The sequence below is a fragment of the Cupressus sempervirens genome, chromosome 3 (assembly GCF_028749045.1).
Source record: "Cupressus sempervirens isolate cs-2001-9-10 chromosome 3, ASM2874904v1, whole genome shotgun sequence".
Lineage (NCBI taxonomy): Eukaryota > Viridiplantae > Streptophyta > Pinopsida > Cupressales > Cupressaceae > Cupressus > Cupressus sempervirens.
Window position 1 is genome coordinate 463,280,691 of NC_143120.1, and position 72,089 is coordinate 463,352,779.

At 33.9% G+C, this 72,089-nt stretch overlaps 3 protein-coding genes across 3 annotated transcripts in view; 1 reads left to right on the forward strand and 2 right to left on the reverse strand.

Moving 5' to 3' along the window:
- Window positions 1-21,476: 21,476 nt before the first annotated feature.
- LOC149567126 (glyceraldehyde-3-phosphate dehydrogenase, cytosolic-like) lies at window positions 21,477-32,437 on the reverse strand. Its single transcript, XM_089820322.1, has 14 exons — window positions 32,276-32,437; window positions 32,089-32,177; window positions 25,393-25,460; window positions 24,956-24,994; window positions 24,705-24,805; window positions 23,837-23,949; window positions 23,638-23,737; window positions 23,317-23,463; window positions 23,102-23,162; window positions 22,823-22,920; window positions 22,381-22,523; window positions 22,163-22,246; window positions 21,969-22,058; window positions 21,477-21,793 (listed from the first exon to the last, which is right to left on the reverse strand). The coding sequence occupies exons 1-14, from the start codon at window positions 32,354-32,356 to the stop codon at window positions 21,739-21,741; spliced, it is 1,269 nt and encodes a 422-aa protein (XP_089676448.1). The 5' UTR covers window positions 32,357-32,437; the 3' UTR covers window positions 21,477-21,738.
- A 14,405-nt stretch (window positions 32,438-46,842) lies between these two features.
- The window catches only part of PSB28 (photosystem II reaction center PSB28 protein), a 25,716-nt gene continuing 469 nt past the window's right edge, over window positions 46,843-72,089 (reverse strand). Inside the window, exon 2 of the mRNA XM_089820323.1 lies at window positions 46,843-47,726. Within this exon, the coding sequence (XP_089676449.1) occupies window positions 47,251-47,726 (476 nt within the window). The 3' untranslated portion in view covers window positions 46,843-47,250. The remainder of the gene's footprint in view (window positions 47,727-72,089) is intronic.
- Window positions 57,193-70,029, forward strand: LOC149567128 (uncharacterized). The gene is made up of 7 exons (XM_089823379.1): window positions 57,193-57,337; window positions 60,769-61,166; window positions 61,264-61,487; window positions 61,598-61,785; window positions 61,882-61,996; window positions 67,420-67,669; window positions 69,769-70,029. Exons 1-7 carry the CDS (start codon window positions 57,193-57,195, stop codon window positions 70,027-70,029), a joined length of 1,581 nt encoding a protein of 526 aa, XP_089679505.1.

A 72,089-nucleotide genomic window follows, 5' to 3' on the forward strand; every position in this document is an offset into this window, starting at 1 on the left:
AGGCCATTCCATGATAGCCTTAATTTTGGTAGGGTCCACCTTTACTCCATGTGAAACTATGTGTCCCAAATACTCCACATCCTTAAGAACAAAAGCACACTTGAATGGCTTAGCATAGAGTTGATGATCTTCAATTAATTGTAATGCTTGATCTACATGCTGCAAATGTTCTTCCCAAGTCTTGATATAAATTAATATATCATCAAAGAACATTAACATGAACTTTCTCAAGAACTTATTAAAAATGGAATTCATCAAACTTTTGAAATTATATGGTGCATTGGTAAGACTGAATGGCATCACCAAAAATTCATAATGACCCACATGAGTTCAAAATGTTGTCTTATAAATATGTTCCTCCTTAATCTGAATTTGGTGATAACTTGATCTAAGATCTAACTTACTAAAATGCATAACTCCATTTAATTCATCTAACAAATCATCAATGACTGGAATAGGAAACTTATATATAATGGTGTACTTGTTGAGCACTCTATAATATAGACACATGCACCAAGTTTCATCCTTCTTACGCACCATCACCACAAGTGAGAAGTAAGCACTTTAGCTATGCCTGATAATTCCTACCTCTAGCATTGCCTCAACAATGTTTTCTATCTCACTTTTTTGTATGTGTGGGTACCTATAAGGCCTAATGTTTGGTGGTTGGCTCCTTGGAACTAGTTGTATGGCATGGCCATGATCCCTCTTAGGTGGAATTCCTTTAGGCATATCTCCAAGAATCACTAGGAGATGATCAATTAATGCTTGTAAATCCAGATGAGTAAGAGCATTATATTGAGATACTTCTAATGAAAATAGTTGGGCCACAAAACCATCCTCTCCTTTCTTAAGAAACTTTTGCATTTGATGAGAGCTTACCATCTATGGGGATTTTGCCTTCAACCCCCTTAGCTTCACTACCTTTCCTTTTGATTGAAATCTCATGAATAGTTCTTGCAAGTTCATCTCAATTGTTCCCAATGTAGTAAGGCATGTACTCCCAAAATAATAACTGCCACACCCATAGATATCGCATACATTGGGGTATCAAGTTGATAATCTCCCATGAATAATTTGACACTATGACACTTCCCTTAACAACTAAATGCACCCACATTTGCAATCAAAACCTGAAACTTTGGTGCTAGATATATTAAAACATTTAGAAAATTTTCCAACTTTTTGTTGATGAAATTATAAGTACTAACTGAGTCAATGAACACTGTTACTTTCTATTTCTTTAAGAAACCCACTACCTCGAGAGTTTGTGATGTACTGAAACTTGAAAGTGCATGAGAAGAAATGATTGGTTGAGAATCATGTGACTCCTCACTTGACTCCCTATCTTCCTCTAATATGAGTTCATGCTCTTCTTCCTCACTTGGACCTTCAATATAGAACAATTTACTTTCACTACATTTATATCCTCAAGTGTATTTTCTATCACAATTGAAACACAACCTTTTCTCTCTTTTCTCCTCATTTTTTTGTGGATTCAACCTAGTAGGTTGAGGAAGAGAAGGTGTTGAATATCATTTTTCTCTTGTCACATTAGCCCCTTTCTTTCTAGAAATCAAGAACTTCTCTTCTACTCTGTGTGCCAATATAAAAGACCGGTTTACTGAGCTAGGACTAAACATTTGTACCTCATGTTGAATGTGATCCTTGAGACCACCCAAGATTAAATCATTCAAGTTCTCCTCTATAATTGTTTCCACTCTTAAGGATAGATTTTGGAATTTTGGAATATATTAATTAATTGATTGTGTTTGTTGAAGCTTAGCAAGCTAGCTAAAAAAGTTGTCTATCACACTATTGCTATATTGTGCTTGGATTTCTTGTGTAAAAATTGACCATGATATGGTGAGACCCTTTTTCCTCCAATGAGTAAAAATTCAATGATACCAAATGAATTGATATGGTTCTAAATATAAGGAAGCCATCATGATCTTTTTTCCATATGGGGTTTCATGTACTTCAAAAAAAAATCTCCATTTGGTTTATCTATGTTAGAGGATCCTTACCATCAAACTTGTGCATATCCACCTTTGGAAAAAAAATCCTAGATCTGTAGGAGTATAAAAATTTGTGTCATTATTAGTTGACTTGAAGGTCTTGCCTTGATTGCTAGAGAACTCTTTCCTTGGTTCATTCGTATAGGTGATTAACATGCTTTGTATATCTAATATATCTCCTTGTAAGTCACACATATCCCTCTTAATCTCTTCCTTGAACTTACTTATTTCCTCATTGGGATTACTATCCTTTGTTGTTCCCAAACTCTTATCAGAGGATTTCCCCGTTGTGATAGCATTCTTTTTGCCTCTTTTTGGAAGCCCCATCATATGATGAAAACCAATACTTTTTGAAATAAATCACACAAATGAAATGTAAATTCTCTGAATTTTTATTTTTTATGTTTACTATAACTTACTCAAAAAAAATCCAAAAAAATAGCAAATGTGCTGCCTTGAGAGTGAGTTTTCTTAATTTTGCAATAACTTGTATATTTTTGCTTCAATTTCTCCAAGATTTGAAATGTAGGCTCCTCTACCATGCATTCAAAAACCCAATAAATTGTGAGAGATACGTAGATCTCAATAAATTGTGTAGAAATAGTAATTATGCAATAATATGCTCAACTTTGCTCCATTTCCTCTGAAATTTGGACTATAGCTTCTTCAATATGGTCTTGACAATCCCTTTAAAAATATTTTAAAAATTCGCTAAAATCTTAAAGTTGTTGTCTCCCCAAATTCACCTCAAATGTTGACAAATTTTTTTGCCTCTATGGTTCCATCATGCTTTGATACCACTTGTAATGAAATAACTTGCACAATGGAAGAGATTATATGAAATATTCTACAAATACTTGATAATAATTGAGAGTAATAGGTCACTTCAAGGGGATAACCTCCAAATATCTCCAATGAGAACACACTTCACAATATGATCTTGAAATGAGACTTACAATCTCCAATATATACCTAATTATGCTTAGGCTGAATAGACACGACCCTATATAACAGCTAGGCTAACCTACCTACCTAAATAATAATATAATAACAATAACATGGCTTAATTAAGGATTAAGACAGCCACGAGTTGACTATTGATAACCCTAAATACACCAATATTAAGGGCATGGCATGTTGTGTTGATTATAATAGTTACTTGTGATGAACATTTTACTTTATTTATAAATTTATTTTGAATATATTACAATGACAATTTTATTGGCCAATAGACTATTATACAAAAGGTAGACAATGGAGCAAATTTTGTGTCAAATGTGTTGAGATTCTTTTACCAGTGCTACATTAAAATGAGGCGATATATTATATTTGTATGAATTGTATTGAAAGGAAAATTACTAAGTTGGTTGGATATGTTTCTTCACTTAGAGTCCTAAGTTCTTAATACATCTCATCTATCTGGTATTTGTCTATACAGAGTAGACAACATTTAAAACAAGGAATTCAACCTTTTTGAGTTTGGATCTATTTTGTAGATGGTTTTGTGAATTCTCCATTGTAGAGGAGAAATATTTTAAAACAACTTGGTTTGTTCAACCAAATCCAAATGTATTAGCAAATGTAAATTACTATGCGATGGGAACTTCTCAACCTATCTAAGTTTTGGGATAAATAGAAGACTATATATTTCATTTCTAGTTTTATTTTCTAGACTATATATTTGGGAGAAGGAAAAATGTGATGTTCAATGTTCCATTTAAAAAAAATTAATGGTTGTTTACATTTCCAAACACCAGGTCTTCTCCATGGAGGGTTTTGGTTTTCTTACTAATGTTCTTTCTGTTAAAAAGTAGAACACATCTATAACAAAGTGTAGTGCCCACCCTAGTTTGATTTTCGTTATATTGCCAAATTATTTTAGGTCAGCTTTCATGGTTATGTGATGTGATTTAGTGGTACTTGGTTACATATTTGGATTATATATTCCATGAGATACATTATACTCAGATATCTGATGTGTTCATGGTTATTCTTTTGGTGATGATGTTTTGCATACTTCATATAGTGATTTCAATTGTTTTCAAAATGACAATTATATGGATGATTTATATGTGGTTTTATGATTACTTACCCCATACTTGCATGTGTATGGTGTACATGTATGTTTTATTTTATGTTTGATGTATCTAATGTGGTTGAGGGAGGGAGTCGTAGTCACCTGTTAATTGAGATCTACACAATATCCTACTCCCTGCCATTGCCTATTTAGTTTAGATATATGTACATGTTCAACTTTTATGCAAATTACAGGTACCTAGCATCAACTTCCTTGAATCGCCAGGATGAGTGTGCCCTATCGTCATATCTCAATGGCAAAAGGGGGGAGATAGTTGTCAAGTCCAAATCCTAAACCCGAGCCTGACTGTCCTAGAATAAAGGACAAGTACATGAGTTCTTCCCCTTTTTGAATTTTTCAAAGTGATGAGAATTCAAGATTTTAACCTTTGAGTTTGATTTGTACTTTGTCTTTTTAGTCGAGTTTTATCTTATTGAGTTTGTGGGTATGTTGTGATTTTCAAGTATGATTAAATCAACCAAAGAGATTATTAAATGATTTAATTAAACAAAAAAACTATAAAGAAAAATCGATTTTATTATATTTAATTAATTGAGAAATTAATTAAATGGAAGAAATAAATTTAAAGTTTTAATTAGAAGAGTAAATTTGGTGCAATTGTATTTATTTAATTTAATAATAATATTTAGAAGTTGAATTTAAATAATAGACTTTAAATATTATTATTAGTTAAATTAATAAACATGTTTTGTAAAAAATATCTTTTGTATTTTAAAAAATGAATTGGGAATCATTTAAATAAAGTTTATTTTTATTAAAAGCAAAAAGCATGCAGATGGGAATTAAATAAATTATTATAAGGAGAGGCCTTCGCATGTTTGTAAACTAAAAACTCTAAGTAGGGATAACAACTTATTTCTACACACACAAGTTTTGGGGAGCAAAACTTGGAATTTGAGCAAAAGAATTGTTAAAAGTTTTGGAGGGTTTGGATTTGCATGCATTCACAAATTGTCTCGGATTTTAATTGTTGTTTTGATGTAGGGTTTGAAAACCCATTGTAGAATTTTATTGAAATATCTGTATACTTCATGTCTTCTTGGGTGCTTGTATAATGCTTATTAATTTATTGTATTAATTTTTAGATAAAGAATTATGTTGTAAATTTTGAAAAGGAAAACTTATTAATCAAGAAAATGACTAAGGAAAACTGTAGAAAATTTTAGAAAATTTTAGAAAATTATTATGACTTCATTCCTTTAAAACCCTTTCTAAAATAGGGAAAATTTGATTAAAGAATTGGAAGAAAATAACAAATTGAACTGCTAGGGTTTGATTTAAGTTTGTCATGTGACTATCATGAATTTTCCAAATAAAGATAAATATTTTTCTTATAGCTAAAATAATTGAATTGCAAAATTTATTGGAAAAGTAAAAAATTAATTGAGAGAAAAGCATGTTGTAGTTAAACTTATGCATGCATGTGAAAACAAATATACTAAATATAGAAAACTAAATATATTATGGCTGCATGATTTGAGAGATCAAAGGCATGTGAAAATACTAATTGCATGTTTACTTTTATTTTATAAAATTGTAATCTAATTTTTAGATTTTTAACCTTTTTATGATGAATTATTAATTTCATATTTTTTTAAAATATATTAATTTAAAAAATATTATTTATTTATTTTTAAAAATTAAATAAACAAATAGCACTTATTTAAATCTTATAAGTGAGTTTTTAATGTTAATTCTTTTTTAAAACTCCAAGTGGGTTATATTTTTATTTTTATTTTTATTTTTTTTAATTTTTTTATTTTTAAATTTATTAATGCAAGTGGAGTTACAAGTTAATAAGTATATATTTGTGACATAGCTATATGTTAAGAAGAATTATAGTTGAGTTAAGCATATAATCGTCTAGTTATGAATATTTAATTATTATGAGAGAAATTATAAATAGTCTAATTATAACTATAATTTAAAGTTTGAGTTATCTCAAGTTGCATTATGAATTAAAGAAAAAGTAAATATTCATATTAGACTTAAATAGAAGTTAGATTAATATTTTAAAAATCAAATTGATATTGAGATTTAGTCTAATAATATGCATTTATGTTATTAATTAAATCATTCATGATTTACTTGTTCATTTAAATTAATAACATGATAATATTACATGATTGATAACCTTTATCCAACTGTGAAACGATTATGAAATGGAAACTTGAATTTGATGCAAATCATTTTTTTATGGAATTATATTTATAAAAAAATAATAATAAAAGACTAAATAACTACACTTGTTTTAAATGTATATCGAAATGTCATGTTTTATCTTGTGATGGTTTTTTTGGGGAAACCTAGTGGTTCGACCGAATATGATTATTTAGTAGAGGCTTGTGAAGTGATAGTTTTACGATGCTGCTATGTGATGTTGTTTTGTCACGATTATTTTATTCCCAATCAATGTGTTATATTCACATGTTTTTGTGATGAGATCGAGTTCTTGGTGTAACCTATGAGGTTTTTGATCAATTATCTATTGGTTCTTTCTAGTTGCTTGTATAGGATTGAGGTGAATATTGTGATTTCCTTGGTGTAACCTATGAGGTTTCCATTAGTCATCTATTAGTGCTTTCTAGTTGCTTGTATAGGACTGAGGTGAATATTGTGATTTTATGAGCTTAGGGTAGGTTATCTATGAGTATGTTGGGATGTGGCTTACAATGGAGATCGGATCGGAGCCCTAAAGAGATTCTGGGTAACCCATTGTAAGTTGTACTAATAAGTGATAACATTTCATTAATGGGGTTTAAATGAATTAACAAGAGTTAGTGTATTACCTCACTCATGCCTCGAGTGTTAGTACAGGCTAGGATGGGAGTAGAAAGGATGTTTGGTTGTAACCTTGCCTAGTTAGTATATCTTGTCTATAAGAAATGATATTGATGCTACAAGTCACTAGGAGGTTGGAGTCCAAAGAGACTGTCAGGGTAGCCTTAGAGTTGACTCATGTGATGACACTTTCCCACATGCTTATTAGGTTTCCTACATGTCTTTATTGCCTCTAGGATTAGATGTTACTTGTGTACTTGGTACCTTTGAGATAGATTTTTCAGTATTTCTTTACCTAGATTATTGTTATGACTTTTGGATTGTTATTTGTATGGGACTTGGGATTATCTCCTTAGTAGAATGGGATTGGTTCATTTAGGTTCCACGAGTGTAATGCCCCTCCTTTGCTATCATTTTATACTTAGTTGTTAAAGTTCTATATGACTCTTCTATAGATGTGTTTGCCCTTATTTGATATTTGAAATGCAATACTTTAATATGTTGAGTAATTGATAATGTCATGTTGTAACAATTTCCTACTAGTGGTGATTATGATCTAATTTCTCTTAGTTAGTTAATGAAATTGCTTTTATCATGATGCTATATGATGTGTCGTAGAAAGATGTTTATTATGTCCTCATCCTAATGAGATATTCATAGTAGAATATGATGTTATTTATATTTAGGATTTACTAGTATACCTACCCCATACTTGCATGTGTATGGTGTGTGTGTCTATTTTACATTTATGTTTGATGTGCTTGATATGGTTGAGTGAGGGAGTCATAGTCACCTGCTAGTTGGGATCTAAACGATGTACCACTGTACGCCATTGTCTATTTATCTTAGATATATATGCACACGTATATGCTCGCCTTTTATATAAATATGCAGATACCAGGCATCGACTTCCCCGAATTGCCAGGATGAGTATGCCCTATCGCAATAACTCAATGGTAAGAATGAGAAGATAATGTTTAAGTCCAATCCCAGCCATAGCCTAATTACTTATCCTGAGGAGGAATGTATCTAATTTTCTACCCTTTTTAAACCCATGAGTTTATCTTTGTCCATATTGTTTAATTTTGAGTTTTGGTTAGTTTTGGTAATGCTACTTTTATGTCGATTTGACTATGTGAGTTATTTGGTAAATGATTTACTTATAATGTTTGAGTTAATCATATAATATTGAGAATTATTAAAAAGAAAATATTAAAATATGAGCATATTTAATTAATTAAAATTTGATTAAATACATGCTTTATTTTAAAAGACTCAATTTGGAAGTCTAAATTTCAAAAATTGGTTAAAGAGAAATTAAAGTATGATGATATTTAATCAATTAGAAATTAATTAAATATGCGCTTCATTTAAAAGATTTAATTTTAAAATATAATTTTAAAGGTTTCTTTAAAAAGAGAATTAAAATATTAAAATATTAAAGATTTAATATTGCTTTATTATAACTATTAAGTTAATAATAATTAAATTAGAGTTGCATTTAATAATGAGCTTTAATTATTATCATTAATTTAAATAATAAAATATGCATTAAATAGTGCTTGCACTAATTAATAAAGTGGAGGGAAAGAAAAAGAAATAATTAAAAGGTTCTTTAAGTGTGCATGAAAGGATTAAATAATTAATGTAATTATTATTAGTGGCTTTAGTAATTTAAAAACCCTAGTTAGGGTTATGGTTCTTTATAAGGGGGTTGGTAGTTCATTTGAGAGACAAACAAGTTTTGGAGAGAAAAATTTAGAATTGTTGAAAGTTTGAGAGGCTTTGGATTTGCATGCATTCACATCTTGTCTCGAATTTTAGCTGTGGTTTTGAGGTAGGTTTTGAAAACTCATTGTAGAATATTTTTGAAAGATCTATCTACTCCGTGTCTTCTTGGGTGCTTGCATAATGCTTATTAATTTATTGTATTGATTTTCAGATAAAGAATTATGCTGTAGATTTTGAAAAGGAAAACTTATTGATCAAGAAAACTTGACTGGGGAAAATTATAGAAAAATTTAGAAAATTATTATGACTGTATTCTTTTAAAATCTTTTTCTTATACAGGGAAAATTCAATTATACAAAATTGGAAGAAAACAACAAATTGAACAATTAGGGTTTCAACTTTAAATTTGTCATTAGGACCATGTGATCATCATGAATTTTCTAAATAACAAGATTTGACATTTAAATACTTGTTTATTAAAATAGATATATTAGCCAAGCTATCTAAACATGTGTATTGTTACTTTAATGCTAAACACATCCTTATGACCCAAACTAAACAAGAGAAATTGATGGAATTAAATCATATGACTGAATACTATGTGTTTTCTTATATTCTATTTATAGTCTTGTGATGTTTATTTTCATGATGATTTTCTTTGTGGGTTGTTTAGTTGACCAAGTTAGGATGTGCACAAGAAGAATCTTTGAGATTTCTTTTATGATTATTTGACTGGATGTCATGATGTACTTTATGATTTGAATTGAGATTTATGCTTGATGAGCTTTATGCTATTAATCATTTATAAGAACTTGGGTTTTGAGAACCAATGTTATTTTTGGGTTTCTTGTTAAGGAACCGAATTCGATTAGTATTACTTTTGTGGTATGAGACACAATTGTGGTTTGTGAATTTTGGGAAGGTAGTATAGGTGCATGTCTGTGGGAGTGGCTTGGAATGGGGGTCAGAGCCTAAAGCGGTTGCCAGGGTAACTCATTATAAGTTGTGTAATAAGTGATAACATAGAAATTAAAATGTCTAGCCTTTTTCCTTGAGATAAACTGAAAAGATAAGTTAGAAATGTTTGCCTCACCCATGCCTTGAGTGCTTGTATAGGCTAAGGATGGGAATGAGATGATACCTAGTGAGAAATATGACTAGTTTTCCCTGTCTTTGTGAGAGGGTATTATGGTTTTGCATGTGTCACGTTGAGGGTCTGGGTTCCAAAGTGCCCAGTTATGGGTAACTCAATGCTTGAGGGTCTGGGGTCTAGTGAGATACCAATCCAGGGTAACTCAAGTAGTTTCACCATGTGGTGACACTCCCTAATATGTAATCTAAGTCTCCTTCATGGTTTTTTTAATATTTGCCTCTATCAGTGTACTTGTTGGATATTAATTTTGATGGTATATTTATTGTGAGTTGTTACTCATTAATTGGATGTCATTTATTATTGACAACTAACTTTTATTGATGAGTGTCAACTATTTATTGGTGGTGTACTTATTGTTGGATGTTCTTATTGTTGGTAATTTACTTTTATTGATGGAGGTTGTTATTTGTTGATTATTGTTCTTGGACATGTATGTGACCTTTGACTTAAGGTGGATACCTTTCATTGACTTTATCTTGATTTGATATTGTATTGTATCTAGTATCTAGATGTTGACTAGGTGTGTGATGTTATTGGAATGAGTGTCCTTTCAATTTTGATTGTCTCTTCTTCTTGAGTAGTTTGTGTTACCTTTGAGGTAGTTTTTGCTATTGGGATTCCTTTCCTATGAATGTTTTGTGCTTGATTAGTCATTTGTGGATCATTCATTATCTTCCCTGCATGATGGGAGTGAAAGCCTGACTAGGTAACCACGTGGTCAAGAGGTAGTGTAATCTTACCATTTGGGTCCCCCTCACGTCATCAGTTGTTGGATGTTCATTGCAGGAGATGTATCTTTATCATTCTTATTCATATCTCATAGACTTTTATTCAGTTCATGGATATATGTTAACATGTATCTTGTATTTTGGTGCATCTATTTGTAGAACCAGAATCAGTATGCAAAGAACATTAACAAATGAAGTAAACATTCACAAACCAAAAACTAAATTCACATATATGCTTAGACTAAGAAAGAAAATAAGAAGTGCAAACCTCACAAGAGAAAACACTCCATGCTTTCTTGATTCTGTAGATGTGTCCTTTTGCTGTGGATGTATGCTCAAGATGCTCAAAAGCTGCTTCAATGGAGATGGGTAATGGCAAATTGGTAGCTTTGTGAGCTCTCAATTTGGCATTATAAGGGTATGATTGATGGCTTTGGTTCTCAAAATAGCATGGTAACTTTAGCTCAAAGATTGTTGATGAAATGGCTTGGGATGGGATTCAATTTATAGGCTAAGGGGTAGAGGGATGGAGGGCTTAGATGCAAGGATGGATGAATGCTTAAGGAGGGCTAAGATGCACATGGATTGTGCTTGTTTAGCACCAATGGGAAGGTGACACTTGTCACAAGGAGGATGAGTGTGAGAGGGTAGGGTTAAGGGTTGGTTAAGGGCATGATGAGTGGGGTTGAGTATGTAAGAGGGATGTAAGAGGAATGAGTGTGGAAGAGGGAAGAGTGTGGAAGATGGGTGTAAGAGTCATGAGTGGGCTTGTAAGAGTCTTTATGTTTTGTAAGAGCACTCATGACTTAGTGGTTGGGTTTTTTTGAGGGGAGACTTTGGTTTGGATTAGGAAAGTCTTAAACTTGTTTAAGGAATGTGACAACATTAGGGGGTGGATTAGGCTTGGGTTTAGGATTAGATTAGGGATGTTAGAGATGTGCAAGTGGATGGCATTAATGAGGGTGGGTGAGTTAGTGGCTAAGCTTGGTTAGTATGGGTGGATGGGGTGGATTAGGCTAAATGGAGGATTAGAGATAGGTTAGGGTTTTTTTTGAATTTGAGGATTTCATTTATCAAATAGATTTATTTAATAAATGGGGATTTTTGGAATTAGATAGGAGAAAAGGATTTAATTGATAAATAATAGATTATTTGATTTATCAATTAGGACTATAGATGATTAATTAAATTAATCAACTAGGGGATGACAAAGGATTAATTAAATAAGAATTTAATTAATGATGCCTTTAGAGATGGCTAAATTAGATTACCAAAGTAGTGTAATCAAATTTAGGTGTCTACACTATTCTCATACCATCTGACATGTGCAGTGGATGTATTTTCATTGTATCGGTTGTATTTACACATTTTCTTATGAGATGATGTATCTATTATTTGTTTATGATCATGAGACATTGTACTTGAGACTTAAACTAATCATTATAAACTTTCTTAAATGTGACTAAATGTGAAGGTACCCTTTAGGAATGTAATATGTATTGTAATTGCATTTGTGTAAATATTGTGTTTGTGTATATTGCTTCTACAGTGTTACTTTGATGGTGTTTAAACTTTTAAAAAAATAGTTCAGTAAACATTGTAACATGTGAGGTTTATTTATTTTGCGTTCCTAAGCTAAGCGTTACAATGAGGTTGGGTAGTAGTGTTACTTATACCACTGAGATCCAACAGCTGGATGTCGATGTTGGATGTACCTTGTGTAGTTTTTCTATTTTTCTTGTCTTGTGATTATGTTCTATGGCCATATTCTGGTATGTTGTACTTTGATGATTTGAGATCCTATGGGATGTTGTATCTTATCATGATGTATATTTTTTTAGCATTTCATATCATGTGATGTGTGCAGAGGATGAGTATGCATTCTGGTTATGCCATGTGGCATCTTATATACTTATATATTCTTTCATGTGATTTTGTACCTATGGTTATTCTATGACATGGACTTTGTTTTCTTATCAAATTTAATCTTAATAAAACTTATGTGTGATTCAATGTTATGGAACCCTTGAGAGATGTAACTGTTATTGTATTGCTTATGTATGTATATGAATTATTGCTTCTTCTATGTTATCTCTTGTTTGTTTTAATCTTTAAAAAAAATGTTTAGCAAACTTAGTGACATTATAGGTTATAATTTATCTTGGGTTCCCTAGTGTGGCGTTACACAAAGCATTTTTTTAATCCTTTAATCAGCCAGACAAAAGTTATGTTTAAGAGACTAATGGGACTCAATTGGTATAATAGGTGGATTTGTGTGTCTTTTTTTATTTTCCATGTATAATTGGTAATAACTCCATCTATTCAATTGGTTGGGTATTTGAGGATACACTTGTTGATTGCTTTATAGGAAACACAATCTGGATTTATTACATACAAATATATATCATGTTCATTAAATATTATAAATTTATTACTACAGATTTTGTTGTCATTTAAAAAAACTTGAAATGTAAATGTTTTTTATATTAAAGAATTCAAAAATGAGGGGTCTAACACTTAATTGCAAAGCCCAAAGGTGGACAAAGTTATGAAACACCATTGTCAACACACAAACATCAACTATGTAATGCCCTGCCAAGGGATCCAAAGAATTAGCCTAGAATTTCACTAAGTTTGGTAGCATTTTTTTTTTTTAATGAGATATGAAAGTAAATACCACATATAACTTATACACCATAACGGAAGCAATAGCAATGTCCATCTAAAAGTAAACATAACATACACAACTGGTTACATTCTTTAAGGATCCCTTAACATTGAATTACATCTAAGTCAACTAACATTATTGAATCCATCTAATACAACATCCACATGAAATAATAGTGATAAGTCCAGTGTTTATACATTACATTTCTAATGCTCAATAATCCACTGTACATGTCACAGATATGAAAAGCTTAAAAGAATATACATATGTGAAATAAGGTACATCATCCTATTCTAATCCATGATACATCAAAGTAAAGATAATCACATGATACATAATCAGATATATACATCCATCATAAAAGATCAAACATAATAAACTAAGTGCACGATTCCTCCCAATCGTAAATAGCATCATTAGACCATCGTGGGCCCTAGCCATCCCTTTGTGCATAACATTCCAAATCACCGAGGAGATCATCGGTATTAACATAGTAAGAATGTCACTCCTAACATATACTATATCATATGCAGAAAGTAATCCAACATGCAAATATAAGCATAAGATAACATCATCTAACATATGCTAATCATCAATGAAAGGATACATATCCACCATCACGAAGGACGCATCAGCCACTATGTCTCAATAAATTTCAAATGATAAGAGTGGAAAAACACTACCACCCAACCGTGTGGTACCAAAGTGGTCCACTCCCACCATGCTGAGGAGATAATCTCAAGTCCCAAACAGGCTATCCAAAATCACATAGCATAAATCTCTATAAGTCTCGAAATCCTAAAAGTATAATAACTCAAAGGTTCCATCACACAAAATTGACATCTAATTCCAAGAGGCACACAAAGACATGTAGGAACCTACTATGCAAGCAGGAAAGTGTCATCGCATATATCATGTACAAGTTACCCTAATAGTTAGCTAAACTCCATGGGTCCATACTGATCCTCATGTGGCCACTAGTATCCTCTCATACTAACAAGGCATACTATGGAATGCATGGTCACAACCATGCGTTCTCTCTACTCCCATCCTAGTCTATACAAGCACTCGAGTCATGGGCGAGAACAAAAAAATTATCTTTTTAGGTTTATTTAGTTAGTATTAGGTGTGAATGTTTTCACTTTTTAACCAACTTACAATGAGTTACCCTGGCAGCCTCTTAAGGCCCCGACCCGCATTGCAAGCCACTTCTTGACACTACAAGCAGATAACCTAACCTAAGCTCATGGAATCATAAATCTCAAAATCACAAAAGATAATCCATAATAAAATCATCAAATATGCATAAAAACATCAACTCTCCATGAGCAAGTATCCATAGAAAATCATGACCACAATAGCTCTCTATTGGCAACTGAAGTATCACTGATAATCAAAAGTATCCATTGGTTCTCAATAACCAAAATATATCTCAAAATCATACTGATCGAAGACTCCATAATGGTTGAGTCAAACATGTCACAACATGACATCAGAGAATAACATTTCAACCCCATCATGGCGATTGGAAAAATAACCAAGAATAACTGATCGATGAACCAAAAATGGTTAAGTCAAGTGTCTCATACATAAGAATCTCAACTATAACAATCAGTAATTACAAACATTACATAGAGCATTCCATCACATAACCATGGTTGGGTTTATAAAGATCGAGATTAAAACATCATCATGACATCACAATCACATAACCCCCAAGCCTCTGGTAGACGTCCTATAACTGGTCAACACTAGTCAACCCAAAACCCAAAACAAATAGCATAAAGAATACACAATGCAAACACATGTTTTGGTTTTGCTAAATTTACATACTTGAATTAAATGTGGAGGTTTCAGTTTACGTTTTTCAATCTAGATATTAAGTGGAGAAATTTCACGTTTTACCTAACCCACGTATTTGTTTAATAGATAAAAGTTTCTTCCCAAAACCGTTAGACTCAATTTTCTAATTGATATAATAATATTTTGTTTATATGACATTCCCAATGAATCCAATATTATCAACAGAATTTGCATATTTCAAAACTTTGACTTATAACACATTCTAATAATTAACCTTAATTAAACTAAGTTTAATTGAGTTAATTATTAATATCTCTTCTTTTTAATAATTGATAAATTATTATTCATATTTTTTTTAAATCATTAATCTTTTGCAGAATGATCCATCTATACAAATCATTTTAAATAAAATAATTATTTATAACTAATATACATATACTTATATACATACATACATATATATATATATATATATATATATATATATATATATATATATATATATATATATATATATATATATATATATATATATATATATATATATATAACAATTGATAATAACATTTAATATCATTATAAAAAAATTAATATATAAAAATCGATTTTCATATATCACAATTAATAACCAAAGCCAAAGGCAATTTATATTGAATCGTCGCCGATCATATTGCTGGCGCGCGACTAAACCCATCGCAGGTACTATGCATCTGCAGGTACCCTGCGACCACTGCCATATGGCAGTACCTTATCGTGGGTACACTACGCATGCAGGTACCCTATGACCCGCTTAAGTAAAGAACAGTGGGGAGAAAAGGGGGGGGGGGGGGGGGGGGTACGGGGTATAACCCGCCCCTCCACACTTTATTATATGCATTTTTTTTAAAATGACTTTGCCAACAGTCGCCCAAATTTAAATCATTTTCTATGTAACGTTTTTAATAAAACGTTTGCAGTTTGCGATTCAAAATTTTAATAAAGTTTTGTCACTGCGATTTATAAAATACGATTATTCTATATATATATATATATATATATGCAGATGCGAAAATTATAAACATGTATATTTTACAATGAGCATTTATACAATTTATTTAAAGGTTCCAATTTTTAGAATTTTCCTATAAACTTTTTGATCTCAAATTTATCCAATAATTCATCTAATGGATTTGGCTACAATTTAAACCCTAGCCCCGTGTTCTCTTCAGATCCATGCATATAATCAATTTTAACTACCCATATTGAGAATGCATACAACAAAAATAGGTAAATCTTCAGAAGACATATGGAAGACACGAAGAAGACAGGAAGTGCATGATGTGAAAATAGCATAAGTAAAATCACAAGAATCTACCTGGATTCTGATGCTAATTTGCTCTTCCTCAGAAAATCCGCAGAGCAAGCTCCTCCCTTCTTAAAAGTTCTCGAGTCCTCCAATGCTCCAAAATGCTCTCCAAACGCTATGTCTAAGCTTTTAGAAATGCCTGAATATAAAGAGCTCTCAGGAAGCACCTAGAATGTCTCTAGAAACAACTAGAAGGTGTCACCAACTAAGCAAGTGTCTTTTCCAACCTTCTAGATAAGTCATAAGGTTGTAGACACCATGTGCTTAATTGATGCACTAACCCACGTGTTGTTGACATATAAGAAATGAAAAGGTGCGTTAACTCCTAGGCAAGCTTATAACTCTAATTTACTTTTTATATAACTTCTATTTAAATTTTATAACTTTTATTATTATTATTTATTTATTACTTTATTATTATTTTATAATTATTATTAATTTTTAATTTCTAATTTTCTTTTATTTAATTATTTTTCCTTAATTAATTCTCATTTAATTAATTATGATCAAAATATCAAAGATCATGATATTATATTAATTTTCTCCAAATAATTAATTAATTAATTAAATCTATTTATTAAGACTTAATTAATAGAAAATTCACCATAGACCTCCAAGATAAAATATGAAAACCCATCATAGAACAATTGACACAAAATGAATCTAAAGGGTTAAAAATCATGAATTATGTCATTCGACACATTCGGAAGGTAAAGTATCCAGATACTTGTCCTACCTCACTAGGACAAATGGTTTAAGGGTTTGGGATTTGGACTTGAGAATTTATCTCCCTTCTCTTATCATTGAGATAGTGTAATAAGGTACGCTCATCCTGGCAATTCAGGGAAGTCGATACCTGGTACCTACAACCTGCAGAAAAATCATGCATGTACATACAATATATATAATGCTAAGCTAAACAGGCAATAGCAAGAAGTGGTGCATCGTGTAGATCATGACTAGCAGGTGACTACGACTCCCTTCCTTAACCATATCAGAAACGCCATACAATATAAGCAAACACGCACACCATACACATGCAAGTATGGGGTAAGTATCCATAATAAAGCACATGAGGTAATAAACCATCTAATTAATCATCAACAATAACTGAAAGCAATGTAATGATCATCATGCATACATGAAATGTAAAGTCTAAATGATCTCATCATATATCCACTAAATCCATAACATAATGTCTAATAGTCTCAAAACAATACTACTAATCCATCAACATAAAACTAGTCTAACATAGTCTGATAATAATAGCAACAATGTCCAGAAAAGATGTGAACGAGGGCAGGCACTACAAACTATAAACAAGAGATCAAAGCTACTTAATACCAAAGACGTGTGTTAGCCAAAAAGAAAAGACCCAATAGCTAACATTGACATGTTACCAAATTGCATAGTCATATAAAGGATACCTACACTATAAGTATTCATCATGATAGTCTTAAAAAACTAGAGAAAACATTTAAAAGCTTACTTATCTGCCAAATATAGTTAAATTGCTCAATAAGAAAAAGTATGAGATGTCACACAAGAATATACCAATTAAAGTGAATACCCCTAAAGATCAGCAATCATCCAAACAAGGCAAACAAGATCAAAAAAAACAAAACAACTATAGTCATTTGTGGCAAATAAACAATTTTTTTTGTCTTCTTTTCTGTGAGCTTGAAGAGAACCGTTTCGATCCAATCGTCAATGAGGAATCTAAACTACTCCTTGGAGGCATCTTTCTCTTAGTCCTTTGAAACTAATTTCTTCTCTTATAAGAGTCATAGAGTGGTGGTTGAAGAATGCATAACCCTCAAAGCAAAATGAGCAAGCACAAAGAATATATCATCCAGGTGTTCCAAGTCCTTAATTTTCTAAATTTCCCAATGAGCAACATGGGAACCACAATCACTATCTACTATTGTTTTGCCACCTCCCACAATATTCTATCTAGTAAGATTTGAGTAGGGGAGGTGGCATTCATAGGGGAAACAATTTTGCTTCAAACCCCAGATTTTGCATTGAGGTCAAAGGACTTTGTTTTTATACTTGTAGAGCCACGTGTGGAACTATTGCAATTTGCTATTTTGAGTAGTCCCTTTTCCCAAACCCATTATTATCCTAACTTTTAGAATCACTATAAATTTTCTCCTTAACTGACTTCTCATTCAAAGCTTTTTCCTTATTTAGGGTTTGACAACAATCCTTATAGAATGATGAGGGGTTTCCTCAGCTTCAATATTTGACTCAACAAGGTGTACTTTGGGTTTTTTTTAGCAACTTTAGACTTGGATGGGCCATGTGGGCCCTTTTATTTTTTCTCAACCCTAACAGGGGAGTCGAACTAAGAGGATGACTAAATGGGGAATGATAAGGGATTTTGGGTCATTTAACACCTTGCTTCCTACTAGCACTTGGGATGTCCGCAATCTAGCCAGGGAGGGGAGGGGGAAGATGGGTCCCTTACATAGAAATAGCCCTCAAAGGGCATAAATCCACATTAAAATTAAAAGTCTCAACATGAGCCCTTGATGCAAAGTTGTATACTATATACGTTGTTTTTTACACTATCTCACATCATTTAACTATATATTTTAGAGAGTCGAGCAAATAGAAAGACAGAGAAATAAAAATCAAGATGGTAAAAGTGATTAAGGAATGACAAGTGATAATAATAAGAAGCCCTGAAGTGCCCTTCTAAAGTAAAATATTTCATTATAATAGAAAACACACCTAGTTGCAAGGTTTCAACAATTCCCCCCTGTTGAATCGACCATGAAGCTTAATAGGCTCTTCACCCTTGCGAAAGAAGTTGTTCAAATTGGCTTCATCATAGGCACAACTCATTATTTTCCATTTACAACCTTTAGTGGAGAGACCAACAACTTGTACTATCACTTTCTCATTAACTTCAAATATATGCCACCCATGGTTATTTTTTTGTTTCTCCTAAATTTCATCAAAGTTGATTATGGCTTCCATAAGCGACACAATTCCCCGTTTAGAGATAATGTGCCACAGCTAATCTCAATTTTGCTTAATTCATTAAGAACTCTATCCTCATCTTATACTATTATAATATTAAAAAATTATTTTTAAAATATAAATATATTTAAATTTTAAGTGATCTAAAAATTATCTTAAAATAATTTGAATCATCACTTTCTATATTGTTTAATTATCAAACTATTTTAAAAATAAAAATAAAATTAAAATTTAAAAATAATGTAACATAATACAATAATAAGGTAATATTTAATATAGTACTTTCATAATATTAGAAAATAATAATATAAGATAGAACAAGAAAAATATATTAATCAAACAAGCATGCCAAAAAGAAATATATTCACTATGCTTTGTCAAGACCCACATTCCCAAACCTTGATTCTTTTCTTTCGTTGTTTTTATTTCATGTTGGTTGAAAAGGTGAATATGTGTATCATTGGTGAAATTGGTAAAGATTCTTGCTTACAATTTTGTATGACATTAACACTAGTTCTTGGGATTGTATATAAATGAATGTTTATTAGGTGATTATTTTTGGAATTGTTGGATACTCTTAACTTTCACTTCTGTGCATATTAAAGAAATGGGTTCCATTCAAATTTGTGATTCAATTACATTTTATAAAAATATTAATATTTAACATCAATTGAATACATATATGTGCATTCATTGATAAAATAAAATTGACAATTTTAATTCTAAATTTGAATTTCATTGCAACTATATTGATTTTTGTTAATTTTATTAAAATTTTAACTTCATTATAGCTTTATTGAATTTTGTTAATTTTATAGTTTGTAGATATTTTCAATGTTTGTTTCTCATAAAATGACAATGAAATTTTGTAGATTGAATTTATTTTATTGCTTTATGTTTTTGTGTCAAAAATAAAATATTTAATTAAATTTTAAATACCTATTCCATGTTCTATTTTTGGTTGATAGTAAATTACCATAGCTTGATTTTTACCCTCTAGCACATCATGCGATAGTCATATCTTCCTGTCAGCTATGTATGAAATGCGAGCTTTAAACCTATTGAGGTAATAAATTTATTTTATATTATACTACCATTATGTATTATTTGCTTGCTTAGTTCATAAATGAAGCACAATTGTAGGTAAACAGGATGTTTTCTTTTTTTGTATTATTTGCTTGCTTGGTCCATGAATGAAGCACAATCATAGGTACACAAGATATTTTCTGTTTTCGTTGGCTTTTTTTTCACACCCAAAATCAGAATTTGTTGAGTCAGATGTACACAATTAATACTAGACCTCGTACAAAATTAGCAACATTAGAAAGATAAAGCTCAACGTTAATTGTATTTCAATGTTTTGAAAATTAGTTTACATGAGAAAATCTGAAATTTGATTGTCATTTCAAACCCATCTATCTCTAAGGCTTTAAAAATACAATTTTGGATTTTAAATTTAATGGCTTAAGTATGTCAATTTTTACCTCGTTTAATTCTACAATTAAAAGAAACTGCTGTTACTGTTACCATTTCAAAATATTTGTACATAAGATTTCATTTTTAATTAAGGATATTTAAACATTAATTTGCATACAAATCTGGAATGACAAAGGAAGAGCGAATCAAGTTACTCGAAAATAGTCAACATCAAAGAAACCTTTTTGGCTGATAAACGTTAACTTTTGTAATAGTAATCATATTTAAATCAAAAGCTCCCAAAACATATATGTAACACTAAGTGCAGCAATTCCAATAATTTATACTCTAAAAAATATTCACAATATAATTTTTATTTAAAATTTAATTCCTAAACACATTACTATATGCATCGCAGAGACCAGTACAATAGAAAATCATTGTGATGCATGTGAATATCAGTTATAAATTATTTCATTCTTTCACATTTTTGGCACACTAAAGCTGGTTACGTAGCACTGTTCACTGAAAATGGAAGAAGAACATGTGAATATCAGTTATAAATTATTTCATTCTTTCACATTTTTGGCAAACCAAAAGCTGGTTACGTAAGCACTGTAGCACTGTTCACTGAAAATGGAAGAACAACATACATGTGACAAAACTAAAAGCTGGTTACAACCTTAAAAGCAATACTCAGACGATGAATTTTGCTGAGACCCAAAATGACATCAAGACCAACAAATGTTTGATTCCAAATTCATTGGAAACCGATAGAGATGAAATTTATTCCAAAAAACAGATATAATAAAGGGATGGAATACCTTATCAAAAATTTTACCATCCATCCTCAAATATGGATAGCACAACTTATCAGAAATACTCTCAGAAAACCTCATCACAACCCTACACCTTAGCATTCTGAGCGGTAAACTAAAGATCGTCTCTAGATAAACCTTTATTAAAAGGATCTCTCACATAATTGATATGCTTTAAATTACAAAAGATTTCATTTGCGGGAACCAACAAATGCCATGTGCGAAATCAAATCCACAACCCGGTTGCTGCAAGCACCAACAGACTTGTGAGTTTATGTCAGCAATAAAGAGAATAGAAATATCCTACCTAATATCCCACAGTAGGAACTTTAGAACACAATCTACTGCCTTCTTGGTTGATAAAATATAGTATTTATGCGTTCATCCAATTCAAAAGAAATCATGCACTAAATTGATTTACCTGTATCCCCACTCATTGTCATACCACGAGACCAACTTCACAAATTGAGGGCTCAATGCTATACTGGCCTTAGAATCAAAGATACTTGACCTGATGGTTCAAACACAAAATGCAAAAAAACAATTTGTTTTATTCTTAGAATTAACTAATTTTAACAAAAAAACAGCTTTTATGTGAAGTTCACAATTCCTCACCTTTCATCTCCAACAAAATCATTTGACACAACATCATCCTCAGTATATCCAAGGATGCCTTTCAGAGATCCTTCAGATGCACTCCTGCAAAAAGATTAAAAAATTGAAGGACTTCAATGCAATCTCGCAAAAAATTATCCCAAATAGTGACATGTCATCCAGAAAAAGAATATATCTCAGAATCACATATATGTAGCTTGCAAAGTAATAAAACATACTTTAGTGCTGCTTTAATGTCATCGTAAGATGCTGGTTTCTCTAGCCTGCAGGTGAGATCCACAACAGATACATTAGGTGTGGGGACACGGAAAGCCATTCCAGTTAGCTTCCCATTCAATGCTGGAAGAACCTTTCCAACTGCCTGCCAGATACAAAATTGCCAAGGAAAAAAAGCAAATATCAGTATCATTTCACTAAATCCTAGAAGCCCTTACTTGATGGAATAAAACAAAAGCCCTTCCTGAGTGTATTCAGTAGAAGGGCCATATAATTTTGCCCTGTACAGAAAATCAAATGAAGGTAGCTGATTACATAGCAAAACCACACAAAATCCCTGCTTAATAAATAAAGTTCCATAAACATGTATCTATTCATACTAAATAATTTCAATACACGTGATTCAAATTCCATCCTTGGAAACAAACAGGATAAACTAAATACCTTTGCAGCACCAGTTGAGCTTGGAATGATATTTTGTCCAGCACCACGACCTCCACGCCAATCCTTCATTGAGGGGCCATCCACTGTCTTCTGTGTAGCTGTGTACATGTAATCATATTCTAGTTAGATCTAATATTCTGATATATCGCAAAAGCATACAATGCTTCAGTATAGAATGTACCTTAGCACATGCACAGATATCAAAAATTAATACAAAGGAATTTAACTACCAACATAACTTTCAGTAATTTTTGAAGTGATAAAAGGAACAATATAAACCTGTTGTTGCATGAACAGTTGTCATAAGACCCTCAACAATACCAAACTTTTCATGCACAACCTGTAAATCAGCACATGTGATTAACTTAGTTAATAATAAAGCAAACACACAATGTGGCATATTGCAATTAGAAGACCTTATATGATTAGAGAAATTAATTGGAAAGCATCTGTATAGACGTTTGCATACAGCTGTAGAAGGTGAGGTTCTCTACCTTTGCAAGAGGAGCAAGACAATTAGTTGTGCAGCTAGCATTAGAAACAATTGCCATTTCGGACTTATAGGTCTCTTCATTTACTCCAACCACAAACATAGGGGCATCTGCTGACGGTGCAGAAATTACAACCTTTTTAGCACCACCCTGTTACAAAAGAAACCAGTAAACATTACTGTTCTTTGCCAGTTAGCCCAAGACAAGCGCCTATGTTGCTCTTTTAATCAGTTGAGGATTTTGAAAGAAAAAGAACATTATTGAAAACATCAAATATATTTTCCAACTATCAAATGATTTCTCATAAACCCCAAAAATATATACCTTAAGATGTGCTGATGCCTTTTCAGTTGTGGTAAATACACCAGATGACTCTACAACATAGTCAGCTCCAAAATCACCCCATGGAATATCTGCAGGGTCCCTGTACCAACAATTAGGACCATAGTTTAGCATTACCTTTTGAGGATTGTGAATGCTAACATTATTTTCAATTTTGCAATGTACTGTAGTAATCTTGCACCTCTTTGAAGTAACTGTAATTTTATGGCCATCAATTTCAAGTGTCTTATCATCCACAACAACAATGCTCCCCTTGTATATGCCATGTGTTGAATCATATTTGAACATGTAAGCCTGCCGCCAAAAGCCCAAATTACAGACGAGTCAGCAAGCAATCAATATTTATCAAATTATTATTTAATAAACAGTCAATAGCAACAAAGAGCCTGCCACCAAAAGCCCAAATTACAGACAAGTCAACAAGCAATCAATATTTATCAAATTATTATTTAATAAACAGTCAATAGCAACAAAGAGGTGCAACAAGTACACAGTGGATACAAAGAAAGGTTAAAAGGAAAAAAACACTAGGGAAGAATATAACAATTAGTTTTCTATATTTAAGTTCATGAAAATGAAGACATTGACATGCAATCTTTACAGAAATGTGTCATCCTTGAGTAGAGTCTTTACTATCTAATTCAAAACAAACAAAACAAAAAGAAGAAATCGCCAAGCAGCAGCATTAAGACTCAATGGTGAGTTTCTCAAATTGTTGTCGTCTTTTTTTACTAGTAGACTCAAAAAACAGGTAAGAGTGTCAGTATTCCAAACACAAACACATCATCTTAAGTTGATAATTTACTATTTAATTCAAAACAAAAAAATCAATCAGAAAGATCACTAAGCTGTAGCATTTAGACTTCATGTTGAACTTCTCAATTTGTCTTTTAAGTTTCTTGCTCTCACAATAACACCTAAACAGTTAAAAAAAAGTCACTTGCAGGTACTACTACTATTAGATACAAATGTGATTTTTTTACTACACTAGATATAGAATAGCAAGCTCGCCAGAAGAGAAACTTATTCATAATTAAGCATCTTCATACCATATATTTGACATCAATGAAGGGATCGTTCACTGCAACTACTTCGATATCACCTCTTCCCAATGCAACACGCAAAACCAATCTGCCAATGCGACCAAATCCTGCAAATTTTTTACAGCAAGAACTTAAGTTGATTGAAAAACAACATTATTCTTCCTTGCTCACTAATATAAGGGACTCAAATGCAATCAGAAATTGCAGAAAGGGCAAAATTTCTCAAATGTGAACTAGTCCGGAAAAATAGATAGTACCATTGATTGCAATCTTAGTCTTCTCCTTTCCAGAGGATTCTGCAAATATAATAGTAATAAAAGCTTAAGTGTGTATTTAATCAAGTAATCAAAATGAACTAATGCTACGTACTCTATTTCTTATTTCAAAATAATCCCCAGTTATATCAGTTGCAGGATGCATGCTTTGACATTGGGCTTGAAACCCTTATTTTTCACGAGTGTTTAAAAAAAGACTTCCTCTCTTGCCTCTTGAGTAAGATATGATTCCTTGTTATTTTTCATAAGATTTTTGTTGTATATATTTCTTATGTTGTGTATGTAAGTCTCATCGTTTCCATAGATTCACATTTGTTTTGTATATGTCAAGTTGCTTCTTTTTTTCTTCTGTCTACTCCTTTAAGTTGCATATGAAATGATTATTTACTTGCATTGACATTGGGCTTGAAACCACTTACGTTGAACCTTGGAAGGCATTTCTGTGGCAGTAGCTCTAATTGGTTGCAATGGTCTAGCTCGCTGGCACCTGCTCAAAAAAAATAAAAAATACAACAATGTTCACATACAGTTGATATAAAAAGGCTTGGTGATACAATACGAACAGTCTCATACCCTACAGATATACACTAGTCATGCTGCTACTAACAGAATTCAGTCAATTGCATTGTCTCAAGCCTAGTTCAGAATAACTGAATTCAATTTTTTTTAACACTTCTACTAATATTATTGAAAAGATTTGATATATTGAACATTATGATTAAACAGGCCCAAATATGCCAGTTATAGCGAGAAGCAAATGTAGTGAACCTCCAAAAATAGCAAAATTTGATTTAAAATTATAATATCATCTCATCTTCATTAGTACACAAACCCCTTCCAGTTTGAGGATTCAAATAAAACATTATAAATTAGAACTTGGGATATACAACACTGACAAACCATTCTCTTAATTATGAAACCATAAATATGATTAAAGATGGTGTCAAGAATTTTAAATAACGTGCAATCAAATCAAAGGTCAATTACAGACCATCTTCACGGTTACATAGGTCCCTTCCAGTCTAATAATGTGCTTTTTATTTCTTACCAATAAGTCACTGACCTTTCTACAAGTAATCTTGAATGAGCATCACCTAGATCCAATGAGTGCTAAGAGTTCCATTTATTCTCATGAGAGATGGATTCATATTGAATCACTACTCATGAGATATGGGTCGATGAGTTTGACTCAAAAACCGCGCAAATAAATCTTGATAGCAATATCACAATTTGACTTGCTGTGGAAATTTTCTCCTACTTATCAATTGATGAGCTTAAGGGGCTTTCTAATGAATGGTTCATAAGGCACAACACTTGGTGAGGGCTTTGCAAATGGGATTGCAAGCAGAGTGGGTTTAACCATGGAGGATACTCCATAGTTAAGCGCACTCAAGATGGAGTAGTGATGGGATGGGTGACCTCCTCGGAAGTCCCAATGCTTCACCTTTGTGAGCATCACCTAGATCCAATGAGTGCTAAGTGTTCCATTTATTCTCATGAGAGATGGATTCATGTTGAATCACTACTCATGAAATATAGGTCAATGAGTTTCACTCAAAAACTACACAATGAAATCCTAATAACAATACCAGAATTTGACTTGTGGAAATTATCTCCTACTTATCAATTGATGAGCTTAAGGGGCTTTCTAATGAATAGGTTCATAACGCACAACACTTGGTGAAGGTTTTGTAAATGGGATTGCAAGCAGAGTGGGTTTAATCAAGAAGGATACTCTGTAGTTAAGCACGCTCAAGCTGGAGTAGTACTAGGATGGGTGACCTCCCGAAAAGTCTCAATGCTTCACCTCTGTGAGCATCACCTAGATCCAATGAGTGCTAAGTGTTCCATTTATTCTCATGAGAGATAGATTCGTGTTGAATCACTTCACAATTAAATCCTGATAGCTATATCACAATGTGATATTATAACCAGTAAAACAATATATTAAATATTTGTTGCTAATAGAAAGGGGTTACAGCTGCTAGATGTACTTACCTTATTTTTGTTTGAAGTGCACACAACTCTTTTAGGTGTTAATAAGATACTAACAAGTAAAAGACACACTAATAACAAAAAAGTTAAAAACACAGAAAAGAAATGGAAAGGTTTCCATTGAATACTTTTAGAGATTCAAATTGATTACGTACTAGTCGAAAACTTATCAATCCCCAAAAAAATAGATAGACCAGCCTGAGTAAAATGCTAAATCTTGAGCTATATTAAATACCAAGATGTTGAGCCACAATTAGGTGTGCTTGACTTGAGCATTATTGAAAACTATCAAACAAAGGTGATTATGATGCGATTATATGCTCAAAAAATGTGTAAAGAAGCTAGAGGTTGGAATACCCAAAAAAATTGTGGATTACAATGACCATCTTACTCTCCTAGGCAATCCTTGTTAGCTTTGTGTGCTAAGTAGCTCCTCCTACCTTGAAATTGTTACATACAAACACAAGGGGAAATGCAACATACTTACAGTATAAACATAATCACAACTTAAATCCCACAAACAATAAATTACATCATTAGAGTAAACAACCATTTACAAGATCACCTTAAATCTTAGAAGCCAATGTTGCCTGCTGCATGTTGGATCTGGAAGTCGATGAGCACGGATGCAAAGGCGAGAGCCGATGCATCCAGAAGCTAGCAAGAAGCCATTCCTTGCCAACTGGATGCAACCAAAAGCCACTACTTCCAACCAGCTTCCAAACACATCGAGGAGCATCCACAGGCTTCCTCGCCCAAGAAAGAAAGAAAAAACTTTTTTTTTTTAAATTCACTTAAGGCACTTAAAACACACATGGGAAAATAAATTTTATAATCTATTTTTTTCTTGCAAACCCTAAAATGGACCTAATAGATGCCACCCAACCACTACTACCTCCATTTTGTTTGCAAATCCTCTCTTTTCTCATTTGCTCTTCATTTTTGCATTTTTAAGGAAAGTTGATTATTTTCAAAGGGGATTGTTCATAGAGCAAAGGATAGCTTCCACAAACGAGTTATAAGCAACATAGTACACACGCACATGCACATCCATACACATCTGCTTCCCCATCCCACATCCGCTTCAAAATCATCCAAATTGGTAACTAAAGTTTAGGACTTAAACCTGGTTGTTTTTAGGTACGATTCACTCCTCAATAGAAACAAGTTTGACTTGCCTAAAGATTTGTTTGGAATTGTGATTCCAGCTACATCAATGTGATTCAAGGGCAATTCCAAGCATACCCCCCCACATGATTCCCAAGATCTGGATTCCTCGCCATCAAATTTCCGTTGTGCCCCCCATCTCTCAACATGAGTGTAAAACAAAGCACATGAAATGACAACCTCTGCTGCTTCTCCTTACTCTACAAAAGCTAGTAATGCAGACATATATGTTGTCACTTGAATGTATCTTTTGGAGCTAGTGTTGCCGTGAATGTTTTTCCTTTAATTTATGTCCTGAACTGCTCAGCTGGTCCTTGCCTTAACCACACCTTAATGTGATAAGTGTAACCAGAAGCAGATATGGATAGAATGGTATTTTCTAGCAAAACATTTGGATTCTCCAAGGTCTCTTTTATGTTCATGGGAATGATAAAATAAAAAGCAGGGACTATACTTGGGGCTGTAAACATATTAAAAGCAAGAAACATGTGAAAGCTTGTCCAGCCAGAAAAACTCAAAAGAGCTTAGAGCTATCAGAATTCCACAAAATCCGTGAGAATATTAAAAACAATTTTTGCATTTGATTGTGTAAGTTAGAAACGTGTGAGAGCTTGTCCAGCCAGAAAAACTCAAAAGAGCTTAGAGCTATATCAGATTTCCACAATCCATGACAATATTAAAAACAATCTCTGGATTTGATTGTGTAAGTTATACACAATCAAATCCAGAAATTGCTTTCAACAGGCAAAGAGCTAGTTTTAAGTACATATAGTGTTTAATTGCAGCCATTGGAGAATTTACAGCATTTCCTTCTTGTTTTTATTTCAGACTTGATAGTGTCTTTTTCTTTAAATAATTGAACAAGTTTAGATATATTGGTTCAAGACTTACTGTATTTATCTGAAGACATATGGTAATGGTAACACGAACTATTGACAGTGCTGATTAATGATTTTTATAATTTAGATGATTTGAAATTTGAAAGCAATAGGAATGGCTTCTATTGTTTAGATAATTTGTTGTTCCATATATTCTACATGGTCAAAAGTGGATGTCAATGAAAAACTACAAGAGGAAGCTTCTTACAGAAAATGTGGAATATGAACCTGTGGCAGGGGAAATATTGGTTTCGTACAAAAATGATGCTTCATAGTACTCAACAAAAATGGTATCTTTCCCAGTTTTAACTTGGATTTTGTTTGGTATTTATGTTATGTTAGGTGAAAGAGAATTGCAGAAACCTTCAGGAAACTCTGATTATTCACCTACATGCAACCATATGTATTTCGTGATCTGTGAAGACTCTAAATTTATCCAAATGTTCTTGAGCCTTTCATTTCTCAGTCTTTGGAAGTTAGCTGAGAATCTTATAGCAATCAGGATTATAATTCTAGAAAACTATGTAGTTGAAAAATGTTAATTTCAAAATGCAAACATCATGGCTCATATTACATGTAATTTTGCATCATGGCTCGTATTACATGTAATTTTGCATCATGGCTCATATTACATGTAATTTTGCATCATGGCTCATATTACATGTAATTTTGTGGTACCACAGATTCTACAGGATCTCCAGCAAATAATGATAATAAATTTTTCATTACTTGATTTCATTTTTCAAGTACTTAGTGTTGACTTCTTAATTTCCATTTTATGATAGACAGTTCTGGTAGAGAAGGCTATCTATCCAATTAATCATTAATATTGAACAAGGCTATATATTCAGTGATGGCCTTTATGATTGTCAGTGCTTGGCATTGGCTTAAACTAAATTGTGCAAGGCTATTTATTCGGGTACTGGTTGATTCAGGGAAGGTACCTCCAATTCAGAAGGGTGCAAGTAATCTGGATTTAAGAAATTGCATGACACAATGTTAAAGGGAATTTGGGCAAGCAGCATCATCATCTTGTCCTAATTTTTGAGAATGCATCTGATGTATCCCATGACAGTTTTGGCACCTCTCAGATGTAACTTATGAGCCAAGCTCAACCTTCTCATCCTGTTAGGCAGCAACGAAGCACATACCAAACAAACTCATCTTCCTGTGAGCCACTTGGAGGAACAACTCATTGGCCAAGACAACACATCTTTGGCATAGTAGCTGCCCAGTGGCTATATATTCAATGATAGCCTTTATGATTGTCAGTGCTTGGCATTGGCTTAAACTAAATTGTACAGTTAGTGAAGACTATATATTCAGGTACTGATTGATTCAGGGAAGGTACCTCCAATTCAGAAGTAAATCTGGATTTTAAGAAATTACAGGACATGATGTTAAAGGGAATTTGGGCAAGCAGCATTATCATCTTGTTCTAATTTTTGAAAATGTATCTGATCATGATGTATCCCGTGACAGTTTAGACACCTCTCAGATGTAACTTAAGAGCCAAGCTCAACCTTCTCATCCCGTTAGGCAGCAGCAAAGCACATACCAAACAAACTCAGCTTCCTGTAAGCCACTTGGAGGAACAACTCATTGGCCAAGACAACACCATCTTTGGCATACTAGCTACACAGTGGGCTTAGCATCCAGAATAACTTAATATCTATCCAAATTTTTAATTTTTGAGTTTGACAAAATAGGTATCAAGTATAAAATGCTCAAAGTTTTATTAATTCAAATTGACATCTATCACCTCCTTCCTACTGCAGATAGTCATTAAAAAGTTTCAATTGGTTATTTCAATAAGATGTAGTCTTAAGAAGTTCCTATAAAACAAATAGCAGCATATCAAATACTTGCAATTTTGTATTTTGATGAATAGAAAGAAATGGCTCCTGAAACTATATGATATGCATGAATAAGATGGTTTTGCTGAAAAAAATATTGCACACATTACGTCTGTGTCAACCAGAAAACAGATGCAGATAAAAGAATGCATAGCCACTATGACCATATTATTTTGACACAGATACAACATACATATTACATACACTGATGCCACAGTCTACTTAAATGCAAATCACTAACCAATGTAGATCCTACACAGCCACAAGGTTACCGTAGGTCAGATTAGAATCAAGCAAGGGATCTAAGTGAAATGGAAAAATAAGTATAATAGACACTTCACAGGGTAAGAGTTGAAGAGTATGAACCCAAGCCTTAAAAGATTTTGTGAGATAAATACAAGTCCACGTTCGGCAAAATGCCACAATGCAAACTGCTAAAATTGAAATGATTGCAACATCCTACTCGCTGAGTGAGAGGTACATGGGACCCGACAAAAATTGGGTTTGGTGAAGCATCCAACTTTAAGTGAGACATTACCCCCAACCTAAGTTTAGAAAAGAAATACTCAAAGATTGTAATGGTTGCCGTGAAAAACTAATAAAAGAGTTTCAAATATAAAGGTGTAGATTAATTAAGGGCCTTCTAAAAGAGATAATTTCAAACAAACTACAAAAGATTAACGTGCAATTCATAAAGAGATCATTTTAATTCGCTATGATTTGGACTTTGGAATCCAGCACGCCACATTTAGGATCTGGGCACTAAGATCTTTATCAGTCCTGATCTGTACAATGAAGTGGCCAAGATACTATAATTTTAAAGAACAACTATTTTTTTCCCAAACGACAGACCTTAAAATTATGTATCCGAGCTTAATCAGCTATTATGTCAGCTTAGAATTCAGTATCATTTCACGTGATCCAAGTGCCTGCTCACTGGTAATCAACTATTTTGAAAAAAACCTAAAGTGTAACGTCAAAAAATCGTAGACACGAAAACTTCCTAACTAAATCCCACATAAAATGTGTCGTCAGAAATAAACAAAACAATAAAACCAAAACCCCAAACAAATGTCGTAACAAAGGTGGCAAGAGTAAGAATCTCGCGATCGCCGTCTGATCGCTAAAAGTACGCAAGCAAACTTTTCAACATCAATACAAGAAACAACAACGAAAAAATAAAAATCATAAAACCCTAAAAAGGAAAGTTTTCCTCAACTGTAAGCGCGAACTCTGCCCGAACTGCACTGCAGATCCAAAGAAGTCGCTTCCACTGGACATTCTAACGCTTCCATTTTGGCAACCTCCCTGCATAAACCCCCCCACTGAAATCAGTCCACAACTCCAACAACGCAACAAACATTTGCAGATCAAGGGCTACCATTTCCATTAAAGTTTAAACAGACCTTGGAAAAGCATTTAGATTCAACTGGACGACGAATTTCAGCGAGTGAACCCGCCGATCGCATCAAACTCGTGGCTGCCATGGCGATCAGACGAGAAAGAAAACAGAACAGATTCCAAAATCCCAGCAGCGATTTAACGTCAACAAACAACCCCCTGCAATCGATCAAACTACTACTTGGCACGCATTTAAAAACCCTTGCACTTTTCGTACATCTTCCCTTCCACACCGCAGGCTCACAACAACCGTCGATCGCGCCCCAAGCCAACGGCCACGATCAAACTTGGACTCTGCTTCACATTTCACGCCTTTGTCTCCATCCAACGGCCAATGACTTCGTAGAAAAATCCTGACCGTCGATACTTACTGCGTGCATTTCCATGCATAATAGACAGTTTTCTATTTGTTCCCTATGTGTACACTTTTCTTTCTACAGAATATTCTTTTTGACGTCGGAATATTCTGCCCCACCCGAAGAGGTTAGGTTCTAGAAGACTTAAAGAAGGGAGGTTAGGTTTGGTGACTCGGGTTAAAGGAGGGAGGTTGGGTTAGCTGACCTCAGGTTAGATGAGTAAAATATAGTTTTATAGTTTTAGTTGTGCAGGTAGATTTTTTTTTTTTTTTTTTTTTGGTGGACCCGCCTCGCTATCTCCGTCAAGTTGCCGCCCGATGATAAAATATAATTTTTGGGTGCACGGGAAAATTAATGATTTGAGCTGGTGCGGACCTTATTGTGATTAAACACCGACTATGATAATGCCGTTCATTTTATTTCTTTCCAACTGGTTTGGTCTAGAAATTGACAATGTGTGTTTCATGGTTTAGACAAGGGAGACATTTTTAAAATGTTTTTCAATTTGAGAGACAAGGGAGACATTTTTTAAGTGTTTTTGAATTTGAGAGACTTGGGATTTCTTTCTTGGGATGAAAGTTTCGATTGTGTGCGCACAAAGCTAGTTCATTGATGGCTTTCGGGAAATTTTTACTCAGCTTATAGGCAAAAATGTTTCTGACTAAATATCTAAGAATTGAGAGGTGGGCGAAGAGAACCAATAGTTGTTTGGGGTCTAATGATTGATATGGTATCGTTATCGTTATAGATACTTCTCAATTACCACTTTTAAAAATTCTAAAAATCGTAACACATGTACTAGTAGTCAATAACACGTACTAATAGCTCATCACACATGTACTAGTAGTTGATATTTTTTAGCTTTCTTGGTTGTTGATTGGTCCATTTGCACCAAAAGTACTTTTTTTTTGTGAGTGACTATTGGGTAGGTGAACATAAAAGGGAGGTGAACATTTTGTAATGGCACTTTTTGACTACTTTGCATTCCACAGCCTCTACAAAGAGCTTTGTAAATGTGGAAACACCTAAACCTTAGCTTTAATCTCTTTGGGGTCTAATGATCGATACAATATCGTTATAGATACGTCCCAATCACCACTTTTAAAAAATTTCAAAATGATAACACATCTACTAATAGTCAATAACACATGTACTAATAGCTCATTATACATGTACTAATAGTTGATCATTTTTTAGCTTTCTTGGTTGTTGATTGGTCCATTTGGGCCAAAAGTTCTATTTTTTTGGTGAGCGGCTATTGGGTAGGTGAACATAATAGGGAGGTGAACATTTTGAAATGACACTTTATGACTACTTTGCACTCCATAGCCTCTACAAAGAATTTTGTAAATGTGGAAACACTTAAACCTTAGCTTTAAGCTCTTCAGTCACCTACGAAAGTTCATCGAAAAAATTGGCAAATATTGAGATAGGATTAGGAGTTTTAGGTGCATAAAATTAGCTTGGACAAATATTAGGTCTCTTCCCCTATTTATTCCATTGAATTCACCCAGAGAACAATCCTAACCCTGTCACTTAAAATGTCACTCTTACACTTCGCAAGACTTAAAATTGATCGTTATACTTTAATATCAAATTCATTGAATAGAAATACTAAGGAAGATGTCAATTCTTAAGATGTCAACTTTACACTTAGTAGACTTAAATTTCATTGTTATATTTTAATGCCTTATTCATTGAATAAAATATTAAGGACAATATCAGTTATAAAATAGTAAAATAGATTGGTACACAATTGAAGTTTATAAGCTACAAACAAATTAGGTGTCTTTCATACAAGTGGTTATGAATCTTTGTTAATTAAGAGTTATATTTTATAAATTATTTTTAGGTTTCTTGAAATGGGAAGAATGGAAGTGGAGAAATGAAAAGAGATTTTAAGAAGAATGAATTCACATGGTTGGAAATACGAGACAGGGTTGTCTCCCAGTGTTGATTAGGGTTGGATTTAGGATTTAGGTTTAATTATAGGAACAGGGTAATCATCAAGAAATTATCAAAACAAATTAAGGATCCTTAATAAGAGTTGTGAACATATGATAATTAAGGGTTTGTATTTTTTTAGACTTAAAAATATGATTGAAGCATAATTGTTAAGTGGAAATATTAAGGAAAATATTGACTATAAATTAGTCTATTGTCAACAAGTGGAAACATAATTTAGGTTTAAATATAAGTTTAGGGCAATCATCAAGCAATGTTCAAAACAAATTAGGGGCCCTCCACATGAATAGTCTTGAATCTTTGATGCTAAAGGATTTTTTTTTAGACTAAAAAATCAATGGTTAAATATAGTCGTTTAGTAGAAATATTGAGAAAAAATTATATTACAAAATAATCAAAATTCAACAGTTGGGTACAACAACTAAAGTTTAATTATAGGGGTGAGGTAATCATAAAGAAATGTTCAAACAAAATAAAGGTTCTCGTGAATCTTTGATAAGTATAATCCTAGGTATAATTTCACTAATGATGGATTAGAAGCAATTAAGAAATGGTTAATGTTTGTAGTAGTAATTCAAATAATTCTTCATTTAGATATCCAAGTGTAATTTGTTGTTGACATTACTAACATGATGTTCCTTATTAGTCATTAGTTATTAAAGGAACAATGTCACAAACGTTGATGTTGTAATTGCACCAGTTCATAGATGTAGTAACTCAAGATGTGACAACATCGTCCAAAATCGTAAGACAAAAGCATCATTTCCTGAGTTTCATGTCTTAAATTAAGTTATCAATTCATTCTATGTAATGACAATGAATTGACACAAAAATACCAATGAAAGTGACTTCCTTGAGTGCAACAAAATTTCTAAATGCTTCATAACTCAGTTTATATTTCAATAAAAGGAATAACAATGTAGCTCAAAGAAATATCTAGATTATTTGAGATCTTTATGTTTATCAAAATTATCGATAAATATTAGATCGAATCAATTGATATAAGATGAGAAGAATATTAGATAGTACACTTTAAAATGATGAAACTATCTATAAAGGAAGTTTTTAGTTGGTATTACAAATTAAATACTATAATCATTTAAAATTAGAGCTTTTTGAATTGCATTGACATGTAATACTAGTATTGTCTTTCTAGAACAAGACTAAACAAATTATTATCATGTTACCATCTAATTATAAAATGTTGAGATTAAGACTTTACTATTATTGTAAATGGTTAAAAAAATTAATTACATGTATAAATAGGATTTCAGTGGTATCACGAAAAAAAATATTAAAGGGTCAATTATATACCACATAACTTTGATTTTCTTAAGCAACTTGCTAGCGATATTATTAAACTAACAATTTTAGAAAAATATTTTACTAAACACATCAACATAAAAATAATCCTAAGTTTGACTTCATTGAATGATGAATGTTGATAACTACATGATATAACATGAAATAAATCATAAAAAATATTTCTAGTTACATTTTTAAGAGAAGTGAATTTATATAGTCTAGTTACATTAATCTTGAAACTAGATTTAGATAATATTATCTAACCTAGTGTTAGTATACACCAACATGATGAGTATGTTTCAAAAGGATAAATATGTGCAATCTTTTTTGTTTAAAATGATGATAAATTAACGAAACCCAATATAATGTTCCATGTTAATAAATTGTTGAATATTTTTATTCCATGTTTTCTGTATAGTCATGTATCACATGTTCTAGATCTTTCATGTCAAAAGAAACATAAAGATACATTATTCATTATGTCCATAAAAATTAAAATGCTCAAGCAATTAAGGAGGTCTTATTTGTTAAAGTAAATAGGTTAGCTACCTTGTCTTGGATTATGGAAGTTAATATGGCATGGTCATCGTAATGCATATTCTAATTTCATTACTTGTATCAATCATATGTTCATATCCATATCCACTCAATTGTAATTATGATTGATATCTCTACTTAGCTATTATGATGACTTCACCCATGTTTGCCAACATAAATTATCAGTCTAATTGTAAGTAGTGTGAGAAGTTGTAATTTTGACCTAAATATATAAGATTGTGACTAAGTAACGTGCTTTTTTGTTTAACTATTTTACCAAGTAAAATATTTTATGGTGTTGTGTGTGCCTCCATTAAAGTTTGCATAGAGTGCCTTTCCCATGTCTATCAAGACAAGATTAGATATGTTTCTTTAGTGTATTAGATTTCAAACAATAGCTTTAGTCCTCTAGCATGGCATTTACTACCATTACAAAATTTTGATCCCCTAGAGATAAGATTTATCATCATTAAACTTGAATAGTTATAGGCCAACTAATAAGAGAAGGAATTGCCCCTTCATGATTTAGCTTATATAGAATCTAGATGGTGATTCGTGTAGCCAAGGTTATACCCAGTAGATCTCATTCTAAATAAATTAAATAAATTATGTACAATTAGGACTATGACTACTTTGTATCACCATTTATGATTCCTAATGACCTTGACATAATTATTTGAATCTCATTACTTAAAGTATAAGCACCTTTGTTTTTATTGAAAATTGGTTTATGATTTATTATATGTTAATTGAAATGCTTAAATGTCCAAAAATTTGATTTTTGTGTGAATTCCCTCAAGATCAAGTGAAAAACGGAAAATTTGAGTTGTGCATGTAAGGGATGATATTGTTTGACCCTAAAATAGTAGGATTAGTACATAATTTATTGGATACTAAGTTGAGACTTGCATTAAGGAATTTCATAAGCTAAGCTTCAGTTATTAGCATTACACATTCACATTGGTAATTATTCAAGTTCTAACTTTTGTTAGCCTTCTTTACTGGGTAGTAAATTACGATGTGAGTATACATTTTATGTTTTATATAACATTGCAAATTGAGCTTAGTGCTACATTTGGAAGTTTGGTTTAAGTGGTACACTATCACATATAAATTCTTTGAGTTGAATTTTATCATTGTTGTGGTTTTGATTTTCTTTTTTATCTTGTTGCATTATCACTCCACACTTCATATATATAATCCATAATGTCAAAATGTTGGGATTTATTGATCTATCCAAATCTTTTCATAAACATACATGATTGCAAATACCAAGTTTCCACAAATATTTCATATATAATTACAATTCAAAGATCATAATTAGTATATTTTTATATTGTGGCCAATCATGGGCCTATCATTTATGCAAAGAAACATTAGTAGCCAAATTTATAACTTTTTCCTAACTATCTTTCAACTTGTAATTTGTAACATTCAATGTATTGAAATGGTTATTAGAACTCTCTTCATGTATAACAAATATTGATGGCATACCATTATAATATGTCAATCTTATTAGATTCTTCTTCAAAAAATGTATACAATGAACACTATATTTCATTGCAATTTTATGTTTTTATATTGGTTTTCATCCAAGCTACGTTTTGATGTCAATATACTAAATTTTGTAGGTTTTAAGACAACTTGGTTGGTATAAGAACTATTTAAGATAATATTTGAAAGGAAATGAAATTTCTCTAATCAATTAGTTTTATGTCATTGTAATATCAATGTGTGGGTATTTGAGTTGCTCAGTAGAGCTCTTCAAGAAAAATGAAGTTGATTTGCGCATTTAATTAGGCATTGCATTCATATTTGCTTGATGGTGCAATGCTTTTAGGATGAGTCCTCTAAGTGGTGACACAAAATAATGATAAAGATCATAAAATCCATCATGAAGCACACTTGAAGATGTCTTGTTGTAGCTTGATTGAATCCTTGCACTCATAAATGCTCTTAAGAAGAATATTTACACTTAAGGTGAAAATTGTGAATGACATATGATTAAATGAACTAGGAGTGATGTCTTGTAGTTCTCAAGGTAATTTTACATTTTAGCCAACTCGCAACAAAAATATCCAAATTTCAAGACTAGATGTAGAAATGTTAAGGTTGGCACGTTACTCTCCCTAAATTATAACCAAAAAGCATTGTACTATGTGGCTAAACTACACATTCCTAACAAACTGTCAAAATTTTTAGGGAAGAGAGTTGAAAGAGCCCAAATATTGAATCTAGGAATGATACTAGGATTGATGATTTTTAAGTGGGGACTAAAGTGCATTGAAATTGAAAATAAGATAGAAGCTCAAATAAGCTTGAAGTGAAGTTGTATAAAGGACACTAAAATAAAGGCCCAAAGAGGATTGTGTTGATATTTAAAATAGATTAAGACTCATAGTCTTGAGTTGATTATTAATTTAAATTATAAATAGTTCGAGAAGTGGTAAGAGGAGTGGAAAGTTGGAATGAGTGTAAGGATAGTTTGAAATTGGACACACCTATCGAAGTAGTACAATTTATGACATGAAACCCAATAACAAATTAGGATGTAACATCTTCACCCCTTAAATTATGCATCATCTTTATGCACCAATTAGGTAAAAAAATGAAACTTCAAGTAATTCTAGGAAACATATCAATTATGATCTTATATCAAGATTGTATTGAGAGAAGGATTTATGCTTTCACAAACTTTTTTCATACCTTATGATTTTAAGTGCCTCAACATTGACACCTTGATGAAACCCCCAATTAACAATAACAGATGGCATTTCTCAAGGTTAAGCATATGGAACTGTACGATTCATGTACAAACTTGCCAAGTGAGAAGATTCTTATACCCAAATATAGAACACACTAAATCATTCTCTCTTTATTTCCTACAACTCTTGATCATATTGATGGTGGATTTAGTATCCAACACCTCTAATGGTACAATTTTACCATGAATAGGTCTTAGATGCATTATTATGTTTTGATTAAGTAAAAGCAGGTTTTAAGGACCCAAAACCTTTTTACAAAAGGACAAACTAGAAATAGATAGAGCATTTAGAAGCGTAAATGAAACAAACCTCCAAAAAGAATACATAAGAGGTCACAGACATAACTGTTGAAAAAAATAGCAAAGAGACAACACTAAGATAGCAAAAAGACAGCACAAAAGACAGTAAAGAACCAACTACGTGGCCTTAACCAGGTCCAGGGCCTGATCAGCTAGAATCTGCATGTTTTTCGCCATAGCCTTCACCTCGTCCTTCTTGCCCATGTCATCAATCTTCTTAGAATGGGCCCTAGTGTGTTTGCCGGGACCTTGGCTATCAACCGCCTGAGTAGAATCCTGGCCTTTGTCCGTATCCAATTTCTTTAGCAAAGTAGACACATTATCAGTTATTTGTTTTATCAGCTTCTCAAGGTTACACATCTTGGCTTCCATCATGGTGACCTTGCCCTGGTTCACATTGAAGTCTATGTCAATAGCCTTGTGCTTGGCCTCCAATTGTGGAATCTTCTGCATAAGATTTTTAACATCCTCAGTGCTCCCAACCACCTCCATAAGCTTGTCAATATGTTGGTCGAGGGTGCGCTCACTACGTGCAATTTTACTAGCATACACGACTTCCTTCCTAAGGTCTTGGATGTCTCTGCCAAGTGTCTGCATTTGGCTCTTCATGACCCCAATTTCTTTCAGTATAGCTCTCGGGTTATCATACATCCCTTTCACAGACCTAGGGGTACCTTCATACCTGTCCTCCCTATCTGCATGTATCCCCTGTTCCTGGGAATCCTCATCTCTCGACTCCCCTTTATCTCCTAAATCCTTTTCAAGGCATCTGGACAAGTATCGTTTCTTCTCCAGTCGTCGAGCTAGGGTCTCATCATCATCTGAAGGGGAAGAAGCTCTCATCCCCGGACTTTCCTTAACCTTCTTTCCTTTAATCTCAGATTTCTTCTTATAATCCCTTACCAAATCCTCCACAAAATCACTCTCCTTCTCAGAATCAGAGTGACCCGCAACTTTTCTTTTCTTCTTAGACCTATTCCTAGATCCCTTAACCACATTAACCTCACCCCCTTCAGCTTCATCTTGGGTTTCAAAATTATAACCCTTCTCCTGGGCACTCCCTTCTATTTCATAATTTGCATCTTTAAAACAACCCCTACTCCTCATAATTCTTTTGGCCTTTAAAACATTCAAAATGAGCACCATGAGACCCTTATGGCAGACATGTTCACCATTTGGGTCTTTTTGTAAAGCTTGAACATAGATAGTAAGTGATTGCTTCAGATAGTAAGGGAAATTAATTTTAACATTGTGCCTAAAGTGGTTGGCCAACATGAAACGGTAGCCATAACATTTGGTAAATCTCCCATCCAAAGTTAAATACTCCATGATAACAAACAGGACGAAACGCCATGGACGAGAGATAGAAGCCGAGTTGATGTAAGACTTACCAATTTTAACCAAATGACTCTTCTCAAGCCCTGAGTCGACAAACTCTTCAACGGCTTTGTTGAACAATTTTCACTCCCTGTAGAAATTGAGACCCTCAAGCTCCAAGCCCGTAGCCTCAGCAATTACCTCCTCTGTTATCTCCATGCGTTGGTTGCCCACCATGATCAAGCCCTCTTTCCAAGTTTTGAGAAATTGTTGCGTGATGGCGGGATTGCTGCCATTCAACCTCTCCATAAACCCAATGAAATTACCCCTTCTCAAAATTTCCCACCCCTCTTCCTTCTTCATCCACTCAATGCAGCTCCCTGGTTCAACTCGTTTCCTCTTTCCACCCATTTGCAAAGCACCTAAAATCATAGAATTCTTCGTCTACAACTCCCAAATAAAGAAGGCTTCACAAATGATAGCGAGCACAATAGTAATATAGACCCAGAATCCGTATAATGTTTTACATAAATCATTGGGAATTAAAACACAACACTCGCGGTCACATAACTCAACATCATACCCCCGTACTGACATAGTCATACTTAAAAAGCCTTTTGTGATGACCTCCATTTATCATTATGGAAAAGAAGTCGAGCCTCCAGTGGTAAGGGATCATGAGTATCCCAAATGATAGTTTGATCATTTCTGCATGCCACATTCGTTGCCCAGTCAACCATCCCATTGGCCTCTCTGAAGTTATGGGAAATAACACATATTTCAAAAGAATTAATAATTTGAATAGACTCATAAATTATATTACTAATTGTCCATGAAGGTGTAGTTTTTTTATTAAGACAATTAATAATATTGAGTGAATCCCCTTCTAACCAGATCTTATTCAAGTTCAACTTTTTTGCATATAGAAGACCATGGAGAGCAGTCGAGGCTTCAACAACGTGATTAGTTTGGAAACCAATTGGAATAGCCAAGCTTCCCACATTATCCCCGTTGAAATTCCTAATCACAATACCACACCCTGCTTTTCCAGGGTTACCTTTCGAAGCTCCGTCAAAGTTAATCTTGTACCAGTTGTCAGGAGGGCAATCCCATCTAGCGTGTTCCCTAGGATTGAGTCTCTAATCACCCATAGTCTCACTCTTTAAATTCCAATTGGGGAGAACATTAGTATCCCAATCATTATAGGATTGCTATTCTACTGCTATATTTTTTATGTTCTCAATCAAAAGAGCCTTTATTTTATGGAAAACCTGCACTGGGTTGGATTCAACATCTCTGAAGATTTTGTCATTACGCTCCTTCCAGATACCCCATCCAACATACGGAAAAATAAAATCCCACAATTTACCAATCAAAGAATTCTTTGAAGGAGCCTTCCAACTAATAAAGAACAACTAAAGATTGGAAGGGAAAACCCATTCAACCTTCAATAAGTTAAATATATAATCCCAAATCTTCACAGAAAAAGGGCAATGTAAGGTATTATGATCAATTGATTCCCCATCATTCTTGCAAAGTACACATCTATTGATAATAATAATCCCACGCCTTTTAAGGTTATCCAGAGTAAGAACTTTATTTTGCAACACGATCCAAAAGAAAATGTTGACCTTGGGTGTCATACCCTTCATCCATGCCTTTGTCCAACACGGTTCATCATGGTTATCAAAAGAATTAGCATAGGCAAAGGCGACAAAAAAAACACCATTAGGTTCATTTCCCCATATGAGCTCATCCTCCTTTTGGTTTAAGAAAAAAACATTTAGGCTCTTTCTTAGTTCTACCAAATTGGGATCCAGTCTAAATAGATCCACCCATTCATTTTCTATCCAATAGTCTGCCACAAGAGAACCAAACTGGGTCTTACACAACTCCATATACCTATTCCATCTTGGGTCATCACACAGGGGGTGGTCCAAAATCCAAACATCTTCCCAAAAAAGAACTCTTCTTCCATTGCCAACCTTCCATTTTATCCCTTTTCTAATAATATTTTTAAGCTTCTAAGAATTTTTCCAAATCATTGACCCCCCTTGTTCCACATTATTGTTAAGGAAATGGTAAAGGTCAAGGTTCTCAAAGTTGTATTTATCATTCTAGATATTCTTCCATGCCCCATTCTCTTTATGCCATTGCCATAACAATTTTGCCATTAAAAAATCATTCATAGAAGAAACCCTTCGTAGCCCAAGACCTCCCTTCTTATAAGGCATACAAACATTTTCCCAAGCAATGAGAGGGAGTCTTTTTTTATTCTCCGTGCCTGTCCATAAGAAAGTTTTTTGGATCTTTTCAATAGCGAGGGCATATTTTCTAGGAATTTTAAAAAGACTCAAAGCATACAGTAGGACACTTTGCAAAATAGATTTGAGAACAACAACCTTACCTACCTGGCTGAGTAAAGATCCCTTCCAGCCCTTGAGTTTGGAGTGAATTTTGTCAATCAAAGAGTTCCAAAAACTGTTAGGAGGAGATAAACCCAAATAAGATCCGAGTAAGGAACCAATCTCACAGCCAATAATCTTTTTGATCTTCAATTGCCTTTCCATATTAACATTCATGAAGTAAATCAAACTCTTATTCCAGTTAATAAGTTGACCAGTAGCAGAGCCATAATCCACCAAAGCCTTCTTTAAAATCCTAGCATTCTTCACCAAGGATTCTCCCATAACAATAGAATTATTATGTTAATGTGTGTTCTAACTTTTCAAAATTAATTTTTTTAATGTAGGTGTTCTATTTGGAGTAATGTATTACTTTATTCTTTGAAGTTCTTTTTGTGGGGTAATTATTAAACTAAGATAACCCTTATTATTTAATATTGGTCTATAAGCTTTTCCAAGATTCATTCATGATAAAATATCCATAGTGATAATATTTTTATTAAAATCATGACTAAGGAATTACATATTTTCATATGTTCTTTATCATTGTATATGTTAATGCCTATGACATTTTTTTATATAAAATAGTTAATACAATAATTTAAATACAACAATCAAATCAAATAATTAGAATTATAACTTTTTTGAATTACATAAATAGATAATGACTATTAGCATCTATTTTAGAACAAGACCAAACAAATTAGGTTGTTATTTAATCACAAAATCTTGAGAGGTAAGACTTAACTATCATGTTATCATATAACTATACATACGTACATACGTTTGCACATGCACGCGCATGTGTGTGTACATACGTACATACATACATATTAAATGGTATCACCAAAAATTTTGAAGGGTTAAACTAATTACACCTAATACATTCATTTTCTTAGCCAACTAGCTAAAGGTATTATTTAACTACTAATTTTAGAAAACAATAAATTATCAATCTTGTAAAAATAAAATTCGATGACAAATTAATAACAATTAAGGCGTGGTTAACAATTACTCGATATAACATGAATCATATCATAAAAATTGTCTTTAATTATATTTTTATGAGAAATTTATTTATATTATCCAATTCTATTAACCTTGGAACCAAATTTAGATAATATTATCTATCTTACCGTAGTAAGCTACCAACATAACTAATAGGTCTTAAAAAGATAAATTTGTGTACTCCTTTCTTTTTTAAATGACATCAAATGAAAGCAACTCAATATAATTTTATATCTTCAATAATTATAAATTTATATTACAAAATGTCTTCCAATGAGTATATGCATGTTTACTCAAAGTTCTAATAGAACAATCTTACAACTCATTCTAATATTAAGTATCATGTTGCATTTTTTTTTCTCCATGTTTTCTTTATAATCTCGTAGCACACGTTCTAGATATTTTCATATCAAAAGAAACATGAACATTATATATTATGTCCACAAATCAATTAACTAAGGGGGTACAATGATTCCCTATTTCTCAAAATAAAAAGGCTACTTGCCTTTGTCCTAGACTACAAAAGTTAATATGGCATGCACATGTGAAAATATATCTAATTCCATACCTTGTAGCTATCATTTATTTTCATACCTATATCAATTCAATGATAATTATAGTTGATATCCCTAATTAACTATTATGGTGACTTCTTGAGCATTTGCAAACATTAGTTATGAGCCTTACTTTGGATAGTGTGATAAGCTATAATTCGATCCTAAATATAAAGGATGTCGAATAATCAATATGTTTACTAAGTAAAGCTAATTTATGATATTGTACATGCCTATAGTGAATTTTGCTTATAGTGCCTTCACCGTGTCTATCAAGACAAGAATAGCTACGTTTGTTGGTTGTACAAAATTCACATTATAGCTTTAATCTTCTAGTTCAAGACATTTACTCTCACTACTAAATTGTGATGGACTGCTAGAGATGAAGATTTACCAATGTCAAAATTAAATATTTATTGGCCAATTAATAGGATCCTTTCCTTCTTTAGCTTAAGTAATGTATAGATGGTTATTGTTGTATTTGTGGTTGGATGCATTAGGTCTGATAACCTCACATAATTATTTTTAATCTTGTAACGATATAATTATAATCACCTTACATTGTTGTTAAAAAAAAATCAAAAAATAGTTAATGATTTTGCAATTTGAAACTCTAGTACTTAAAGCCGGATTTGGCAAAACTCATCTTCAAACTTTTTAAGGTTGGAGCAAAACTTCTTTTCAATATAAAACTACGGGTCACATTAGTATTCTAACATGATTCCTCCATAGTTCATTTTGAAGCTAGAAAGGATACAGAAATTGCTTTAGTGGGAGAGGGTGACAATAACAATAACTATATGGACTGTGACGGTCTAAAAATAATATAACAAAGCATCTTCATCTTATATTACTGTTGGAATTTAATACATTCAATATGGATACCTTCTCCAAAATATTAAAATCAAACAGCACTTATAGCTGTTATTTGCAGGAAAAGACACGTTCTCCTTTCATCATTTTGTCAAGATCAAGCAACCCACTTTACGAATTAGTATATGGTGCCACTAAAATCTCCAAAAAAATGGGATGTTAGTTTAATTTAGCATTTTAGATCATGAATGAATAATAGATTACCCGTCATAACCAGGAGATTAAAGTGATTTGAGTTTCTGATTGGTTAAGAATTGTATATTTTGCATATTAAAAAGTTTGGATGGTGCTAACTGCAAACTGCTAACAACTGAAAGATTGCTAGGGAACGTGCTATTTTGTGGCTTTCTCTATTTTGATGCATGTTTCAAAGCATCTGGGTTCGTCTTGTGCATGATCCTGTAAAACCAATTTTGATGTGCCTATTTATATCAGCACATGATTTTATTGTCTTCGCTTTCTAATTCTGTTATTTGTCCCAGATTATATATATGCTACTCGTATTGTACAACTTATCAGGCTTCATTTTTCTATATAATTATAAGACTCAAAGCTCAAACACTAAAACATACAAACTCAAGTCTCAAAGCATGTCTTAGTGGGAATGTATCAATGTATCAGCTGTTGTCAAGATGTTCCTCATGCCTATGGAGGCACCCAAACTTACCAAGGTGCTTGCCCTTCTTAACAAAGGGTGAGATTCCAATATGATCATCTCTGAGCCTTGAAGAATGGAGGCATCTATCATATGGGTGTTGGTACAATGGTAATTCGGTTTATCAAATTACTCCAATCTTTCAGATTCATATAGGTTTCTCAAACCAGAAGACTTTTTCCTCTAATCTGTCCATTTTTGTATAAAGATTCGGATAAGACAAATCATCCACTGCTATTATGGTTGCCTTAAGGTTGATGACAAATAAATTCCAATTTTACCTTAAGCTTTCATGAGCTTGATTTCACACAAAAAATTGAAATTAAACAAGATAAAAATCATGCTTCCTAACTCATTACAGTTTCTGTTCACTCTTATCAGTTCCAGCAGCTCGTTTGCTTAAGTTATTTAAGTATGAATTTACAACACTGCAAAATGGAATAATGATTATACTGTTTCGCAAAGCTGGAATCTATTCCTCTTTCACAAAGGTGGAATCTGTTACAGATGATGGTAGCAAAGACAAAACTATATGGACGTTAAAATTGCATTGGTCAATTTCTTAAACAGTCATGATTTTCAGAGACAAAATAATCAAAATGCCCCTGAAGAAGATGTGAGGAACGTTTTGGAAGCATGGACACAAAATGGATATTAGGACAAAAGATTTGCTCAGTAACAATTATATGCAGGTTATGCCTCTGGATAGTCTGTAAGGATTTCTGCACAGAGGAATAAAAAACCCGGGTGGCTTATTGTGTCCCTGAATGAAAAATATCAAGTCTCTCCAATCAAATGCTTCTCTCAATTACAAGGCCCAATTATTGCCATGTATGGAAATAATATTCTACAAATCTGATCAAAATAGTTCTACAAGTGCATACAGAACCATGCTTGTCCATGGAATTTCAAAACCAGAAACTGTAAAATAGCATATGCTCTTACTTCTTGATGAACTGAAGACCATTGTCATTGGAGTAACGCTCCATAAATCGCATGAATCTGTCCCATTCTCGCGAGTTCCTCATGATATATCTTGCTTCAATCCTTGCCGGCTTTCCATTAACAAACTTTGCACTCACATCAACTGACTGAAGCACTCCTTCCTCATCAATCATATAAAGGCCTGTAATTTCTCCAATTTCTCCAGAGGAATCAAAAACAGATGGTTGATCAAATATAAATGTTGCCACACCATTTGAGCCATCTCTTGACTTGGTCAGTTTGACGTCTGGAATTGTTTGTTCATTTGTTCCTCGAATGAACTGAAGTGATGTCTTTGACATCATTACCACAGGTTTCAATTTTCGGCAAACTTGTCTAGAAACCCACAAAAAAGGTCGTAATTGCAACCTTTGGCCACAATATGTAGAAGTCATGCTTGAAGACACAGTGGAAACTGAGAATGATGTCAAACCTGCATAGAGCAGAGCACATTCTATTAAAAAAATGACTAGAGCTTTTGCATCAATAGTATTCTTTATGAGAGGAGACTCCTCACTGAAGGTGCTTGTTAATGAGTTTACTATCCAATCCTTACAGATAGCAATATCCTGGACTTTTCCAAAAGAAAGAAATGATGTTCCTGCAGCTAAGCAGCAATTTGTTCAACTTGATTGCATCGAACTTGAACGAATTCATCTTCACATTCATGCTTCGGTTATTACCAAATATTAAATTCTAAGTTGTTTGTGCATCAACGCAAGTCTTCAGTTGCATATGGATTGCATTATATAAAAAGCTTACTGTACGGTTTCCATTTAAGCATATACAGGGTAAACAATTTTCTTGAATATGTTGTGATAAATTTTGAAATTAGCTTTCACAATGTTAGAGATGAATGTTTTGTCCAGATGTTTCTGTGAATTTGCAATATTAATAATCCTCTAAGCTCGTACAATATACATACTAAAAAAGTTGACATAATCTTATATATTCCCTTCTTTATTGTAGAGAAAATTATATCATTTCAACAAGTAAAAATAAAATATCTACGAAAGTTAAAACATGTTTCTCAAGATAATATTTTCAAACTTGTGAGAGATGACATGAGACAAAGTGACTGCTACTGCTAGTCAGGCAAAAAAGGTGTGTTGAACCTATCAAAGCACGTAAACTTGTTTGGAAGACTGTTTTTAGTGGTACCTAGTTTTAAATAAATGATATGCAAAAGTATAAGAGGACTTACTGGTGAAGTGTAATGCAGTTTTGAAGACAAAACTGTGCAGGATGAAGGTATCAGAAAGGGGAAAATGACTGAAACTGGAAGTTTCTATGTTAGAGAATGAAATCACTAGAGCAATAATATCACTGCATGTCCAAATACAGTTTGTAATGCCCAAGACAAAACTGTGCAGGATGAAGGTATCAGAAAGGGGAAAATGACTGAAATTGGAAGGTTCTATGTTAGAGAATGAAATCACTAGAGCAATAATATCACTGCATGTCCAAATACAGTTTGTAATGCCCAAAAATGCTTCATATTTCTTTTATTTCCAACTTCTGCTGACTTCTGAGATTCCTGACAATCCTAGCAAGCATTTAGTTCATTGTAAAGCCCAAGAAGCAACATAGAAGGAATTAGAAGTGAATTTGAAGAGAATTAAAATTGTTCCAAGTGAAATACACTGTACTAGGCAAAATCAGAGTTGGAAGAGCATGTGTAAGAATGCTGTGTGTGATCTTAGATACTGTGATTAATTGATTTAGGCTGGTTTTCTGCACATGAGATCTAAGATTTCCAATTGCAACTGAAAATAGCAAAAGAGATGCTGTATTATCTTACTTCTGTTGGATTCTCTAGGGTAAAATCATTTTCTATTCTTTTGTGATGGCTTTTGCTCTGATTTTTCCTTTCAACTTCAATATAGTTGATTGCCAAAGTATACATCAGTTCATTGCCTTGCCGATGATTCTTGTATGGTATAATCATAATAGTTCAAGGATCAGATTGGTATAAGAGCAAGTTCATTAATTAGTGGAAATGGCTGTGCATGCACGCACACACATGTAAATCAAATATAACTTGATTATTTTTAGCTTTACCTACTTTATGTTTCTTTGGGCATTGATTTTTCTTTCTTTCTTGTTTCTATCTTTGTTCTTTTTTCTTGTCCTTTGTTTTTTGTCCTCTTGTCACCTCCCCACCCCTGGAAATGTCTGCAATTCAAATCATTACTCTCCTCTTCCTTATGATGGATAGCTGAATGCAGTTTGAATGGCAATGAAAAATGCACACAGTTGAATCCAATATCACATTGTTCACACTGATGGTGGAAAAATCATGACAGCTATTGTTGTGAATGATTTTACAGGTAGATTTCCTAAACAAGATCACATGGGGAAGATTGTCGCCTTCGCAAATGGACAATAAATCCTGCATTTGGAATACAGAAGTAGGAAGCATGGCAAGAGATGCGAAAACCCATGTTGAAGAAACAAGGTTCCTTGAGCAAGAAGCTGATGTTACATGTACATTTCAGTCAAACAGACTACAAAAATTGTCATGGAGTTTCTCATAGAGAAGTTGCTCTCCTTGAAAAGATACCAAGATCAAGGAGAAAGCCCAACACCTCAAATTAAGGCTGAAGCAGAGACTCAAATTCTGCCATTGGTCTAGATATGAAGCAGCCTGATAAAAGGTTAGCACAAATGGAGCCATTCTCTTAGTTTGTAACAAAAGATTCCCTTTGTTAGGTTGAGAATGATAGAGGTATTCTTTAACTTGGATTGAAAGTATCTTATACTCAATGGTTTTAAGAAATCGAGCTTCTATAAGTTCTTGAGTCAATTTATGAAATTGTTTAACAAAAAAATCGGCAATTTTTGAGACAGTCAGGGCAAAGTGCACAAGACTGCACAATTGAATTTAAAAGAAAGGCTATCCAATTAGGAAAGAAATGTATGAGGTGTTGATGAAATCATTGGAGACATTAATAGCCATCTTCGAAGAACCATTTTTCTCTCCAAGCCAATAGACATTGCTGAAGCATGCTTATCCTTGAAATATGTAGACCTCCAGTCCCTCCAAAAATGAAAGGAGACATGACTAAGACAAAGAAGGAATGTAATCCAGGCACCGACATAAAGCCTGCAAAACATTGCAACTATTGTGATACAGATAATCATATGAATGAAACCTATTTAAAGCTTCATCTAGAGCAACATCCACAACGACATTGGAAAAGATGTCTCAACCTTGAATCCCAATGTTTTACATTTAATTGTTTTTTATTTTGTCCTCACATGGGCAAGAGGGCATTCCACTTTGCCATGGCATTTTTGACCATGCATCAGATACTTTATAAATTATAACGTGTGTAAGAAGTTGCACATGTTAAAATTAATAGCTCAGAAGTTTTTCCAACCTTGAACCATGTCATCCAGGCTGGAGTATTTATGGAGTATGCTCCAAGTTTCCTGTTTTCTTTTAATCTTTATCTAGCACACAAAAAATTTAGAAACAAATTTGTTTTTTTCTAAGTTAATCTCTGCCTTATTCCATCGCTGGTGAATAAGAGATTATAAAAGGCGATTGGTGTGCATGCTGGAGGCATAGAAAAGTTGAAAGTTTTTGCAGGGAATGACACAAATGACAAGAGAAAGAGAGATTGGGATGAACAGAACGAAGAGTTGAAATTTGATCCAAGATTGCAGTATTTCAGTGGATGTCAAGTTCTGGCAATTATTGCAAATTTCTTTTTTGTGTTATAATTAAAATCTCTCATTGAATGCTGGTTTTTCCCCAGAGTTAAAGGGGTTTCCAGGGTAAAACACTGTGCCAAAGTGTGATTGATTTTCTCTAACTTCTGTTGTGTTCAGTATCAAGTAGTGAATGATGTTCTGCATGCTTTAGTTCTTAGTTTCGGTCATTTGATTTTTGTTATTCAAATTTCTTAGTTTAAACAATTGTGAAATTATTGTTGGATTTCACAACACTAAGAGAGGAGTATTTTTCACAGCCTATGCATCTACTATCATTATAGCAGTGTAACATGTGGGGTCTATGATTTCGATTATGCATATAAGAACACGATCATAGGGAGTTACATGGTATGGTCAACTTTTAAACAACTTTATGATGTATATCATGTATTATAAAGCATCTTTGAATGGAGAGTGGAGCCAATTGGGGTGTTCAAGTTGGTGAACTTTAATGACAGAGAAGGGTAGCATAAGAGAATATTCAAATATTAGCAGATTGACTAGTCATGGAAGTTGGGTGTTGGAATCCCCCATGGGGATATACGCACCATTTTTGCAAGTATATTCTCCCATGGTTTATGGTTTAACATTTGTGGTTTCCTGGTTTCTATCTTCTATATGTTGATTCTTAGGATGAAGGTGTAATATTATGTGATTTTGCACGGCTTATTCTACCAAACTTTTTGCTAAATTGCACTGATTGATCTCCTAATAAGGCTTGAGCCTATTGATGTATTGTAACTATATTTGTATTGAGTCATCACTTTGAGAATTTGCAGCTGGATTTTTGTCCGAATGGGTTTTCTCAAGATAAACATTGTGCCATTGTAGTATTGTTTTTTGTGTCCATATTCTCTTTTAAAATTGATGGATGGTATTTTGCATGCATTTCTCTGCTGACTGATAAGTGTAGGAAGTGTTTTCACCTTTTCCCCTTTCATTAGGTATCAAGGCCCCATCCACTCTATTTCTTAGGTAGTAGTAAAAATATTTTTTTGATTGATCTTTGGTTTTAGTGGGAATTGCTCACAGGGAAATTTTTTTAGTGAAAATGACAAGTGTATCATGGTTGGAGATGGAATGGTTCAATGACACAAAAATGAAGCTACAGAAGCTGAAGATGGAAGATCTATTGAGAGATAGAGATCTCTGGTTAACTGTCTCTAGCAGTAAACCTATAGGCATGAAGCACAAAGACTAGGATTTGTTAGATTGGAAAGCCGAAAGCCTCATTCTTTTATTTTGGCAGATCCAGTGGTCCTAAATGTTGTGGGTGAACCAATTACTAAGTCCAATTGGGAAAAGTCAAGAAATTTGTACAAAGCCAAATTCCTAATGAACATGTGATAACCAAGTAGCTGCAAAGTGCCAAAGAGTATACCAATAGAGTTGTCAAGGTCTCCAAGAGAATCTAGAGAGACCAAATGGTGGAAATGAAGCCAAACTATGAAGTTTAAACATATTTGGCAGATTCCTAACATTGGTGGGTGGTGGGAAGACGTGTTACGCTGCCAAAAACAGAGGGTGTAACTTCTTAACAGCTGTTGTGTATCTACAAACATGTGGGATGAGTGCGCACCACATGGACGTCTCCCCAACACGTGCGTGTCTTAAGCCAAACAGGCCATGTGGTCAAGGAATCCAACAAGGAAGATCAAAGATGACTAGGTAGATGGGGTGATGTGGATGCTTAAGTGGAATTCTGATTTTCAGCTAAGGTGGAGGAGTTATGCAAATTACACGCGATGTAATTTACAAGATTATAAAATGAAAGTGTAAAATTTGAAGATCTCCACTATAGAAATGAATGAATCATTACATTGAATTGTGTACGCATTTGGCTAAACATAGTGCCCATAGGAAGACTTTTAGTGAGATTTACAGCTCCTCATAACATCTTACACCCTCCGTTAGCAAAAATAACTTGCACACTCACACTCTTAAGCTTGCTAACTAAGAGTAAGTTTTGTGCCAAATTAGGGATATGTATTACAACATTGACAATCAGAGTGATCAAAAAAGCCTACACATTGAACAGATTAGCATGGAATAACATTATATGAGTTTGCTCCCATTCTATTGCCCTTGGGGATCAAACAGTAATGATTGATACGGATTGTCAGGGGCATCCGTATTTCATTGTCAAAGATGAAATTCATGGATTTATGGAAGAAAAACTCTTGTGAAATCATTTCCCAAGGATGTTTTTTATATTTTATTAATCAAGAACAAAAGTCAAGGGCTCAAAGATGATCAAATGCCTCCCTAGTCTTAATCATAAATGATGTCAACTAGGGATCAATAAATGTTCTAAGGACTCTAATAACACCTTTTGAGATATCAGAGTGCTTGGGTTTTGAGGGGAGTTTTCTCATGCTAATTTTCTACCCTATAGAGCACAATTTTGAAACTTAAGGAATTGACCAAGAGGCATGACGAGATATTGGAGCCAATAGATTCAGTTGACTCAACGCAGGACACATGTACCAAGCTCAGTCTTAGTGACGATTGACAAGTTGAAAGCTCTTTCTTGATTATATGAGTAGTGGTGCACGGCCATTCTTACGGTGGACTGATTTGTCTAATTAGTTCCATTAACAAATGAAACCTCAACTTGCCAAATAGCTACATGGAGGATCCCCTTCACAAATGAATTTTGAGGCAACAAGTATATGATGCCCTTAGATGTTTTGGGTTGCACATGCACCATATTGGTGCAACCAATATTTTCTTGGCTTGAAAAAATCTACAAGTGGGATCAAGGGTCTAGGCTCTTGAGGAATGGATGTCAAGATGTTAAAATGCAAGGGGATGTAAAGGTTAATGGGCCTATGAAGGCAGAGTGGTTGGACAATGGGGAAAAAGATACCAAGATCCTAGCTAACATGTTTGGCAAGTGAAATAATAGGAGGGAGCACCTGAAAGATCTAGAAGAGGAAAGAAGATGGGGAGTAAGGATTGAGCTTCAAAGATTCTTGGTATAGGAAGAAGTTGGATTTGGGCTCTGGAAACATCCATTGCAAGGAGCGAGAAATAGGCTTTGGAGATACCTAATGTACGAAGAAATCAAGATCAAGATTCAGCGTTGCCTAATACAAAAAGAGAAAGATTGGGTAAATCATTATACCAATACCAATTTGAATTGTGGAATAAGGATATAGAATACTCTATACCAAAATAACGAGGGAAAGGAAAACATAAAGGCTCATATACTTGAGTAATAAATAAGCAGGGATCAAAGCTTCAGGTTTGAGATACTAGATACCCTTTCGGTGTGTCAATAGGGAAAAGTGTCAAAGAGCTCATGATGTAGCAAAGGTCTAGAGTAAGGAATATCCAATAAAGTGGGGATCAAAGATATATTATACCAATTCCTTTAAAGGAAGTACAAGCAAATGGAACATTGGAAGCTGACAAGATATAAGGGAGTGAGGTTGTAGATGTGTGATAATGAAGGTATCACATACCAGTTGACACAAGTTTAAAAGCTTAAAACATGAGGAATAGAAGCTTATTATATCTATAAAAGCTTATTATATATATTCAGAAATGACTGTTCTAGATGGACATGAGTATATTTCCTTGGAAATAAATATGAAGTCTTCAATTAGTTAAAAAAGCAAGGCTCTTGTAGAAAATCAAACTAGGAGGAAGAATAATGATTTGATAACTAACAATGTTGTTCAATTTTGTCCAACAAATTATGCAAGGAGCATGGGATAGAGAGACATTAGATAAATCCATATACATCTCCACATAGAAGAGTTGTATAGTGAATGAACAGGGCACCAATGTAGATGGCTAAGAGTATTCTTAGTTGGGTTAGCTTCGAGCAAACTTTTTAAGAAAAAAGTGGTCACCGTAGCTTGTTACTCAATTGGCAAGTCTCCTACATCAACTCTTATGGATAATGATCCTATTAAGGCTTGGACAAGAAAAAAGACATCATTACAATCTCTTCATATTTTTGGTTACAAGGCATAGGTATGTACATAAGGAGAAGGATTAAAAATTGGAGAAAAAATTGATTAAGCATATCTTCATCGATTTTGGTGTTGGTGTGAAAAGATACAAACTTTGAGACCTTGGGACTAAGCTAGTTTTGTACAACACAGGTTTTATATTAATAGACATTAAACCTTCTCCTATAATGTTGCAACCAAAATAGGATGGTAAGAAAGCTATAGTTCAATTATCCCCAAGGACCCAGAAGGTTGGATCAAAAGATCATGAAGGCATTGAAGACGAAGAGAGATGAAATAGTTTACACAACTCCAAAATGGACACTTTAGCTCCTACAAAGGTCCACTTGACATGGACGACAACTAGACAAGTATGCTCTTTTTAATTGAAGATACAAATGGGACAAACTATGAAAAAGGCAATGGTATAGATGATTTTGTCTTAAATAATAGCTATGGATGAGGAGGTGGCTACATTGAGCAAATGACACATGGGTCTTGCTCACATTACTTGAGGGATGAAAACCCATTGCTTGTGAATGGATGTTCAACAGAAAAATTGATTGTAGTGGTAGAGTTGAGAAGTGCAAGGCAAGATTATTGTGAAATGCTATTCCTAGGTTACAAGGATAAACTCTGTCGAGAATTGTTTCTCAAGTTGTTGATTTCACATCTATCAAGTTCATGTTATCCATAGCACCAAATCTTGATTTGGAGATAGACTAGATGAAAGGGAAAACTAGTGTTCTTCCATGGTGACTTGGAGGATAATATCTACATGACGACCAAAAACATATTGCCAAAGATAAGCAGGTTTGAAAAATATTTATATGGTCTTGGCTCTCAAACAATCTCCTAAGATGCTGAACCAAAAGTTAGACTCTTTCAATTTTTATGTTGGGTTTGAGATTGTTGACATCCAAATTGCATCATAGTATTTCTAATAAAATGAAGGGTGATGAATTCCTTGTTATTGCATTCTATTTTGATGCAATGTTGTTTTCTAGTAATGATAAAGATGGGACATGTGATTTATAATCTTAGTATTCAACGTAAATTAAGGGTAGCCAAATATATCTTGTGTGTTAAGATCAAAAGAAATTGATCAAATTGAAAACACAGGTTGGGCCAAAGAAAGCAAGGGAACTCAATGGTGGAGAGATTTAACAACATAGATTGCAAATCTTTGGGTGTTCCTAATTCAATGGGAAGTAAGTTATTCATAAAGTAGCGTCTAACTTCACCTATGGAGATGGACAAGGTTTGCATGCATTATGGTAGTGTTGTTGGAACTTTGAGCAAAGCAAGCAAGTGAACTCAATGGTGGAGAGATTTAACAACAAAAGTTGCAAATCTTTGGGTGTTTCTATTTCAATGGGGAGTAAGTTATTCATAAAGCAGTGTTTGACTTCACCTATTGAGATGGACAAGGTTTGCATGCGTTATGCTAGTTTTGTCGGGAGTTTGATGTATGCTTTTGTATATATTAGTGATGTAGGAGCATCTTGGGTTGTTCTTCTATCCAACTCATTTATGTGGAGGTGCTTGGTTACTTCTTTGGACCTTATGGGTAGTTGTTGTTGTTGGCTTAGTGGAATCATTTTGTCTTCTTTCACCAAGTTCGCTTGACTTGGCTCGGTGCATTTGTTGCTATTGAAGTTGCTAGTTATGATGGGAAATTGGAAACCAATGCCTTGTTGGATTGGATCTCTAAGATGGAAAAGTTCTTTGAGTATGAAGGAACCCCTGATAATCGGAAAGTGAAAATAGCAACCACCAAGTTGAAGGGTCATGCTTCACTTTGGTGGGAACATTTGCAAACAGATAGAGAAGAGGAAAAGGGAAGATTAGAACTTGGGTGAAGATGGTAGGAAAAATGAAGAAGTTCTTCCGTGCAAATTACCAAGTTAATTTGTTGAGGAGAATGCAAAACTTGAGATAGAAGGATATGATTGTGAAAGCTTATACTGAGGAGCTCTACAAATTAGATATCAGATGTGGTTGATGATGTTGAGAAAGTTGCTATTTTACCTAAATGGATTGAGGACTGCAATTCAAGATGAGATCAATTATGTGAAAATAGATAGTGTGGAGGAACAATACTAGTATGCTTTGAAGGTTGAAGAGGTCTTGACAAAGAGGCATGAGCACAGACAAAAAGAGGAGGAAGATTTCAGAGAATAAGAGGCAGATCTTATGAGGAAAATAGGAGATCTGATGGTACAGTACAAGATAAAGGCAAAAGTGTATGGAGAGGTGAAGATAAAGGCAAAATCGAGTGGAAAGGTGGTAGTTCACATTGAGGAAGAGGTAGTTCTTACTGAGGTGGTTACAGCAAAGAAGGATTTCATAGACCCTGAAGGTTATAGAGTCTTTGAATGTACTCATTTTGAGAAGAATACTGGGAATAGTAACAAATATGCCTTGGCTCAAGAAGATTCTTTGAGTCCACCTAATGAACATGAAAATGGGAGGAACTTGATGATGAGGAGAACCTTGTGGAATGAAAAGATAGATGAGGAACCTATTTTAAGAAGAAGTTTGTTCAAGACCAGATGCATGATTACAAATAGGTGTTGTAAAGTAATCATTGATAGTGGCAGTTCAGATAACTTGGCATCAGAGGAACTGGTTGACAAGTTGTAGTTGCAGAGGTTGAAACATTCTAAACCATATCATATTTGCTTGGATTAGCAATGAGCATAAGTTACTACTAAGTGAACAATGCCTTGTGAAATATAAGATTGGAAGATATTATGATGAAGTCATGTATGATAGACAAGCAGTGCATGATGGAAGGTTGAATGAGTATACATTTGGGCTAATGGAAGAGACAAGTATTACTACCTTTGATAGAGAAATAGGATGAGGATTACTGTACAACAATTAGGGTTTGCCTGATGAATAGAAATCAGTTTGTCAAAGATGTGCAAAAGTAGAATGTCTGTTTTGTTGTAATTCTTACTACACCGAGTTGTGACAGTATTGACCGAGTACCAGCAGAAATTGAAGAGTTACTCACTGAATACAAGGAGATTATTTCAAAGAATGTACCTAATGGTTTACCACCAGGAAGGAGTATAAGTGATTCATGGACCTGATTCTTGGAGCTAGTTTGCAGAACAAAGTACCCTATAGATTGTCACCTACTGAGAATGAAGAACTTAATAGGCAAGTACATGAATTTTTGCAAAAAGGTTTAATTAGAGAAATTTTGAGTCTATGTGTGGTGCCCATTGTATTGACAACTTAAAAGGAATGGAGAATGGAGAATGTGTATTAATTCTAGAGCGATCAATAAGATCAAAGTGAAGTATAGGTTTCCTATGTGGAGGATAGATGATCTAAAGGATTGTTTAAGTGGTGCAAGATACTTTACCAAGATTGAATTGAAGAGTAGCTATCATCAGAGAAGGTGATGAATGGAAGACTACTTTCAAAACAAAAGAGAGTTTGTATGAGTGGTTGGTTATGCCTTTTGGTTTAACTAATGCACCGAGTACTTTTATGAGGTTAATGAATGAGGTTTTGAAGAAATTCATAGGTAAGTTTGTGATTGTCTACCTTCATGATATTTTGATATTTAATGAGACTAGAGAAGAACATTTGTTACATATTAGGCAAGTGTTGGAGAGATTGAAAGAAGAAAAGTTATTGATTAGCTTGAAGAAGTGTTCATTCATGAAAGAAGAAATTATGTATTTGGGTTTTGTGATTTTTGCTGATAGTTTGAAGATGGATCCTGAAAAGGTAAAAGCGATTCTTGATTGACCAAGACTTGAGAATGTTGGGGAAATTAGATCATCTCATGCATAGATGGAAAACTTGCCAAGTACTCGGTGAGTTTTTAAAACTCGCCGAGTTTCCTAGCTCGGCGAGTTTTTAACCAGTTAACTCGCCAATTTAAAAACTCGGCAATCTGGTAAAAACTCGCCGAGTAATCGGCGAGTAGTCGGCAAAAACTCGGCGAGTTTTTCCTAAAAACTCGCGATTTACTAGTGAACGCGGCCTGTGACGGATTTAAGCAGCAGTGAGTGTGTTTTTTCTCATTCTTTCTTGTATTTGCATTGTTTAGAACCTTGAGGAGTGAAGAGAAGAAGGTTTGGAGGCATTCTTGGCCGATTGCAAGTGATTCAAGGCGGATTTGAGTGGATTGTAGAGGATTCTAACCGATTTTAGAGGATTCAAGGTATGTTCATCTTATCATAGTTTGAAAACTTTTTATAGTTTTATAACAAATGTTCTTTTGTTTTTGTTGTTTTTTGTAAATGTTTTCAAATCATTTAAAATCATTTTGAATCATTTGAAACCCTAGCTTCTAAGGATATGGTTGAAGTTTGTTGTTTGCTAAGGATATGGTTCAAGTTTGAAGTTTGAATCATTTGAAACCCTAGCTTCTAAGTTATAACTTTGTTTATTCATTTCTCTATATATTTATGTGTAGGGCAGCGGTCAACCATTAAAAAAATGACAAACCCACAAGAAGAGTGGCCACAAACACCATGCCCATCTGGATATATAGGCACTCGGCCTAAAAATGCAAGAGATAAGGCATGGCGGTATGCCTATGAAGCTCCAAATCCAAATGATATTGGGAAGGTGATATGCATTCCCTGTGAGAGAATTATTTCTGGAGGCATAAACCGCCTCAAATACCACCTTGCAGGCATAAAGAAACATGACTCAAATCCTTGTCTCAAGGTAACTGATGAAGAAAAAAGATTCATCCATGCCCTACTTGCAGCTGCTGAAGAGAAAAAATTGAATAGGGAGAGGGCAAAAATAGCTATGAGGGCAGCCATAGCTGAATCTGAAGGAGCTCCTTTTGATATGCAAGAGGAAGAAGAAGCACTTGAGAACATACCAGGATCTCTTCGTGGCCCACGGATCCGCAAACAAAATTTCTCTTTTACCGGTTCCACTTCTTCTACATCTCCTACTTCTTCATCATCACCATCCAGATCCCCATCAGGGATAGGTGGTTATTTTGTGCCCAGGAACACACTTGGAGCACAGCCATCATTAGAGGGCACTGCATGGTTTAAGGAGGTGCATGAGCAAATTGATATTGCAGCAGCTGATTTTTGGTTTTTCAACAATATCTCAATGAATGCCGCTGATAGTCCCTATTGGGTCAATATGGTGAATGCAATGACAATATCAGGCAAAGGGTACAAGCCGCCTAATCGCAAGGATATGAGTGGAAGGTTAGTATTTTACTATTTAGTAATTGTAAATAATTGAGATTCACTTTAGTTCATTGTTATATTTTAAATCTTAATTGTTATAACTTATTTCCTAATTTTTTACTAACACTTACACTTTATTTAATATTACACTTAAATTTTGTGGGTTGCTTGAAAAAGCGGTTGGTAGGGCAAGATTGTTGATAGAAGACCAAAAGAAAGAGTGGAAGAAGTATGGCTGCACCATTTTATCTAACGGGTGGACAGATGGAAGAAGTAGAACCATTATTAACTTCTTGATTGCTTGCAAAGATGATGTGGTGTTTTGGAAATCTGTCGATGCCTCCAACAAAGTGAAAAATGCAGCCACATTGGCTTTAATGTTGGAGAATGTTGTCATGGAGGTGGGAATAGAGAATGTGGTGCAAATAATCACAGATAATGCAGCAGCATATGTAGCAGCAGGTAGATTTAATTTTTTATATTTGAATCAATATGAATCATGAATGTAATGCTATGGTATTATTCAATTTAGATTTGATGTAATTTGTAAATACTAAATATGGAAAGTTTGTTACTGATTATTGATTTTTTGCTAATCTTTTAGGTAGAATCCTCCAAGAGAGGCATCCCACACTTTTTTGGTTACCTTGTGCAGCACATGTCCTTGACCTTCTTTTGGAGGACATAGGAAAACTTGATTGGGTGAGTCCAGTTGTGGAAGATGCTAGGCGAGTCACGAAATATATCTATAATCACCCATGGGTTCTCAGTTTGATGAGAAAAGCCACTAAAGGCAAAGATTTGATGAGACCTGCTATGACAAGGTTTGCAACGGTCCTCTTGACGTTGCAAAGTATTCTTGACCACATATTGGCTTTGAAGCAAATGTTTGTGTGTGCTGATTGGGTTGCTTCACCTTACTCAAAGAAGCCCGAAGGAGAAGCTGTGGCACGAATAGTCTTTGATGATAGCTTTTTTGCAAAGGCTAAGGAGATTGTGGAGGTAACTTCATTATATTTTTAGTTTATTCAAGTTTCATTTTCAATTCATAACTTACTATGTTATTAACTAATTTGTATTTTTCAAATTTCAAATGTAGATGTCTCTGCCCCTGGTTCTAGTCTTGCGCACATGTGATGGGCAACAATCCCCAATGGGAGGTCTTTATGAGGCCATGGATAGGGCGAAAGAGGCTGTTAGAAGTTACTATCATGGGGACAGTCTCAGATTTGACCCCATTTGGGAAATAATTGATAGGAGGTGGAACAATATGCTCCACCAACCTATTCATGCAGCAGGCTACTTCCTCAATCCCAAATTTAGGTACTATGATAATTGATTGTCCTTGAAGTTGGGATTTTAATAAGTCTTTATTTTACTTTACTTTTTAAGGTTGTGTAGTAAGACTTGATATCATTTTCTATTTGTTTTAGGGCTGATGATTCCTACTCAGATCCTAATGGAGAGGTCATGGAAGGTCTCTCTAAATGCATTGAGAGAATGATATCAAGTGAAGAGGAGAGAGACCTTATTGTGACCGAACAACAAATCTATGTAGAATCAAGGGGTCCTTTGTTCTCTTCTATGCTAGCAAAGAGAGCAAGATCTACTCAAGCACCAGGTAAAGCGTCAAACTTTAAAACTTTTGCTAATTGATAAGTTGTGCTTCTGATTTTGTTTTTTATTGCTTTATAATTTTTTAAATTTTGTTTTGCAGATGCTTGGTGGGCAAGTTGGGGTGGCAATACCCCCAATTTAAGGAAATTTGCTCTCAGAGTCCTATCCCAACCTTGTAGCTCATCCCATTGTGAGCGCAATTGGAGCTTATTTGAGTCCATCCATAGATTCCATACAAAGAAAAGAAACAGAATGACTCAAAAACGGCTTAATGACCTTGTTTATGTGCACTATAATCTTAAGTTGCGCATAAAAAAGTCACAGCTCTTAGAACTACCTGGTCCGCTTGATCTAGATGAGATAGATCCTTATTCTGATTGGACAGCACAGGAGCCAAGTCCATTTTTTACACCAGATGAGATCGCTGATTTGGAGAGGCAGGCCATGGAGGGGGAGGTTGACACTGATTTTCAGTTCACTATGGATGACATTGAGGATGAGGACGAGGATGATGATGATTCAGGCGAGGATTAGACATTACCATTAGGAGGAGATGCATCCTCTTCTAGGACGCCGAGCCAGTCAGTAGGGACGTCGAGCGAGGGGGCACAGCCACAGAGTTCACAGTCACGCAGCTCACGCCCTATCCCAGTGCAGGGCACTTCTTCTAGGACTAGACCCCCTCGCTTTCCTGCTAGTGCAAGTGGAAAGAGGAAGATGTGATTGGCATTGTCACATTGTATTGATGTATTTAGACTTTTAGTATTTACTTCTAGTTTGACAGATTGAAACTATTTAGTAATTTACTATTTTGCTTCCTACCATGAGCATTCTGCATGAGAATGCAATTTTGTACGCATTATGCATTTATATATATCTAAACTTTGTTTCTTTCTTTTGTATTGTCTTTAATTAACTTATTAGATGCATCTTCTCATTAAATTTTGCAAAATAAATGTATTTTTAATTAAATTTCAGCGGTTTTTTAGGTTCCCGAGTTTTTTTTTTAAATCGCCGAGTTTTTCCTGATTAAACTTTTGGGGGGCTTGGCGAGTTTTTGCATTTGGCGAGTTTTCCAACTATGATCTCATGGATTGGCAAGTTTCTACAGAAAGTTCATTAGAAGTTTTAGATCAATTTGTAATGCTATGGCTAAGACAATGAGAGGAGATAAAAAGGAATTCAAGTGGGTATATGGACTTGATAAGAGTTTTGAAACTTTGAAATGGAAGGTTGTTGAATTACTTTTGTTAGCTTTCCCTGATTTTAATAAAGTATTTCAAATGGAACGCGATGCAAGTAGTAGTGCCATTGGAGTTGTGTTGAGTCAAGAAGGTAAACCTATTGCTTTCTTTAGTGTGAAGTTGAATGATGCTAAAGGAATGATGCTAAAAGGAAGTATTTTGTATATGATCAAGAGTTCTATGTTATTGTTCAAGCTTTGAAGAAGTGGAGACATTATTTGGTACTTAAGGAGTTTGTGTTGTATACTAATCATAACACTTTATAGTATTAGGGAAGTCATCATAAATTGAATCAGAGGCATATGAAGTGGGTCGAGTATTTGTAGAATTTCACATTTGTGATCAAGCATAAAAGTGGAGTCACTAACCGAGTTGTAGATGCATTAAGTAGAAGGAGATCTTTGTTGACCGAAGTCAAGATTGAAGTTCTTAGTTCTGATGAGATGAAAGTTTTGTATGTAACTGATCCTGATTTTTCCAAGTAGTGGAGGGTGTGCAGAGTTCCAAGTATTTCAGATCAACCAAGTATGAAGATTATTACATTCAAAAAGGTATGTTGTTCAAAGCAATTCAGTTACGTATATCGAGGGGATCTATGAGAGTTAATTTGATGTTGAAAAACATAGCAGTGGCTTGGTTGGACATTTTGGTATTGATAAGACATTTCATTTGCTTAGGGAGAGGTATTATTGGCCTCAGTTGTATAAGGATGTTCAGAAGTTTGTAAGAGTTGTGGTGTTTGTCAAGTTGCAAAAGTACTAAGTCAAAATACTGGATTGTATACACCTATTTCAGTCCCTGAGAAACCTTGGAGTGATATTAGCATGGATTTGGTTCTCGACTTAGTGAGGACAGCAAGAGGGAATAATTATATATTTGTTGTTGTGGATAGATTTTCCAAGATGTCACATTTCATACCTTGTGGTGCACATTGCAAATATTTTCTTTATGGAGATTGTTAGATTGCATGGTTTACCGAAGAACATTATATTTGATAGTGACAATAAATTTGTTCGTTATTTCTGGAGGACTTTGTGGAAGAAGCTGGATATTGAGTTGAAGTTTAGTTATACATTCCATCCATAGATTGATGGGCAGGCATAACTTTAGGTGACTTGTTGAGATGTTTAGTTGGAGATAAATAGAGTAATTAGGATTTGGTATTGGCACAAGCAGAGTTTGCATACAATAGTTATGTGAATAGGAGTACTGGAAAGACACCTTTTGAGATTGTTATAGGAATGCAGCCTAGAGATATATCAAATTTGAGGGATATTGTTGAAGAAGAGAAGAGGAGTGTTGAAGGATAAGAATTTTCTAAAGTTATAAAGTCTTTGCATGAGGAAGTGAAGCATAAGTTGGAATAGAGTAATTAGAAGTACAAGGATAGTGCAAATTTATCAAGGAGACAAGATTTTTGAAGTTGGTGATGAGGTAATGGTTCATTTGAAGAAAGGTAGATTTTTTGCTGGCACATATAGTAAGTTGAAAATGAATAAATTTGGTCCTTGTAAGATCTTGAGGAGATTTGACAGTTGTAATGCTTATGAAGTTGAGTTACCTAATGACATGGATATATCACCTATATTCAATGTTGCTGATTTGTATAAGTTTCATGAATCTAACGAAGAAGTTGTTGTACCAAGTGATTATCCTAAGAAACAGATGGAAGAGGTTGAACAGATTTTGAATCGGCGAGTTAGTAAGAGCATAAGAGGAAATAATAATATGGAGTATTTGCTAGAGTGGAAAAACAGACCTATTAAAGATGCTGCATGGATTTCTCGATTTGAGTTGGATTCAACTCAAATTGTGATACCTTCTCGATTTGGAGAATCATTTCTTTCAACCCTGGGTGTCTAATGCAGGAGCATCCTAGCTTGTTCTTCTATCCTACTCATTTATGTGGAGGTGCTCAGTTACTTCTTTGGACCTGCTTGGTAGTAGTTGTTGTTGTTGGCTTAGTGGAGTTGTTTTGTCTTCTTTCACTGAGTTGGTCTGACTTGGCTCGATGCATTTGTTCGCCAAGTGATCCTTTGCTTTGTTCACTGAGTGTGCTCGATGATGCTTGTCTAAGACTATTTGGTGATGTTTGGTTCCTTTGTTTAATGAGTTGTCTATTTGGTTCTTCTTCGAGAGACAACCTGTGTATCTAATTTATGAGCTGGATTTTACGTGTGGAATCAATCATTGGGAAGCGTGTGGACCTATTTTGGGTCATTGCTTTATCCAATGTAGATATATAATCTTTTGTAAGTCTTTTTGGCAAGTATAAATAAGGAGTCAAGTCTTAGGTTTAGATAGAGGCAGGAGGTAGGTAATTTGGAGATTGTAGATCATGCGTGATACATAAATAATTTGTTTTGTAATTGAATCTTTGCATGTGGCTGCAACCGAGAAGGCTTTACAATCCAACATGTATGAAGTAAATTATTGAATCAATAAAGATATTTTGTTCTCTCTCCTTACGGTGTTGTCTCTTGGTTATTTGCTTTCGTTGTGTTAAATCAATGAGTTTGCATGGTAGCTGGGGGAGCCTTTGGCCTTAGTTATCATCCTACCTTGTGTTAATTAGACTAGACATTGCCCAAGTAGTAGGAGTCTTGATTCCTTACATGACTTATCTTGGAAGAGCTCATTGAGATGCAACTAAGATAGTCATTAGATATTTGTTGAGCACCTTCAAGTTCACTATATTTTAGCTTGACGATTCTACAAGGAACCAACACATAGCGCATATTTGTGAATTTGAATATTCAAACTAGGCAAAGGAAGTCAACAACAAGAGATCTAAGAGTGATCATAGTTTTACTTCATTCGATGGTGTTATCAATTGGCTGAGTAAGAAACACATTGTTGTCACTTTGTCCTCTAGAAAGGAGACTATCTGATTACAATGATTGTGCTTTGGACTAAGTTTAAAAGTGAGCTTCAAAATGTCCTCTAGAGAGAACTTTGAAGTAGAACAAAGCTCTATATTATTCCCTAAAGTTGGTTTTTACTATGAGATCTAGAATGTTATATGTCAAACAAAGAACCCAACCTTTGATGCAAGGACAAAGCATATTGATGTCAAATACTATTTTGTTTAAGACATGATAAAGGATGGGAGATTGATACAAGAGAAAGTTGCCACTTCACAAAATGCGGTAGAAGCATCAACAAGTCCAACGTTCATAAAGAAGTTCCAAAGGTGTCGTAAGACGATGAGCATCTTGGCCCCTAGTAGTTAGATGACAATGTTCGCCTTTTTACTCTTGCAAGGTGTTTAAAAAATGGAAGAATATTGGAAAAAGGTGTCTCAACCTTGCTAACCCAATGTTTGCATCTTATTAATTATTTGAATTTATTCATTACATTGGCCCTCAATAAGGAGTGGTGTGTCCCATTTTGTGGTAGCACAGTTTTTCATGTGGTGACCTTTTGAAATGTGTGCAAGAGATTGTAAGAGCATCTAATTGTTGTCATGACAATATAAAATGGGAGCTACTTGTGGTAGATTCATGACCTATTATTGCATGATTATAGCAAGGTTACACCAATATGACCAGCATTATGGCAATGTTATAATGTATGCCACAAAGCATCTTTAAATGGTGAAGACCACAAACTTAAGCACCTGAGCTAGGAGGTCAACTATGACAAGTTATGGCAAGATGACAAGGTGCAAGGAAAATGTTAAACGTTACTTAAAGACAAGGACCAAGAGTGGAGCATTGGAACTTACGTTGTTTTGAGCACCACTTTTGGACTCATACATTTTGTACATGATTTTGTAAAACCATTTGACGGTTTCTAGTTTATCCTTCATTTATTTATTGACGCTTGGTGTGAAGTTTTGTATAGGTTGCTTATAGGCATAGTTTTGAGACTCCACGAGTCAGAGGACTTGCCGAGTCCGAGCTAAAGTCCATCAAAATGAGGCAAATTGCCTCTGGCCTCGAACTCAGTAGATTCTTGGCAGAGTCACCATGGACTTGCCAAGTCCACGGACTCTCCTGACTCGCAGAGTCCCGAGCTCTGGACTCTCCCTGGCAGTAGGACTCATAAAGTGCAAAAAATAAAAAAATAAAAGGGTTAAGTGAATGATTTGTGCTTTGTATAACATCAATTTGCCCTAAAAAGGTAATTGCATCCCTTGCTAATACTTGTGATAGAGAGAAAAGGGTTACAGAAGAGTATTGGGGTTTTGAGAGAGAAATTAGCAAATCGATTGGTTCTCCCATATCAATTACTGATTGTTTGTGCAACTTCGTAGCTTGCACTTAAGCATTAAGAGGAGCTGAAGGAAGCATTTGGAGGAGGCTTCTACAAACTTACTTGCATTTCCATTGTTTGTGCAAAAAATTGAATGATCTTGTCTTTGTTCACTACAATCTTCGCCTTTGCCATAGACAAATCCAGGGCATCAATACATCATCAATTGTATTAGAGGTTGTTGATTTGCATGTAGAGTGGAACATAGAGATTGTTGATTCCATATTCAATGATGAAGACGTGGAGTGGGTTGATGAGGTGGATTGGGAGGCAGAGGCAGAAGCAATAGCACTCGAGGAGGCTACAATGCAGGACCCTAAAGCTAGGAGTGATGGATCCGAGTTTGATGATGAGGATTATGAGGATAAGGATGAGGATGACCCTGAGGTTTAGCCTCAAACATAGGGAGAGAGGATGGCCCTAGAGTCTTCCATGACTTATCTTAGGCATATTCGTAGGAGGACATAGGCTACTATGAGCCTTAGTCTGCTACACTCTAGCTATTATTTTGATATATGTTTTGAATTTTTGATTCCATGGATTTCATAATCCATGAATATTGTAGACATTTGACAGTGACACTATGTTTAACTTTATATTATGTTATTCGGTTTTTTTCCTTCAGAAATTCGCTTTTATACTTATGTGATCTATGCAAAATTGTGTGTGTGTGTGTTAAGTAGCTTCTATTTATCTCAATTATTGTGTATTTGATGTTAATTGACTAAAAGATGTATGAAAAAAATCTTTAAATCCTTAAAAATATTTGAATTTCATGAGCTTTTCGAGTCTTTATTGAGTCTGGTCGATGAGTTCGAGTCCAAGCCCAATTTTGACTTTCCAAGTCAAAGGCGAGTTCGAGTCCCATAACACTTGTTATAGATACCATTATGCTACTAGAATTGCTCCATATTAGTATATTGGTGATGTTCTGTAGAGGCATAGCCTAGGTTTTATAGTGTACCCATTGTTGAATTATACAATTGGTCTTGCATTTGGAGTATGGGTTTTCTCTACATAACCCATGTGTTATGGTATTTTTTTTGTGTATTCTTCTTTGTAGCTGCATGTATTAAATCACGTACCTCTCCTCATCAACTAGTGTAGGAAGCATTTTCCATACCTCTACCTGCCCTTAATACTTGTCATCAATTATGAAGATCGTCGTAAAGGAATGCCAACAATTGCCCCTTGCAGCTTCATTCACAAGAAGGAGATTTCAACATTGTCTGGATTTATAACCTCTTCTACTACAATAAATGCAAATGATAGGATGTTATTATTATCTTCTTTTTCCTTGTAATGCTTGATTGAGCTGATGTTGAATAGGCTGTTTCTCTTGGGTCACCATCCATGGAGAACAATCTCCAGAGTATGTATTTGCACTGCTGATTTTCAATCGAACATTCTTAGGTTGAATTTCTACCATAAGGACCTTTGATGTTGCAGCTCTTTTTTTCACAATACTTGGCCATTGTGCTCTATTAGACTAAAATTGAGTCTACTAGTGTGCCAATCAAAACTTCCAAATGAATTTGAACAGTCTTTAGATTTTTTAAATTAAGTTGGTTCATGATTGTCATGAAAGAATTAATACGCAACAATTAGGAGTTGCAGATCCTCCTGTTGCATAAAAAGTCAGTCGGGAATGGATTAACTAAATCGGGTTTATAAGAGAAACAATCTAACTATATTCCATTTGAGTATAAAGAAAATAACAATAAAAAAAACTGTATTAAGGCATGAAGAATAGAGAAATTTTCAAAGTATTGTAGGGTTTAAACCTCTGTGAATCAGAATACAACAACAGCTAATAGAAAACATGACATAAGCCCAAAGTTACTACAATCTTGTGCCAATATAAATAAGAGATTAATTCATATATGACCAATAACAGTTTGCACACAAATTTGGCTACAACAAATGATCTAATTCATCTACAACCAGTACCAGTTCACACACAAATTAAGCTATGACAAAAGATCATCTCTATGATAATCATTTATAAAAATACTAAAGCATAAATATACAACAAACTTGGAACTATACCATCAACTGCTTCAAAATAAAATTTCTTTAGTATTTGGTAATGAAAAAAGAAAAATTGTGAAATATGATGTGTAGTATTGTGTAATATGCTCTCTATCTATTTCTTCATCCTGATTTTGGATCATGTATTACGATAGGAAACGTTGATGATGAAGAAACACACACAGTTTAATCCAGAAAGACAATTATCTAGATATTGTGTGTTCAAATTGCCATTAATTTGTAAAGATAAGAAAACATCAAACCACCAGTATCCACCAAAAAGATGGAAGAACAATAACCTCCTTCAAAATTTCCACATCAAATTCTTGATCAATGGATAATTGAAATCAACAACAATGAGTTAATAATGTCGGGACCCAACTCATTAGTTTGAATGTCAACTCCCCAATGATAGAGATTGAGGACTCTTCTTAATCATTTTTTTGTCTTGATAGCTGGAAAGTGGATCTCGATTAGCATTTGTTGATAGAAACTTCAAAGGAGTGCTGGAGATAACAACTAGATTTCAGGATCCAACTCTCACAAATACTCAGAAGACTGGTAAAAATTCGAGTAGAACTGTTGATGCTCTGATGAATGAAGGGCAGAAATTTACTCAAAATATTTTCAGAGTTCTAGTCCAAGCTCTAACAAACCCATTGAATTTCAGGATGAAAAGCAACCTAGGCCGTCTTCATGGAAGATGCAAGCAATAGTCCTCTTTTCCTTTTGGAATCTTTGTTGAGCTTTCTATGCACGTTACTGTTCTTTAACAAAAAGAATACTATTACCATTGATTCTCCAAGTTGAAGAGCTAAGCTATGTTGTAGCATGTGCCATCAGAGACAAGTTGTTCTGCCCATAAATCACGTTCAAATGACTTGCAATATGCTGCAACCTTGTAGAAACCAACAAAAACATACTAGAGGGAAAAGGCTAATAGCCCTGGGGTTGGTTACATTCATGCAATGTGGAAATTTGTATACAGAACTACACATGTAACATGGACTTCGTACACAAAACAAACAGAAATGTGTCAAGTTGAAACATCATCTTTGCCAAATATATTCATCAAAGAACCTACATCTTTCCTGTCAAATCAAGCCAAGATTGAGAATCTTGGTAAGGATTGTTATTTTCTGGACATTGATATCAAACAAAGGATGATTTTCAACCAAATAATGAATATTAACAGAATTCTGAGAAACAATCAGCATGTCATTCAAACTTCTTGTGTAACCTGTTAATACTGATGAAAATCTTTCCAGGGATGTGAACCCAGAAATTAATGAAGAAAAAGAATGTTAGAAAACTATACTCGCGAAAATGCAGTAGGAAGCTTAATGTATTTTAATATGTCCCATATTGCATGCGCAATATCAATATGAGCAGGCTGATGAATAATCTTTAAGTTGGACTGCAATGAAGCAGATTTCTAAATACACAGATGGAACTGTAGATTTTGAAGGCAGCTACAGTGGGGGTGAGGATAATGTACAAAAGGTAGGTACATTAATCCTGATTGGACTGAAGATGAAGATAGTAGGCTTGACATTAGATACATCTCCAAATTATTTTGACACTAATTAAACATGGTAAATGGATGCAACTTAGGCTTCTCAAAAATCAGATTGGCAATATAAGAATCAGTTGATTGGCATGTGCTATAAAAGTCTCCCAGGCTTTAACAATAAAAACCTTTTGATCGAAGGCCAAAACACAGACATACAAAACTACTATGTAAGAGAAGCTGTTAAGGCCGGAAAAGTTTCTCCGTATTCTTTCCTGACTTTTCATGCAGCATTTTCTTATTTTAACAGAGACCACTATTATAGATATGAGAATGTATAAGCTATATGACGAAATGGGTTATTGTGTAGCAAAATAAAAATCCAGGGATTCACATCTTGGGGTTGCCTCTATTAGGTCTTATGTTGAAGAACCAGGGGCTGCCTCTATTATGTATTATGTTTGCAGAATTTATAATGTTGAAGCCCATCTTGTGGTTGCCTTTAATATGTAACGTCCAAACTGAGACATACAAAACTATTGTCAGAGAACCTGTTGAAGCAGGAAGTTTCTCTCTACTTCATTTTGTTGCCTCTCTCGTTTAGATAAGACATCTGATAGATTGGTCACAGAAACTGGTGTAATTTCAGATAACCCATCTAAACAAATAAAAAATTAGAATGTGCTGTTTAAGCTTGGTAATTGATTTTATGTATGGTACTATTCGATGTTCATTTTTCTAAATTCCTAGCTGAAAATATTCCAGAGTTATATAGCAGTGTCTACAAAGTTGCTTTCTTAAAACCTTAATTCCTTCAACACAACTTTGAAACTGCAAATAAGAATCACGACTTGTTATATTCAAATTCAAAAGATTGGTAGAAGTTCTGGGAGCAAAATGAAGTAGCTTTATTAGTTTGTGAATATAATACATAGTAAAGATAGCCCCAAGATGGACTATAGACTGATGTTTAAACAAGTCAAAACTAAAAATGTATTGTTCCAGCCAAATCGAACTATGAATTCAGATAACCTATCTAAACCAGCCAAAACTTGGAATGTACTATTTAAGCCAAACTGAAATCAGCACGAACACAAGACCACAAATATAATGCATTTAATACCCAAAAATGTTTGATGAATGGGATATTCAAAAACGTTTTTTTTGGTCAATTGCCAGGCACGTTTAAAGGTTAGGAAACAACATTTATGTTAGTATAAAGCAATGAGCACATATAGCACCAATTCTATTTCCACAACAAATATT

What these genes read in the sequence shown, in the direction of transcription:
- LOC149567126 (XM_089820322.1), bottom strand. Translation starts at nt 32,356, where the DNA reads ATGGCAGCCACGAGTTTGATGCGATCGGCGGGTTCACTCGCTGAAATT. An exon ending in GTCTTGCTCCTCTTGCAAAG is followed by an intron (nt 23,163 to 23,316) that starts GTAGAGAACCTC and finishes GCTGATTTACAG; the next exon opens with GTTGTGCATGAAAAGTTTGG. An exon ending in AACTGTTCATGCAACAACAG is followed by an intron (nt 22,921 to 23,101) that starts GTTTATATTGTT and finishes ACATGTACACAG; the next exon opens with CTACACAGAAGACAGTGGAT.
- LOC149567128 (XM_089823379.1), top strand. Translation starts at nt 57,193, where the DNA reads ATGGTACAGTACAAGATAAAGGCAAAAGTGTATGGAGAGGTGAAGATA. An exon ending in CGCAATTGGAGCTTATTTGA is followed by an intron (nt 61,997 to 67,419) that starts GTCCATCCATAG and finishes CCTTTGCCATAG; the next exon opens with ACAAATCCAGGGCATCAATA. An exon ending in AGGATGAGGATGACCCTGAG is followed by an intron (nt 67,670 to 69,768) that starts GTTTAGCCTCAA and finishes TTGTCTTGATAG; the next exon opens with CTGGAAAGTGGATCTCGATT.